This window comes from Polyodon spathula, chromosome 14 (genome assembly GCF_017654505.1).
Source record: "Polyodon spathula isolate WHYD16114869_AA chromosome 14, ASM1765450v1, whole genome shotgun sequence".
In the NCBI taxonomy this organism is placed as follows: domain Eukaryota; kingdom Metazoa; phylum Chordata; class Actinopteri; order Acipenseriformes; family Polyodontidae; genus Polyodon; species Polyodon spathula.
Window position 1 is genome coordinate 29,226,905 of NC_054547.1, and position 60,948 is coordinate 29,287,852.

Consider the following 60,948-nt stretch of genomic DNA (forward strand, 5'->3'; position numbering starts at 1 on the left):
ATAACAATTTTGTGATATACAGTATTATGAGCCGTTATTACTGTATATGCTGGCTCTATACACCTTTCCTCATACACTGACTTAATTAGAGACAGGTTGAGAGCACATATGAAAGAAGACACTATTTCTGTACTCTAAGAGGTAAATCAGTTAATGTTTCTGACATCACACAAAATAAAAGCAAAGACATATCTTGGGTAGTTTTCTGAATTCTAATCTTACCCTGTCTGAATCTGATCATGCCTGAATACATTCAAAGCTATACTTAAATCCAGACCTGGGTGTAAGAAAACTGCATTGCAGTTCTATGTATTTATTGTATTGTAATAATTCGGTCAACGTGTTATTAGACCTGTAATCACATTTTGACTGCATCACAGGGCATAACAGTATGTAAAAACACTGTGCAAAAATGTTCGTGGAAAAATGTTATATATTTGTTATCCAAAGTTCCTCTGCTGGAAGAAATTAATTTGCTACTAGTACTGCATCGCCTCTAAGAATACAAACGATTTAGTGATTTATCTGGTTGTCCACGGAAAGCTGTTACAAAAAAATATGGTTACTTAAGCCAACTTCTATCTTAAATCATAACCCCTCCGTTTTATATCAAACACACGCCTTAAGAACATTTTTACCCCTGTGCTCTTTTATGGTTTCAGGGCAAGGCAAGCATAAAAGCATGGCATATTTGGTTCTTTAAAAGTCTCCCAGGGTGATCTGAGGGTACTCAAAAGAGCACTATGAAAACATGACTAGATGCCAAGAATGAAGCACGTTTCAAGAAGAAAATGAAACTTGAGCTATTCTCTCAAAACAGTTGTGTGTGTAAAAATCAAGTAGCCTAATTTGTGACATAAGATCTATGCATATGTTCCTTTAAGATGTATTTCACTTTTCTGTAATTCTAAATTATCACCAGAGACATGTTGGGTTGTATTGAGTGAAGCAGACAATTTAAAATTACATTTGACAGCTGGGCGCTCTTGGAGATGCCTCGACACATATGCCACGATTCAATTAAAAAGCTTAAATTCTACTTTGTTTGTATCATTTGGGCATTTCACAGAGGAAAACACAATCTCCAGAGGGTTCTGCTTTTTATACTAATTTGTGTGGACTGCAAGGCAATGTGTTTCAAGCAAGAATGGAAGTTTATATGAATGTTCTTAGGAAGATGACTCAGAATAATTCACAATGCTTTCCCGTTGTAAGGCAGGGGCATTGCAAGCTTGCTGTAAGCACTTCATTTACTACTTACTGTTTCTGAAGTGTGATTATTTTGTAAAGTAACTGCGAGAAACAACCATTACTGTAACTGTCTTGGAGGAACCTGGCTTTTGTAAATTATAAAAACATAGACGATGTTTAAACTTTAATAAATAAAACACATTATTTTTAATGAACATTAGGCTCTATTTATTTCATCAAAACCTACTCATGAGCTAAACATTTATGAAAAGCCCTTTATTTACATTTTTTGCGTGTTGCCCAGGATAGTTCTCAGCCATTGAAATTGCATTTAATAGCTCAAAAGTACCCCCCAAACACACACATACTGTGAGATTGCCTATTACCTAACGAGTAGAATTGAGAACTTGTAGACCCACAACAGGAATGGAGCCTGTGGCTACACCAGTCTGTGTTATCCCAGCAGGGGGCGCTGTGCTGTGGAGAACGGATCACCATCATAGTGACAGACCCTTGGAAAGCCATTTATATTATACCAAAATTGTGGCTCAGAGGGATTCCGTATGTTGTGTCTCAGTGAAGTTACCAATGCTCTTTTCCCTTGTATCGTTGTCCCGGTTGCTGGCTATAAAGAAGGAAACCCCCCTTCCTTCAAAGCCAAACAACACTTTATTTATTTATTTATTTATTTATTAGGACAGGCAGAGATTTGTGGGAGCATTTTTTGCAAATGCAAGGATTTGTTCAAGGTATTAATCAAGGATTTTGTGGATTTATCATTACTCTGGCTTGTCAGATACATCCCAACCAAAGTCCATGTTTTAAATATTATCCTGCAAAAATAATCTGATTAAAACATCCAGATGTCAAATTCAGAACAACGTTGTGCCATGTGTCACCTTGTCCCTATTTGCAAACATGTATTTTGCCCATCTATTGAGATATTATTCAAGCCGATTCTTAGTTTTCTGCTTTTCTCTTTTAAAATGTTAAATGCATTTAAGACTTGTACTGCCTTAGCTAGGATGCTATTATGTAGCAGAGTTATTTAAGTAATCATTTTATACAGAATATAATATGCCCTTTTGGTCCCTGTAAGTTACATTTAAAATCACAGTTGGAAGTATGTTAATATCCCATCATTTTATGCAAGGCAAAGCAACAGCATGCCTCTGGTGCCCTATCATTATTACAGTACTCCCTTGGTAGACAGGGGCCATAGTTATAGGATTGTGCTGTATGTTTTCTGACTTACAATGAGCAAGCAAGTTCAAGGTAAATGACATAACATATCTGAGAATCGAGCCTATAACTTAAGTGGTAGCTAATTGTATCCAGTGCTGTTTGGTGCTAGACTCTACATTGACCTTCAGCACAGGGATTGATTTAGACTTCATGAATCAGCAACAACTTTAAATCCGTAGAGCTGCAGTCATATCCCACTGATTAAACATATAAATAAACCAGTGGTAAAGTTGCTAGTAATGTTATTTTTGAATACCACAACTAGCTGCATGAATAACACACCTTTTTTAATTAATGAATATCTGCTTATGAGCTGAAGTTTTGATTAAGAGCCACATCCCAGCTGCAAATGCATTACCAGGGGGCCTGTCTTTAACTACTTAGAAGTCTCATATTTCCGGTAACTTGACTATAAATAGCCCTGTACTAATGTATTCCTGCCCTATCTCTTAGGACTGATGAGTGTAACAGAGTGTACTTAAAGAATCAATGATGAATGTGGCTGAGACGCCTGCATTCCTTAGGAAATCCCTACTTACATCATTGAGACATTTAGCTTTCCATTAGACCTAGAGCACTGCAATAGTTTGCTATGTTCTTGTTTGTCAGCCCGCCATTAAGCAGGGCTTGTCTGGTGTATTGAACACAACAAGCTGAGATCAATAAAGGTCTGAAAGATTGTATTAGTTGGTCAATATATTTTATAACAGGGGGACAGAAAAGTTGAGGGCAACATTATTTGTATAGCGCTATTGTTATACTTGAGTTGATAAAAAAAAAAAAAAAAAAAAATGGTAATTTGTTTAAACCAAAGTTGCTACTGGGAATAAGGTCCATACTGTACAAACCAGGGTGGCTAGTTTAGAGTGTTCGCTTGCTCACCAAACCCCTAGTCTCTTATTAATGAATTGCGCTTCCCTTCTTCTGGGTGATGTGCATTTCATTTCCCCTCTCTCACGTGACACCGGCACATCAACAATGCTGTTCATCCCATCTGTTTAATGGGCTGAAGCCGGGCTGTGCTTACTCAGAAATGAGAGCGTACAAATATGCCATGCACTTGCGCAGTAGCAGCCAGGACTGGCTATGGTGGACTTAAAAATGTCTGGATGGAGCACAGCCGGTTAGTGAACATGGTGATCAGGCGATCAGCATGCATGTGCCAAGACAACAAAGGCTATAAATATGAGCAACACGATTTCAACAGTTCAACAGTGGTGCTGCAATACGGATCAAGACGTCAACTCAATCTGCGATTTAAAATTCAAACCACAACTTCAGACTAATGAGCTAACTACCTTGGTATCTGAACATATTACTACTGGATTAATTCTAGTAGTCAGACAAGAAGCTGGGTATCGCTTCTCAGTCTTGCATGGTGTGTTACGTTTCAGAAAGACAGAAAACGTTTAAGCTGTTTAAATATTAAAATAAAATTCACAAGTCTAATTATTTTGTGCCGTCTGTCCTTTTTTCTCTCTTTTTTTAATTTTTTAATTAATTTTTTTTGTTAATTTACCGACCACTACTGCCTGTTTGGAGTAGTCCGTTCAATATAACATGTGGTATATTTATATTTATAAATTATATAAAATATTACATTTATATATATATATATATATATATATATATATATATATATATATATATATATATATATATAGATATATATATATATATATATATATATATATATATATATATATATATATATATATATATATATATATATATATATATATATATATATATATATATATATATCTTGTTGTTAGCCTCATCAGACTTTTTTCTTCTAGGTGTTTTTAAATTACTATTTTCTTTTATTGTTTGTAGCTGATCAGTCATTTATTAGGTCTATATAAATTATCTGCTGGTTACTGAAAATAAAAATCTACTTCATTTTTTTTTTTTTTTTTTTTTTTGTCTTAATTGTGTGTTCCATTTTAAGGTCTTATTTTTTCCTGTTATTGGTCTTTGTACTTGGAATTGATTTTAGATTCATGGACAACTTAAATTTAAATAAATACACATTTACATTTCTGAGTATATTCGGTGTGTTTTAACATATTTGTCTTCTTTCAACACCTCACTTTTTATATTATTATTTTTTTAAATGTATGAAAACCAAATGATTAAATGCTTTTAGACAGGTTATCAGTTGAAAAAGACACGATGGCTAACATTCCTGACTTTAATAATAAAATTGCAGAATTAGCCAGCGCAGCAAACATAATCTATCAGCAAGATATTGCTTCTGCCACGAGGCTGACCCCCTGGACCCCACCTGCATCTCAGGTGTGAACACCCAAAAATTTTGGCCAGTAGCCGCCACTGGTACAAATCTCTTCTAAAACACCCAGCCTTTTTCCTGAATTTTTAAATAAATAAATACATACATACACACATCAAAACTATGTTGGAACCCGAAATCCACATTCACAAACTGACTGTTCAATAAAACACCCCACTTAAACCCAGTCACAGTGCAGGGAATATTACTATTTAAACTATTCTGACTCTGCTGGCTTTTTGTTTAGTTTTATTATTACTATTCATCGTGATAAAGATGTATTAATATAGTACCCATGTATTAAATTAGTACAAATTATATGTTTCAGAGTTAGTCTCATGAAAACTCTCCATTCCCTATGTGTCTGTAACTTTGGAGTTCTACTGTAGAGGGGTGTGCTGATATTCATATTTTCCATGTAAGTAATTTTAAGTTCTCTATTAATTAAATGGAATAAAACGTGTTAATTACTCAACACAAAACAATGTTCCCTGTTTGCACAGTTATTGAGTTAATATCAATAACAATCTGACAGTGTGTTTAATATAGAACCTGTTGTGATCACACTAACTAAAGCAAATGTATATTTTATAAGCGATTATTTGTCTGACCCTTCTTTTATCTTTTTTGATATGAAACCAATTTTATTTACTTTCCTAAGTAATCTCTGCAGTGAGCTGTGGGACTGTAGTCTTGAGAAAGAGATGTAATCTCGAGTTATATTTAAGGAGCAGTCACATGTATGTGACAGATCAGGTGCATTTGCTAGTTTTGCAACATAGGCTATTTTCATTGTGAGTTTGCGCCCTCGGTACAGTAGTAACATTTCCAGCTCCCAGTACGAGAGGGGCATTTTGTAAAACACTCAATTAGGACGTTAATTGCCATTGATTGGTACTCAGTTGTAAAGCTCATAAAAGGTCAGCTTTTTTGTTTTGAAATCAACACATTAATGAATGCATTAATTGAATGCTTTCTGACAAACGCTTCTTAAAGGTAATTACCTGGAAAATACAGGCACATCCCTGCTCTTGGCTGTCCTGGCTTATTTTTTTGTTGTTGTATTAGTACTGCAATACAGTAAACATGTATTAATACTGTATTCATGTATTAAATAATCAAAATAATATGTTTTGGAATTAGATATTTCAATCATATAAAACCTTCCATTCCCTATGCGTCTGTGTGGTTCTGCTGTACATAGAAACCAGATCATTTATTATACAGTAGGCGTCGCTTTATCGGGACGCCTCGGGAGATATAAAAATATTCCAAATCAGCGTTTGAGAGGACCTTAGTCACACTTATATTCATAATTTACAACATGTGCAAGAGAGGAGAAGTATTTGTATTTTTTTTTATTTCTAAATGAAGAGAGACCAAATTAAATCGCATCACATCATGAATAAATGTTAAATACAGAATTTAAAATACAAGTCAATTAATCACAGTTTTTTATTTCTAAATGAAATGAAATGAAAAATAAGGAAATCACATTTTACCACAAGGCGTCACACCTGCGAGGTTGACACACCAAATTTTCTTTGCAACAGCAGCCTGAGAAACCACAGGGGACTCCAGCCTCTTCAAGAGTTCAACGTGGTTTATGCAATTTACACAAGTCCCAGTGTAATCACGTACTCGAGTATCACTGTACTGTCCTACCTGAACTTGTCTTGCTCTGAAAAGTGATCTCCGTTTATCATTTGAAAATACTGTATCCCAATTAAATGAAGTAACATCACAATTAATCAACGTAAATATCATTGAGAAAAAAAGTCTCCCAGAGTTATGTCCCATTTATCAGAAATCCCGATTCATTATGCCGATTAGGCGACGCTGACTGTACCAGTTTTATTTAAATTGAACATCCTAATTGAGCTGCAATGGACTGTAATTGAATGGTGTCTTAGGTCTTCCTTACCCTGTATGTTGAGCCAACTATGTTTATCTTGAGTGGAGCTCCATTTACTTAGCTTAAATATTTATGTCTGTCAAGGGGAAATAATAATCCTTGCAGATTGGTAAAGCTGTGTCCGAAGGTTCAAAGGTTCATTCGGTAGCCAGGAATTCGAAGATTGTTTAAACCTTCGAAGGTTCGTCAGACGGGTTCACGCACTGTATTGTTTTTTTTTTTTTTTTTTTTTTTTTTTTTTTTTTTTTTGTTTGTTTTGTTTTTTCCTGTTAACAGAAACTGTTTGACATTTTTTTAATACTACAAATCACACATTAAATGCCATTCAAATGCAAAATATGATCTTTTGATTTGTAAAATGCATATTACGTAAACACAAATTGTTATTAAAATCTGCCACCAGATCGTTACATATCAACTACATGGTGCTGCTATAGGGTGTGGAGCAGGGTAAAGTATCCAAATCAGTGGGCTCGTACCTCTAGTGGCTGTATTGCTTTAGTAAAATATGTATAAAATACCGAGTGTACAAGACACTATGGTAGAATATTGTAGCGTTGAGTGCAAAATAAAGCAGACCACACAGGTAGGACGATTCAACAAGTTTTTTAACACGGTAACCAATACACTGTCTGCCCTGAACCACAGCAAGTAAAATAAAACAATTAAATCTCTCTCTCTCTCTCTCTCTCTCTCTCTCTCTCTCTCTCTCTCTCTCTCTCTCACACACACACACACACACACACACACACACACACACACACTTTCCAACTCTCCTTCGCGTGCTCAGGCATTCATTCCTATATCTCTTTCTAAACCATGCCCTCGGTCCGCCCTCACCAATACCCGGCATGCCACTGTACCCCAATCTCCCACCAGCATTCTGGGGGTGCAAATGCATGTACCCTTCGTTGCAGCCCTACAGATTGGATACTCTATCTACTTCAACTTTCCAAATGAAACAGTTTTGTTTTCAATCGTGTGATTCAGGCAGGTTTTAATGATTGCTCCACTGCATTTGGGGCTTTGAAGTGTGCGAAATCTGTGAAGTGTCTGAGTCTGCCAAGTTGAATGAAGAAGGATATCAGTCACTTTACAGACAAGTATTTCTTCAAAGACTTGAGATCGATACATAGAAAAAAGCAGTAAGCATTTTTTTTTCAGCAACAACATTAAACGACTTTCAGGATCAGTGGATTTTTTTTGTAACAAATGAACCAGGGAGCCTCAGTTTAGTGTACTGAAATAATTTTGCCTTAAACAATGCCTCTATAAACTAAAACATAACACCAGATATAGTACTAACTTTTAAAATCACTCACTGTCTTTAAAAGCTTAACAATATAAATTTGATAGAAAACTCACTGGCTAGGTCAAGAGCAACACACACTGTGAACCACAGCTTTACTACAAAGCCATTCTATTTATACCACTCGCCGATAACCCATTGCAATGTTCTGGTTGCTCCTGCCACAGGAAGATGCACATGAAATATGTCTTACATTATAAAGCATTAAATGACAACTGGAACCTCTCTGTCTTTCACTTCCATTGGGATTCCAAATCCTATTATCCTGCAATACCACAACATGGTGCAGTTTCAATAAACAGATGTCCCAATGTTCCATAGCGTCAGCAGCCTTTCGCCAAGCTGAATGATGGATTCAGTTGACCCAAAGCAAGAGCAGATTTTTTATTATTAAAATCTAGGACCTTAAAAGGGAAAGACCGGACGCTTCCCATATATTAGCTATAACTACAGTGTGTGTCGGGTATGGTAACTTTATTATTTATTATAATGAATCAGACAATTCTACTTTGATTGAATATTTGATTATGTGTTTTATTGGTTAATAAAATATTATTCTTAACAGATGATTATCAATACATGATTACAAGTGTTTACATTCCTAGGTTATTCAAGATACAGAAATATCACAATTATTGCAACACATTTTCTCTAGACGAAATAATGGTAGCCTTCTAGCTTACAGTCAGAATAGCGAAGATGTCATATTACCTCTTAACTGTGACCGCTCTTACAGACCGGCTATGAAGGTGTTCTTTTGATTCCAAACTTGACCAACTCATCTGATTGTTTTCTTATTTTTATATAATTCCATTCATTTGACTCTGAACATGTGCAACCTAAATTCTCTAAAGAAGATATGTTATGTTTCACATCTGTTTCAACGTATGCAAGAAACAGTATTTTCCATAGAATAGACCTATGCAATATGTATTCCTTTTTCTCCACTCAGCAAAGGAAACTTTGAGACCCTAGAACAGAAATGTATTTCCCTTCTCCATTCAGCAAGGGACTCCTTTGGGCCCTTTACAATAGGATACTCTCAAATCCCCTTTCTCCAGTCTGCCAGTACACCCTACAGACTCATTCCTACACACACATTGCATAGAACATTACATGATTATCTTGACTTTACATGGGGATCTACCATACTTGGAAGACAACAGTGTCCATCGCTAGTAACGTACTCGACTAGTCTCAGATTGTAACACTTTAACACTTATATACTGTTTAGAGTGGCAGGCAGGACATACTTCTTGTGTGGCGCTACTTGATTGGTTTCGAGGGGGTTTCAGTAGGTTTGTTTTACAAGGTAAATGAGATAGCAGGCAAGTAACACTATTAACTAGGTTTACATACAAGGGTGATAGTTCAATTCAGAACTCGCTCACTATTTCCTGATTCAGTGATTCATGAATTGTGTTCATTTGCAGTTAGGCTTTATTGGCAAGTGCACCCGTGGGCATAACAAAGCCAGTACTACAAGACAGTTTTGGTATGTGAATAAGACAGATATAGCACCATTATACCATAGAGCTGGTATTTCTCCTTGTGTTTTTTGTTTTTTTTTAGTTCAGGTTTGTATACCATTTATGAATGCTCTCACAGCATCAGTTGGGATTGCAATAGATTTTCTTTTTAAAAAGGGGAATTCAGGCAGAGTGTAAATTGTTTTCTAATAACAGTGTTGTTTCAGGTGCTGTTATTCCTAGGTAAGGCATGGGAATTCTACCAGTATACATAATACAATGAATTGCAGGTAAACTGGAAATTGAAAACACTGTATTCAGGATACATACTGTATTCCAAATACCAGGATTCCAAATACTTCAGTTTCTAGAATATTACTTGAATACAGACATACAGTATTGACATGAATGGGTTTTTCCTGACAGGACATTATAAATACTTTCAGTCACATTTTAGTATTGATGTTTTAATAAATATAAACAAGTTAGTAAAGGTGTTGTCAGGTATTAATATGAGGCTTTATTAGTCATTTGTATGGCTTTTTTTTTTCATATTACAATGTTTGTACCACTGCATTACTGCTTTTCATATTTATTGATAATAGTTTATTTTTGCTTAAAATAAAAATAATCTAAACACATTTTTGTAGTACTATCTGGGTTATTATTATATTATTATTATTATTATTATTATTATTATTATTATTATTTATTATAATATTATAACAACATTATAATTTGTCTAGTATTAAAATATAATTCAGTTTTTGCAGGAGAAATATCCTCGCTATGAAATTACAAATCTGTATATAGTGTGCATAAAATAGTTTATGAAAATACCTGTATATTGTTGTGAAGATATAGAAGTGAAATCAAATTTTCAATATATATATATATAGGTATTGTATTTGTTGGATTAGGCTAGGCACACAGGGTTTAGTGGAACTATGTAGAACAACTCTGGCAAATCTGACAGTGACAAATCTGTAGAAAGTTTAGAACAATGTCTTTGAGCATGTGTTAAGAATTAAATATTACTTTGGGGAGATCAGATGGAAAATGTAAGTGCAGTATTACAGTGTATTGTAGAAATACAGGCAGTGACACAGTGTGTACTTTGTGCCTGCTGATAGATTAATGATGAATAATAAATGCCAGTAAATAATTAAGATTCCATACATGTTTTAGTTTCTAGTCCCCCTGTCACTCTCGGGGCTGGTTTCAAAGCTTAGTAATTTAACACTAAGTATATATTCAGGTGTAAATTCACCTGTAAGGTCCTAAATCATGTTTTGTGTAAATGATTTTTTTAAAAGTACAGCAGACTTACCCCAAATGCTTGTAAAAACTTTTACCAACTTTGGAATACAAGGCCCATAGTGTGTCTGACAGTGAGGGGTTGTCGTTGTCATAAATCATATCTGTGTAGGTCTACTGTACATACATATAGCTGTGGTCACACTTAGCTAGCGAAAAGAGGACACAACCTTTAAAAACATAACTGCCGTTGCAAATGATGCTGTCTTCAATCTACTTATACCCCTTCTTTCCAGAAAAAGAATAACAGATATTCAAATTTCATAACCGACAGTAATACAGTGCTCTGAATGATCAGGTTCTTGACAGCAGACTCAAGGTCAGAGATAAGAGACACTGACTCAAACTGTGATTGACTCGCCTGCACAGGGTTTTTAACAGTTTCACATCAGTGACCCTGTAGGCCTGCAAGATTAAATGTTCCCTGTTTCAAATCTGTATAGCTAAGTGTGTTTGTTTAATACTGATATATTTCTATATAAATGATGATGCAGCTGCCCTTGGGAAGACAATATTTTAATATATGAACTGGTAACAGCTTTCAAATTGTCCTGACACAAGTCATTGTTGATTTCACTGTTGTAGGGGAAAGGCTGTAGGTCTGCAGATAAGGCTGTTGCCATGGTGATGAAGGAGATACCAAGTAAGGAGTCTACAGAAGGAAAACCTCTCCTCACTATGACATCCCAGGTGGGCAGACTAATCATGGCTTCCCAACAGGAAGTTGCTACTTGCTAGTGTAACAACTGGATTAAAAAAAAAAAAAAAAAAGTTTGAGGAATCATTATATAAATCCCATAACAAAATTAAAATTCTAAATTAATTATTTAATACCGGTAATGTTAATCCATTTTTAATAGCATACAACTGAACTGTTGCCAAAGAACGTTGCCAACAATGAAAACCCTTTCCCCTCTTACAAGAATATACTGCAAAAAAGCTGTTGCCCTTAAAAAAAGTTGTTTACGTTTATGGGCTTTTTTTTGGAGCGTAAATATATATGAGTCATTCGTAGTTTGTTAAATGTCGTCATTGTAATTGCCTCATGGCCAGAACGTAATGCAGGGGGGACAGGGTTAAAATGCACAGTAACACTATAGTTTCATGATATCACACAGGTGTATCAAGAATACCAACATTCAAGTACAGACTGCTTTCCTATTCTCTTCTTCAAATCATTAAATACAGCCATACATATGTGAGAGAGACTCCTAATTACACAATACCTGCCATTAGTACACACTTAATTAAATATACTACTATATCCTTATCTTTGTCAAGCACTATGCATTTGCTATTACAGATTTATTTCAGCCCCACTTTCAATAATGCTCTACTTTTGTTATAACCTTTTTTCTACACGTTGAGCCTTTTAAACTCTCTTCAGATTTCACTGTTGCCTTTATTCTTTTGAAATATCTACAGGCTTGAACATCTTTTGAAAGTTACTCTTTCTTGAGCGATGTGCTTTGCCATTTGTCGGTTAGTGTGTCCTTCTCTGTGCTTGTTACGGTGGCAGCTTTTCTGTACTGTACCTGTTAACTATATGTTACGCAGTGCAAGATAATGGCAACAGTGAGATAAAAAGCATTCTAACTAAAATCATCCGCAACAACAGCGGATACAAAATTAGCACTGGAATTCTCTGGAGGCGTGGCTCTTTTACACCGGATAAGCACCACTTTTTTTTTTTTTTTAACTTGAGAGCTTGATAGAATGTCATTACATTATTAACAAGTAATTACCTCATTGCTCATTTTTGCCATGCAATAAAAATCTTTCTGTGTCTCTGTGCCTGGTGAACAATTTATATAGCGTTTGGAATAGAGCAGTATAATGGGTTCAATATAGTTTAGTCTGAGTGCCCTAGTTGCCTTGCGTGTTGTGTGCTGTGTTGCTCTTGCCCACAATGCTGTTTATCTTGGTTTCTTTTCAATGGGATTATGTACTGTATGCTGTTGTGCATTGAAATACTTGTTTAGGGGTTGACTGACTCATTAGAAAAATGTTCTAATATTTGAAAACAGCACATTATGTTTTTCTTTATGCTCTCGTCATTTACAGGTTTCAATACAATTTCTGTCTTTGCCTGCTATCTCCTTTTTTTATTTTCTTGGCACCCCATTCTTGTTATACCCTGTTATAGCGTGTTTCCTATTCCTTTGAAGCTTTTCCTTATTCCTTTATAATTTAGTTGTTAAATGCACTTGAAAATACTTTTTTTGTCATTTTCTGAAGCACCATAATGTAACATAAACCCTGTTTATTTTATTTATTTATTTTTAAACCTGCTTATTATTATTAGTTGACCAGTATCCACAAGTTAGGTTAGCCTTGATAAGGCTGGCAATAATGCATACCTCGTTTCACGGTAAGTATATTTTCTCCTTTGTTGACATTCATTTTTACATTCATGGACAGTTGGTTAATCTTCTCGTCCAATCACATTTGACCTACAATGAATCCAATTACCAGCTGATGTTGATATGAAAACTGTCCTTTGTTTTCCTTACCAGTAGTCTTGATAGAAATGTTAGAATCTGTACTCTTCAGAATCTGCATTCTTCATATCTTAGTCTATGTATCTTGTTACCTCTTGCTTTTGATCTCCTGTCTAGTTGTGCTCTGTAAGAATGCATTCTTCTAAAATATTTTGCTCACATGCATTGCATTTATCAGTAGAAATCCAGTTGTTGTTTTAGCCTAATGGCTAGCAAGCCATGTTATTGATGAATTTGTTTAAATGTTGTTTTAATACTGTATTTGGCTCTTTATACTCATAAGTCATGCCAGCTTATGGGTCTGGCTTCATCTCATTCTCATGAGTTTAGGATGCGATGAAGTTTATTTGTTTTAAATGTCTGCTTTCTGTTCAGTTTTAACCTTTCTTTTTAGTGTTCAGGATGGCCTTTCAACTTTACTTAAGCATTTACAACTGAACCATCCTTGTAAACATGCCAGATCTAATTGACTAACCAATACAGAAATAGGAAGCGCTGACATTTAATTGCCATGTTTTACACATCCACGGTGGCAGGGAATTAAACAGACCTACTTTACTTCAATTAAAGTCTGACTACATGGGACAGTTTCTTTCACTGACTGGCACCATACTTCTTGCAAGGTGGCCTGCATTAGGAGAATCAATATAGACTTTTAAATCCCTGAATACAATCAGTATTCACCTGTATAGCATAGCACTTGATACCAGACACTGTATGCAACAATTGCATTCTGTCAGCTGGGCTACTTTCCTCGCTCTATAATAATTTGTCTTTCTGTAAAATTGTTACCTCTAGCTCCTCAGATGTAAAATGTAAATCCACTGATATTCTTTCTGAAAGCGTACTCCAATAGTTTGTATTACCAGATTGTCAGCTGTGGAAGTTTATCCCACACTTGCTGGTGTTCCACAGCAATCTGTTTTCTGTGAATTGATGGCCAGCACAGAAACACTAGCAAGCTGGCCAGCATTACAGTTCTTCCGCTAGTATCTTCAGCATGATAAAACTAGACATCTGCAACACAGTATTTTTAACCTATTTTTTATTTATTATTGCGTTACCTACTTCGAATCGTCATGCACCCTCTGTGTTATTGTGTATTTACTAACCAAGGACATAAAAGTTTAATATATTTATATGACCAAATAACTAAATGTTAAAACTTCCATAAGGACTAGAAATATTGAACAAATGCTCTAAAACAACTCCTTGAAATCACCATGTTGCAGTTTTCTTGTGAACTTTTGAGGAACATTTTAATTCCTGACTACTGGAACACTTTGGAATGTATTATAACAATTTACTTGCTAAATTATCAAGCTAGTTTTCCCCATTGTTGAATTTCGCATTGATATTTAACACAGATACTAATTGTTCAAGGTTATCTATACTATATATATATATCTATATATATATATATATATAATATATAGATCTATATATATATAATAGGAGTTTTTCCTAAGGTAAAACTTTTAGAAAAAAACTTTCTAGATTTGCCTATAGTACTAAAAGCTTTAGTCGTTTTTTTAACTAGGTTGTTAACATTCCTGCTTTAATTATGCTGTCTCTATTTATTCCCATATAGTAGATTGTGAACAAAACCGGAAGAAACCTTTTGACTTTCTCAGGAAAACTCCCAGGAGTTTAACTAGCGTAGGGTTCCCTTGACAAAGACATCTAAGACATATCTTTTGGCTTCCTGCCTGGACTCCACAATTAGCAAAATATTTCCATTACATAATTCTGGATTACCCTTCAAGTACTTGTAAACATAGTGACTAAATGTGTGATTGGGTACAGGCAAAAACAAGGGATTTGTGTTCGATCCTAAAAATAAAACAGATTGAAACGTCATGAAACAGTTTTATTAAAATGATTATCATGGGTGGACGTTAATTCCAAAACTCTCCACAGAAGTGAGATTTGATGGATAATCCTGATAAACGTATACAGAGACAGATTTAAAAACAACACATGCTGCAGCATTAGTGTAGGTGGATCCATATAATGGCACCCATCCTTGTAACATGTTTTCTAATCTCAAATAGGAAGGAGTCAACCAGAGCACAGAGAGACGCTTTATGACTCATGTTATTTCCCTAGTGTACAGTGCTGCTCAATCACATTTTCAAGGTGTATCCATTTTAAGGTAGAAGGATTAATAAATGTCATCACAGACTCATTTAGCAATGGCAGGGGTTCTGTCTGGGTGCAAGAACCTTAATTGAGCTATAGAAGGGAAATAACTTGGGGCTTAAAACCTCCCTCTAGTTTTTTTTTTATTTAATCCAGTTCAAAATTAAGGTTAATAGCTGTTCTCGTCAAAACTGGCAACTTTTGATTTGAAAAACTAGCTTGTCAGAGATTCTGTTGCAGACATTTTTTCTGAACAATTCCAGCTATTGCCCTCATCTTTCTCAACAGCTCTGGAGAGAGGCCCAGTTTTGAGGATGGATACTCTACCATAGAACCTGTTTACATATGTTTTAACAATCTTTCTCTCTCTCTCTCTCTCTCTCTCTCTCTCTCTCTCTCTCTCTCTCTCTCTCTCTTACTCTTTACAAATATGTGTGTCACGGGGTGGGGAGTGGGCCTCAGAGAGAGTCAAACAAGTATAGGGGAAGCACAGCGACAGCGCGGGCAACTGTGCTCAGGTTAAGCCGCCAGTGCTATACCATTTAGTAATCCGACTACGCCAGTTCTATAAAACAGCACCTAGTTTAACAGCACAGGTTATTTTATTGGGAAAGAGCAATGCAAGAACTACAAGAAAAGTAGAGGAGAACAAAAAATGGAGTTCAAGTTTTTATTTATAAGAGAAAATATGCTTTCTGCATTTACAACCAGAGATTATATCAAATTGATAATTTTCCAGGGCTTCATAAGGCATATTGGTTAACCAGCTACAACAATTACAGACAGCTTTGTTTACAAGTCAGCATCACAGGTTATAAAGCACTGAAGGGCACCTAAGCAGAATAAAACAATCCAGTTAGTTATTTCCATTACATGAGAGTAGATGTTAAACTTCATGCTGATTTGAACTCGGCTCTCACCAAGATAAGCAGCAACTAAGACATAGCATTACAGTAAACTAATGTGATCCATCTGCATCTCCATGCATTTGCGTTGCTTTCCATCTGATGATGTAGATATCCTTCTGCCTGGTGTTGACTGCTGAAGTGTAATGCAGGCTCCAGGGATAAGCTTATTTTGCCTCCCCAGCGCATCTACACACACAACGGCTGCGATGCTGGCTCCGGGGATCAACCCAGTGTGGTCTCCCCAGCTCATCAGCATGACAACCGTCTGGATTGAGCTAAGTAGGGTACATCTCTGGGGTCTTCAAGTGGGCACCTTCCATCCTCTGTGTTTCGTCGACTAGCCCACGACACCTCAAGAGTGATTCTGGCGTCCCAGCATCACCCGCCTCCATCCCCCACTCAGCTCAGCCCAGCTTACTTACCCATACATCAGCGTTGCTTTCTTTCTATTCTGCTTGAGATCCCCATCCAGAATTTTTCCATCTGCTGCAACTTTCTGCCGCTTCAAATAAGTTCTTCACTGGGTGATGCAACTCTTGTCCACTTAACCCGACATCTCTGAGAAACCAAGTTGTAGAGTGTGCCACAAATCCTCAACATCCCACCTCCACTGGGTAAACTTGGACTCTCTATCCTCGCTGTTCCGTTTCAGCAGCTAGTTAAGCATAACAAAGTTTCTTCCTCTCATAAGCCTCATCCACAGCATCCTCACATGGCTGTTAACTTTACTAGATGAACAAGGCATGCTGATCCAGACCACAAGACAATGTCTGGTTGAAGGTTAGTGGTGGCAATCTCAGGTGGAAAAATAAGTCATTGACCAACATCTGCCAGCACCTTCCAGTCAGCTTCCAGTTGTCCTGGATGAGGTATGGTTTTATCACCTTTTCTTGGTGGTTGCTCTCCTGGACAGTGGAATATAGTCTTTTGTGTGTAATGCTTTGATGAAACTGGTGGCAACTTATTGGTCAGGTTACGCTTGTCTTCCAATGCTAAGGCCAAACATCGCAGCACCTGATCATGGCGCCAAGTAAACCGTCCTTGACTAAGACCCACCTTACATCCTGTCAAAATGTGCCTTAGTGTTGCAGGTGATGAACACAAAGAACATGAGGGATCCTCACCCACCCAGATGTTTAGGTTCTGTGGTGATGGGAGAACATCATATGTTGATCTGATGAGGAAACTGAACCTGCTGTGTTCCATTGTCCCTAGGTCTTGCCAGCCGATCTTGTGTTGTTCCACATTCTCCCATTCTCCCTGCTTGGCCTGGGAAATGGCCTTTACACACCTGATCCTCTCCTCCTGCTTTTGCATCTCATTGACTACCAGCTTCCTCCATTGAGCTGGGGTTGCCTTGTGCCACATAGGAGGAGGTGAACTGAGACCAAGACCTCCTTTTCCATCCTGCCATTATTCCAACTTCTAGGCATTGCCATGTAGTGCTGAATTCTGAAATTGAAAAACTAAATTGCAAATCTCCAAAGTAGGCTTTCACTAAATTTGTTATTGTCATCGGTACGCTGAAAAAATCAAATGCTGCTCAAAGAAGTTCATGTGGCACTGAACCATATGCATTAGCCAAATCCAGGAATGTCACATGGAGCTCCTTTCTCTCCTTTTTTGCTGATTGAATTTGTTGCCAGATTACACTGATGTGTTCTAAGCATCCTGGGAAACCCGGAATGCCTGCTTTTTGTACTGAAGTGTCAATGAAGCAGTTCTTTAATAGGTAGGTTAACAATCTCTGAGCAATAACGTTGAAGAAAATCTTGCCTTCTACATCTAATAGGGAAATAGGACGAAACTGATCAATGCTTGTAGAGTCTTTTTCTTTTGGTATAAAGATTCCATCTGCTCGGCGCCAAGCTCTTGGTACAACCTGTTTGTCCCATGCCACTTTCATCAATTTCCACAGGATTTGTAGAACTCCAGAAGCACTCTTGCACACTCTGTATGGAACTCCATTAGGACCTGCAGATGATGATGCCCTTACATTGGTGAATTGGAGATGTGGTTGAGGACACTCCATCAACAAGAAATATTCAAATCAAAGTAAATGGGAACTCCAACTAAACAGGGAACAAAACCTAGCAAGTCCTCAATCTCACCTCCAACGTACTTCAGATATCGAGCATCGTGCACATATTTTATTGGCTAAATAATCCCATTCCCACAGCTATCAAAGAAAGGAACTGGATTTTCAATTTACAGGCTAAACAATTACATAGGTGCCATTCTAGATCTCCCCCTACCCCTCTCACTACAGTCAGAGTTAGTGCCGGCAACCCATGAGCTGCAATTGATTGCTATATGCGGATACACACCACTGCCAGTCTATGCTATAGTTTTTAAACGTCACAGTCAGCTCACCCCGTTTTACACACAAAGTAGCATTTTGTCAAAACCCCTTACCGCTCTTACTTCCCAGACCAGCATCTATGCTCACGTTATCGTAAACTTCCTCCCAGCTCTCTGTCGTTCTTCTTAATCAAACTTTATAAAGTATCCTGCGACACACAACTGGACTAATGAATTCATTACACTGTTATTTCCTTATACAGATTCACTCATTCTTTCAAAACTAGCTAATATGAAATAATCAAAGCACAATGAACAAAGCAAAACATCTTAAATCATTTTAAATACAAAATAAAATGCAATGAAAGCTTAACCCTATTACATTATATACGTGGATTTAGTTTTAAATGTAGATATTCATGTCAGTTACAGTATGCTTGGCTTTCTTATTTTTGTCTTCAATTCCAATGATAAAAATAGCCAATGATAAAAATAGAACAACTAACACCTGTTGTGGTTAGGTATTTTTTTAAAAACATTTTTAAAGTAAGAGCCATAGTGATAATAAATGTTACATTTCCAAGCAATTTATAAGCTTTACATGTATTATATTTATAAGAATGTAATTTACTTTAAAAGAAAGAACACTAATAAATCTTTTGTAACAATAAATCATTGTAAACATCATGTTTTTTTTTTTTTTTTTTTTACAAAGCTACAATAACTGACACCTCTTTGAAATAGACCTCAGCATTCTGCTGTGGAGCTGTGCCACAGTGTCCTCTCAGGGCTTCCTTCCAACTGTAGGAGATCCCTTGTTAAAATATAGGCCGTTAACATAGCTTTGATAAATGTCACCATGACTGTGTCAATGGACTTCAGATAATCTCCTCAGGCAGATTCATTCAAAATATGTACTTAAAAAAATAATGGTTGTGCAGGTGAAGATAAATAGGATAAACTTATCATCTGTGTTTACCCTGCCGGTCGCAGAAATGGTGTTTTGTCATGGCTAGGTAGCTAGTTTGCAGTTGAGATTCTAACAGCATAGGACAAAGTTGCTCCTATAACTGTAACAGTTTTGTCAGCTCACTTGTATAATGTATAATGAGCAAACTTGAAAGGATTGATGAGCACAATATGTGGCCCCAGAGCAGTTGTTGTTACACAGTATCTGCTTGAAGACATACAGTCTCCTGAGTCCTGAGACCTGAGGTCATCCATCGGGGGGAGAGCAATACAACACATGCAGTGACAGAGCTTTGCATCATGTATAAGTTTGTTGCCTGAATTAAAATGTAGAATGTTTTAAGAATCTTTCTTTGCATGCATTTCAAATTCCTTGCTGCATAGAAGTCAACCCCCAAGTGTAGGACCTTTTGGTAACACTTTACATTACATTCGTTTAACAACTGTGTATTTACTTAGTAAATACATGTGTACTTACAAATAATTGCAATGCTATTATGCAAATTTATATTGCATTTAATGTGTAAGTCTTTTTGGATATATGTAAGTACACAATTGCATCAGAAAAGGGTTAGGTTTAGAATTAGGGCAGGGTTATATTGTGCAAAAACATATACACATTAAGCACATTGTAATTATGCATAATAGCATTGTAAGTATGTGTAAGTATACATGTATTTAATAAGTAACTTAAATGTAAATACACAGTAATTAGAGATACGTAATGCAAAGTGTTAACAAACTTTTTTAATGATCGCCAAATAACCTTCGACAGGCCAATCTTTAGAGCGGTTCGATGCATTAATCCTTTGTATTTAATTTTTGTTTCTGATTCCAGCTGGTGAACGAACAGCAGGAAAGCAGACCCCTCCTGAGTCCCTCCATTGATGACTTCCTGTGTGAAACAAAATGCCATGGAGCCTCACGGCTAGTAACCTCGAATACAGCAGGTAACTGTATTCTGCACTCTTGCTTGGGATGAGGTCCTTGCTCCAGTGAGTCTTGAATAGAGAACTGGTCCCAATAGATCAGGGGTATCCAATCTTTTTGCATTGAGGGCCAGATTGAATAACATGCAATGAGCAGAGGGCCACAGATATATAACCTGTATTACATAGTATGCACATGTTATATAATCTGTATTACATAGTGTGCACATGTTGTGTGTGTATATATATATATATATATATATATATATATATACTTATATATATAAACTGATATATTTATGAATATATATTATAATATATATATATATATATATATATTATATTATACTGTTAACAAACTTAGATATAGCAAACTATACTAAAGTTACATAAGTATTATTCACCATTAAGCAGTTGCTTACAATGTTTTAAAGTGAGTTGTGCAACTGAATCTTGGACTTGAGTATCTGGGTGATGTCTGGTGGGCATCGGTTAGACTTGATCTCAGGCGAGTCTTGTTTATGTTCAATATAGAAAATGTCTGTTCACATATATATGTTGAACCAAACAAACCCATCTTTTTTTTTGTGTGTCGTCTCAATTGGAGGAAACAGACACTTGTGAAATTGTGTCAAAGGCTGCTCTTGATGACAGCTGCAAAGCATATCATCACACTGCAGTTCAATTAGTTCCAACTGCAAGTTCTCAGGTGTTTGATCAATATTCACTGTGAAGGGGCAAGGGTGTCCTTGTCAGTCACTGAAAAGTCTTTAAAGCACTTGTTGAACTCTGCAATTAAGGCTGATATAATCGATACATATTTCTCCATTGATTCAGGGATACTTTTATTGGGAAAACTGTCAATGACAGCTTTTAATGATGGGAAGTGCACAACATTGTGATCTTTGACGTGTTTCTCAAACAGGCAGAGTTTCACTACAAGCGCTTTGACAGTGTATATTGAGTGTATTTGTGAAACAATGCTATTTTTCCCTTGGAGGCTGGTATTGAGTGCATTAAGTTACGCAGTGATATTAATGAAAAAGCCAAGGTCTGCTAACCATGTAGGACCTGTGAGGTAATTAAGAGGATCTTCTTTTTCTCATAAGAATGGCTTGACTTCTTATCTGAGTGAAAAAAACCCAAAACATTTCAATACTGAACCACTGCTAAGCCAGTGTGCATCGGAATGATATATTACATCACCATATCCATCTTCCACTTCAGTGAGGAAATTCCTCACCCCTTTTCAGGCAACTGCTCCTCTAGTTACTTGCCAAATCCTCTATTCTCTGTGCTACTGTATTCCTCTCTAGACTGACATTTAGAAACTCTTGTTTCTTTTCCAGCCATACAATATCTACTATTTTGCAGACACACTCCTTTTATGAAATCACCTTCAGTGAAAGTTTTTTTTTCATGCTGTGCAATCAGTTGTGCCACTTCATTGCTAGCTTGAGTAGCTTTCTCTTGAAAAATAAACATTGCTGTGCCGACAGATTTGCCTCCAACTACTTTGCCTTTTGTAAACTCTCTGTTCCAGTTTACTTCTTATACTATGCTTTGTGCTTTGTTTCGTAGTATCTTTAAACATTAAGTCCCTTCATAATTTAGACTGCTTCTTGGCAAATTAAACAAACACATTTCCCTTTATGTTTTGTAAAAAAAAAAAAAAACAAAAAAAAAAAAAAAACACTAAAAAAACTGTATAATTGCATGGAGTAAGAAAGAGCGTGAGAGTGGGATAAACCAATGACGGTCTTGCGAGGGTGGATGGGGCAGCTAACAGCACGGATGGTTGAGGAAGTTGATCTCAGGGGAACTACTTTGCGATTTATTTTTCCTTAGGTTTTAATTTATTTTCTTTTTTTGTCTGTTAACTCCTATTACACCTCCTATTAGGCTGTCTCCCGCGATCCCACAATATGGTTTGGTTTTATGTATAGGAGAGTGCTGCATTTAATGGTAAAATTGCATGGTGCCGTGGGCCGGGTGAAGACAGCTTGCAGACCATGTTTGGCCCGTGGGCTGTAGTTTGGACAGCCCTCTAATAGATCATCTCCCAGATTAAATCGACAGATTGTGATGGTTCTAATGGTGAGCTGTGTTCAAGAGATAAAAGGAGTTTTCTGTAATAATTTTTCTTTCCCAATGGTTTTGTAATTCTAAAATTCCTTATAAAAGAAAATAATACTTAATATATGTTTTGACAATCTTTAAAATCTCACTAAGATCAACTGTGCTACTTAAAATACAATTAAATGACAAATTAAAACCTTTAATCTTCCTTTATTTCTCTGGTAAACATTATTTTCCCTTTAATGCTGATATAGTGAAGATGACACATCCCTCTGGGTTCCTATTACTTCAGCTTCTAATTAGGAATGTATTATTTAGTCACTAAAACAATGTGCCATCTGTGAATCAAGCTGCATTCAAATAAACTAGAACACCCCATCCAACAAAACTGTAATACAATGTGAAACCAAAAATGATATCATTAATTTGAAGACTGTTGTTTTTTCATTATTAAACCATTAACTATGTACAAATGGCTGCAGCAAACACGCAGTTTGTATAGGTTAGTTTGTATAGATGTTTGTTTGTTTCTTGGAAGCTTGTGATTTATAGTCGCTGACAAAAGAAAACTACAAAGAAAGTGATTTCTATCATTTCTACTTTGACAAAGTATTTGGGCACCCTTGCATTAGTATTTTGTGAGCCCACCCTTTGCTTCCTTTACAGCTTGCAGTCTTTTTTTGTATTTTGAAACCAGTTCATGGCATCTTTCCGGAGATATTTTCTTCAACACATATAGCTTTGAGTTCTGCAATCGACTTTGGTTTCCTTTTTGCAACAGCAGCTTTCAAGTCAATCCACAACATCGCGATGGGATTCAAGTCTTGGGACTGAGATGGCCAATCCATAACTGTAACCTTCCTTTTTTTCAGATAATCCTTTGTAGACTTTGCTGGAATACAAACTTCTGTCCAGTATCACTGGGTAGCAAATAAGAGTGCAAAATGTCTTGATATTTTGCAGCATTCATTGATCCTTCTACAGCATAAAGGTCGCCAATGCCTGGGGAAGAAAAACAAGCCCATACTATCACACAACCTCCACCATGTTTAACACTGGGCATGATTAACTTTTCTTTAAATTCTTCTCTCTTCCTCCAAACATATTGTTGTTTTTTTTGCATTTTTGGATTCGTCTGACCATAACATTTGGTTGAAGAAATCATCATGCTTCTTCAAACAATCATTTTCTTTTGTGTATTGTTTTTAGCAAATGTTTACATCTTGGTTTTTGCCCATGGACATTCATCTTGTTAATGTATCATTGAATTGTTCTCTCGTGAATTTATTGAGCATCTTCTCTCAATTCTTGTGTCAGATCTTTTGCAGTAATCCGAGAATTTTGAACGATTCTGTAAAGCAAGTCTTTCTGCTATTTTCTGATAGTTTCTCCTGTTTCGTTTAGTTGTGTCACTGCCATTTGAATCGTTGCTGTACTTTTTAGTTTTAACCATTTTTATTGCTTTCTTGAATCACAAATTTCCAATTTTTCAGCACTTATGTATTCTATAATTATCATCAGGTATTTGTTTTCAGTCATGATAATTAGCAATAATAAGCAATCCATCATTTTGTTTTTTTTTAGGCTTAGAAAATGCAAACTTATTATTTTAAAGTAATCTGTTTCCTCGACCTATAGTCTTTATATTTATTAAACCAATGTGGCAAAGAGCTCGTACATGACACCTAAAGTCCTAAGATCTAAATCAAAAGTAAAAAAAAAAATCATATATATATATATATATATATATATATATATATATATATATATATATATATATATATATATATATATATATATATATATAAAGAGTCATACCAGAGCAGAGAGGAACTGACATGACAACAAGAGATATTAAACATTAATATATGGCTTTGGTTGTGTTCAAAGATTACATCTGTGTCGTGAAAATTACAGAGCAATCTAGCTGCAATACCAGGACTGAACTTCCTTTTGTGTTTTCAGTCTGATTGCACTTAGGTAACAAATAGAGGGACAACATCTGTCCTATTTCTTTTGAAAGGAGAACATTCTCTGTTAAAGTTATAAAACTGAACAACTAAACAATTACAGAGACCACCATTCGGCCCATCTTGCTCGTTTGGTTGTTAGTAGCTTATTGATCACAGAATCTCATTAAGCAGCTTCTTGAATGATCCCAGGATGTCAGCTTCAATAACATTACTGGGGAGTTGGTTCCAGACCCTCACAGTTCTCTGTGTAAAAAAAGTGCCTCCTATTTTCTGTTCTGAATGCCCCTTTGTCTAATCACCATCTGTGACCCCTGGTCGAAAAAGTCCCTTGAGTCAACATTGTCAATACCTTTTAGAATTTGGAATTCTTGAATCAGGTCGCCGCGTATTCTTCTTTGTTCAAGACTGAATAGATTCAATTCTTTTAGCCGGTCTGCATATGACAGGCCTTTTAAACCCGGAATAATTCTGGTCACTCTTCTTTGCCCTCTTTCTAGAGCAGCAATATTCTTTTTGTAGCGAGGTGACCAGAACTAAACACAACATTCAAGATGAGGTCTTACTAATGCATTGTACAGTTTTAACATTACTTCCCTTGATTTTAAATTCAACTTTTCACAATATATCCGAGCATCTTGCTGGCCTTTTTATAGCTTCCCCACATTGTCTAGATGAAGACATTTCTGAGTCAACAAAAACTCCTGGGTCTTTTTCTTAGATTCCTTCTTCAATTTCAGTATCTCTCATATGATATTTATAGTGCACATTTTTATTGCCTGCATGCAGTACCTTACACATTTCTCTATTAAATGCCATTTGCCATGTGTCTGCCCAGTTCTGAATCTTGTCCAGATCATTTTAATGACCTTTGCTGCTGCAACAGTGTTTGCCACTCCTCCTATTTTTGTTTCATCTGCAAATTTGACAAGTTTGCTTACTATACCAGAATCTAAGTTATTAATATAGATTAGGAACAGCAGGGGACCTAATACTGATCCCTGTGGTATTCCACTGGTTACTTCACTCCATTTTGAAGTTTATCCTCTAATCAGAACTTTCTGTTTTCTACATGTTAACCACTCCCTAATCCATGTACATGCATTTCCTTGAATCCCTACTGTGTTCAGTTTGAGAATTAATATTTTATGTGTTAAAACTAGAACAGCCACGTTTATAGGCATAGCTAGATGTCTTTGGCTCACCACGCACCAGCGACTCCTGTAGTCTGGCCCGGCGCCTGCGGGCTTGCCTGAAAACTGCCCAATTCTGCGTTGTCCTCCAAGGTGGCTGCATGGGAGTCTGCAGTGTGAAAAGAAGCGGTTGGCTGACGACACACGATTCGGAGGACAGCGTGTGTTCGTCTTCGCCACTCCCGTGTCAGTGCAGGGGTGGTAGCGGTGAGCCAAACTTAAATAATAATTGGATATTCTAAATTGGGAGAAACTAATAAAAAATAATTGGTGACTACTAAATTTATAAAAAAAGAAGAATGTGTTTATATACAGACATATTACATAAAGCACATCCTCAAAAAAAAATGTAATAAACAAATATTTGAAAATAAATTTGTGTATAAACAGCTATAGCATATACATACAAAACTGTACAACTGAAACTATGTGAATAAGTATCTTTTTTTTAATAAATGGGCTTATATTGCCTACATAACAAAGTGCATATACGCAACTGAAGCTATGCGTTTGTACACAGACATACTACAATCAAAATTATATAAATAAATAAACATTTGAACAGAATGGGCTTCATTTACAATCATTTACAAAGTCTAAGTGCTGGCACAAATCACGCAGATCCTGCGCTTTTCAAAATATGCAGTGCACTTACCACAGACTGTCTTTGCGCAATTGGCACAGCTATCAACAGTAACCAAGGCTGCAGTCAGTGTTCACACATCAACAATAAGCTGGTCCCTACACAAAGCTGGCCTGTATGGACAGGTGGCAAGAAAGAAGCCATTACTCAAAAAGCCTAATCTTAAAGCACATATGGAGTTTGCGAAAAAGCACATAGATGACACTGCAGACATGTGGAAGGTTTGTGGTCAGATGAGACAGAAATTTTTGGTCTAAATTCCAAGCGTTACGTCTGTCGCAAGCCCAACACTGCACATCATCCAGTCAACACCATCCCAACTGTCAAGCATGGTGGTGGCAGCATCATGTTATGGGGATGTTTCTCCTCAGCAGGGACTGGGAAGCTTGTCAGAATAGAGGGGAGGATGGATGGTACAAAGGACAGATGAATCCTTGAGGAAAGCCAAGACTCTGAAACTGGGGAGGAAATTTAAATTTCAGCAGGACTATGACCCGAAGCACAAAGCCAAAGCCACACTGGAGCGATTGAACAAGAAGAGGATGAATGTCCTTGAGTGGCTCAGTCAATGTCCTGACTTGAATCCAGTCGAAAATGTATGGTGAGACTTGAAGATTGCAGTCTATCAACAATCCCCAACAAACTTATCAGAACTGGAGCAATTTTCCCGTGAAGAATGGGCAAACTTGTCACCATACTACTGTGCAAAACTAGTAGAGATGTATCCAAAAAGTCTCATAGCAGTAATTGCTGCAAAAGGTGCTTCTACCAAGTACTGACTTAAGGGGCTGAATACTTACGCAACCAGTAAATTTCATTTAGCATATTTTCTTTGCATGTTTTGCTGACATTTAACCTCCTCTTCATATAACAGCGGTCAGTTTAATCACTACACTTTGAATAAAAAAAGTTAAATTTAAATTCCAAAAAAGGTCAAAATGATTGCCTTGTCATTCTAGTGTTAATTATAGACAGACGTACAGTAAGTAGTGTGTAAAATTATTAGAACACCTTAAGATTAGTTGCGTATATCCTTTATATACCTACCTATATGAAAACCTCTAGGTGTGAGAATTACAATTTTCGATCCGTAATCAGTTAAACAGAAACAATAGGCACTCATATGTGAAAATGTTAAACCACTTTAATTAGGCATATACAACTTCTACAAAGTCTCATGCATTTTATCATTTGTGGCTATGTGTTCTTTTTTTCTTACTATTTTAAATAAATTGCATGTGTGGAATATTAAATTAGATAAATAATTTGCCTATGTTTACAATTTTCCAAGATTTTCAATTACAGGGGTTTGATTTCATAAGCACAATAAATCAAAAAAAGAGAATCAATGGGGTGTTCTGAAAAAAATGTCCACAAGACTGTATTTGACAATATGCTCCAAGCTAGACAAATAGTTTTCTCAGCTTTTCTTATTTTCTGTAAGTTTTACCTCTGAATTATGATTTTACTGCACTTTAAAACACATGTTATAGTGTAAAATAACTAATTTTATATGAAATTACATGTGTACCTACAAAAGTAACAGGTGAGCATTGATTTCATAGACATGATTTGGATAAAGCCATTAATACAATTAAAATGCTTAATAAAAGGTTGAAGACAGATCAAGTGACCCGTGTGTGTTTTGTCATCTCCATCCAGTCCTCACGACAGGTCTGGATCTGTTAGACCTGAGTGAACCTGCAGTGAAAAGCCATAGCAAGAGTAAAAGGAATGAGCTGACACTGAGGAGCGAAGGGTTCAAGGGAACATCCCATAGGAGGAAGACTGAGGAGACAGAGCTCATCAAAGTGGACATTGAGCACAGTATACAGAGCTCCCGGACCCCAGAGAGAGTATCATTAGACTCTGGTAAGAAAACTATTTGATAGAGAATTCTCATTCAGACGTTTATATATGTCATGATTTATTGTCAAATGCAGATAATTTGTAAGCATACCAGATCACTTGTGCTGCTTGAAAATGATGATATTATTTGAAGGAAGTTTAAAAATTCTAGTCCTGGTACTGTAACTTTAGAGGGGAGCTGCCTAGGCAATTAATGACAGCTCTACTCAGAACCTGCTGCAGGGAAGCTCACAATGTCACTGCCTGGGGAAGTGCTGCTAGAGATAAACCTCTAAGGAAAACCCACAGTGTGTTACTCCTGAGTAAAATTGATGAGTGCCTTGTACACAGTGTTACAGGGTCACCCCCAGCTGCATCATTTGTACATGTGAAGAGAGTGCTTGTTTTTTGTGCTGTAGCTGTGAATAATGTTGGCTTTATATGTTACATAAGGGCATGGACATAAAATCTTAAATAAGTAACATCTTAGTTTTTTTGACAGGAATGGAATGAATGTATTTACAAGAATACTTACTTTTGAGTTTGTTTATTTATTAGGCTGATAAGCGAGATCCTAGACCACACCTTCTTCTGTCAATTTGCTGTAATACAGTAATATTGGTAACATGGTTATACTTTATAATAATGGCCACAAATTCCTATCTATTTCAGTTAGCTGCTACAATACAGTACAATAAGAGGTCTGTGTATATTATTTATTTATTTATGTGTGTATTTATTTATTAATTGTAAATTCCCAGTCAATATCCAGTCACCCCTGGATAAGTGGGAGGAGGTTAATTTACATGGAGAAAGGAATGGAAGTAGAAAATGGAAAACAGAGAAAAGACGCTCTTCTAAAAATGCATCAAGTGAATTTCTATGGTAAGCAATTTTAAACCTCAAACCATTTCCCTTGAGCCTGTGTTTACTGTTATGGTGTTCACTGTGTTTACTTTTGGTAGGGTAGTGCTTTTGGAGAAGAATAAAAAGTATTAAGTAAACTTACATGGGGCAGGCTGAACAGTCCTTTCAAATACTGGCATTGCATGAACAAAACTAGTGAAGCAGCAGATATCGCTTAGGCAAATGTATCAACCAGGACATCAAAATCAAGTGTTTTTTTTTTTTTTTTTGTTAACAATGCTTTTTCAGTTGCCATTACAAGCAGATCACTCAGACGAGGATTGGTAATGGAAGTTCGTTAATATGTTTTAACCAAACTTCAAACATACGCTCACTGTTGCAGTGGTTACTGGAAGATTGATTTTTAGTAATATATAAGTATATGCAGTGCTTAAATTCTCATGGAATATTTCCCGGAGCGCATCCGCCCACCACACGTTTATTTTATTTTAAACCAAAGTATTTTGTTAACAGGTTTTATAAGCATTTTTTAAACGTTTTGTTTTTTTGTTTCAGTCGCCAACTAGGAAATGACAAACAAGTAAATATAAGTAAAACTTCAACTTCAAATAAGTAACACTCCAGACAGATACGTGAATTAACCACAGGCGCAACTCTGGACTTCCACAGAGAAGGTCTCCGATTCCCCAAGACATTATGTAAATAGCATTGCTATAAAAAGGCAGCTGTTACATTCTCGGTTTTAGATTCACACATTAGTACAAAGAAAATAAAAAAAAAAGTTATCGTAAACTAGTGCTGACAGTGATTTAAATAGTTTCTCAGGCCATTCAGTCAAGTACTTTAATTCGTCATAATGTTTCATACTAATGAAGCGCGTATATTCACGTTTGCCGATAGTACGGACTTATTTTAATACACTGTGTTACGTTTACATAGCAGTTACAGTTGCCCACGATACACTCACACACAGCACTACACTAGCAACAACTAAGGAAAGGAAGGACAGACACACACATGCAGAGGTGGCGTTCCTGTTGCAATAAATGTCATAAATATGTAGAGTAGGCCTATATACAAATCAAATTAATATCTAGCGCACTTTCTTTTTACTTTAGCCTACCGGTAACACACAGTACATGCATTACTGTACAGTGTGAAAATAGTAAAAAATAGATATAGTTTAATTAAAATTAAAGCTTACTTAGTACACAATTAACAGAAAACATAAAACACACTTTACAGAAATTATATATATATATATATATATATATATATATATATATATATATATATATATATATATATATTTTTTTTTTTTTTTTTTTTTTTTTTTTGTACATATAGAACATTTGACAGTGTTTTTTTTTTTCGTTTTTTTTTCCTTACGTTTTTGACAGTCAGATTTTTTTTTTCAGTCTTTTTATTTGGAGGTTCCAGAGGTTCGGCAGGTTTCATTTTTGATGGTTTCAAATCTATAATTACAATAGGCTTTCAGGCGTTATGATAATAATAATAATAGACGTTATGATAATAAGGCTTGACAAACCGCTTGTCAACGGAAAAGAGGAAAAATAGGGGGGTGGGGAGGAGATCTGAAAAGTTTCTCTGCATTACACGCGTACAATTTAGTTGAGTGAAAAGAAACTGTTTAAAGTCTTAAAGGCTGTTGAAGTAGGATAGCTGGCACAGAAATAGTACATTCACTCATACAGTATTTCCAATTTTATTCCTGGATGTATGTGTGAGCCCCCCTCTGGCGTCGAGATCCCGGGTGCTTGCCCGGGTTGCCATGGTGCTGACGCCAGCCCTGGCTATTGTTTTGCTATTTGCTTAGTTGCTGTGACGTGTTAGATGTTATAAGCTAAGCACTTCTACTGACACGTTCCCGGAATACATCTTAAACACTTGAACTGAATAGTAAAACGTACCTTTCTCTTCTGTCTTTTGTAACACAACAGCTGTTAACGTTAATTTTGAATAGCAACACATGCAAATTATCGCGATAACTTGGGAGAGGCTGTTGCTATGACGTTCTTTTAGGCAGAACTAAACATAGTACTTAGTGTAATTGTAGCTTTTGGCAAGAAAAGTTAGATTTTTCATTTAACAACGTTACATTGTCAGGCTAGTCGCTGCACTTTCGATGTCCCGAAGCATGAACACTTCACTTTTAAATCTTTTAACTTCTCACAGAAACTGCCACAAGCACTTGAAAATATTACTTTCATGAAGTGTACTTCTTCCAGAACTAAAATCTGAAAATGTTGCCAATAGCTAGGAGCAATTTAAGGTTTATAACTTTGCCCTTAACATGTTCATAACTACAATGGAGCCCAACCACTTTATTTCTTATGGTGATAAACAAAGGGTTACTAAAGTTGTTACTGTGTTCTGTTCTAAAAATAAATAAATAAATAAATAAATAAAGCTCTTTTACAGGTCATAAATTACAGCATGCATTTTTAAATATCATATTTCAGCAGCTTATATGAGGCTGTATTCCTGTTTTACATTTAGAGCACCTGCTGGCTGATTTTTGTTATCAATCAAGTTCGAAACACATGCTAGACATTACATACTTAAGGACAATTACTTAAACTTTTGGCCTTGAGTAAATTAGTTCCCTTTTGACTGTGGTTAAAGTAAAGACCATTTTAATTAAACGACTAGAAGAGCCAACACACATGCAGTCCAGCTAAGTAACTTCAGTACTGACATATGGCCTATGTAACATAAAAAATAAATATGACTTGAAACTATACAGTTTGTACTTTGTAGATTTGCCAAAAAGATTTCCTCATTGATGTACTGAAACACATATTGGTAAATTAAGCATGTCATGCACCCCCTGGTTCTCTTTTACTGTTTTTCTTTAGCCCAATGTTTAAAAAGGTCAGTTCAGGAAAATTACTGCCTCGGGCAAAACAGCTCTAGTGCAAGCAATATTTTACAGGACAGTATCCGACAGTGTAAATACACAGTGCTGAACATTATAGAATTACAAACTGATTATTTCATTCTGTAGTGACAAAATATCCCCTGTACAGCTTTAAATGTGTGCTAGCCAATCACTTATAATAAAAATATATTGGCTATATAACCAAGGCGCAACATTTACTCTAACACAAATCGTGTTGCCCTTGTTAGGTCTACAGAGAACTGGACACACACTCAATCACCTGCAAAAGTTTTCATGGAAGCCAACTCCTCCTCAGAACTAGAACCGGCCCCAGCATCTCAGGTAAGGTACTCTATATTCTGTTTTTGCCTTTTCTCCCCATATTCAGTGCTTTCCCTTGCATCAGGCTGGCGTATACAGTTGACCTAATGTGCAGTATCTGCTGTTCATCCTATACATCATTTCCTCATTTTAAAACTATAAGAATCTAAAATACTCAAAGTAAATCAAGTAATGCCTTCCTCCGTGTCACAGTAGGTGGAAGACATGAGCCATAGTTATGAGACTGTGCTTTGAGGAAGTCTTTCAGTTCCTGAGATTTGCAATGCATTTTTTATTATGTTTTTTGGATTGCTTTTCAAATTGTTGATTTGCAACAGAGCGTGTGCAGATTTAGCAGTTTGTGCTTGTTAGACCTAAAGTAACCTGTTTGATAAAATGCATTGACTGGACGTTGCATTTTATTTCAGTTGAGATTCAGGGAATTTATTTTGATTTGAAGTTCATAGACTTTGAAGAATTTCTTTCAAGTGGTCACTAAGGATTGCTTTAAGTCAATCAGAGCTGATAAGTTTTTAAAAGCCACTGACATGCATGGGATTCTGTAAAGGTTCCATTTTAAATAATGTTAGCAATGGATTTCTACAGAGTATGATGCATTTTTAAAGTTAGCTAACTTTACATGAAATGTTTCTATCTGCACTGCAACAACAAAATGGTTTGACTGGATTACAAAAATCTTGACGTTCTATTGCAGTTACACTGTATTGTACTCATGTTATTGGGCATTCACAATGTAATCACTGTGTAACTAGATGGGTAATGTTAGTGCAGTTAGAGACACTTAATATGAAGTGTTCCCTAAATGAGAACATTGTTGAATTGTCATTAGTGATTGATGTTCCTTGCTGGGAATAAACAACTGAAACAACAAATTGATTTTTCGTAGCACCTATCTGGAGGCAGGTAGCACAAAGCACTGGTTTCAGTGTCATTGGGAAATAATTGTGATTCTGACATTTCAAATGTTATTTTTTGTAAATAATATTCTGTTACTGTTATGTTTTATATATGTGTTTTCTTTTGCCTGTAGGAATATGTCAGTGACTTTAGAAATTATATATTGTTACAGAATATCATATTCTTGTTAAACTTTGTATAAATAAAATGAGATATGAATTATGGAAAGAAAGAAAGAAAGAATTTAGGATAATTTGCTCTCACAGATGCCCTCTTCTTTTATAATGCATTTGGTTTCTATTTATAATTTATCCAATAACTGCAACGGTCAATGTATTCCAGCTGTAATGCAATTTCACATTCTTCATGAAAATGATTAAACATCAGAGCGCCTGTACATCTGGGAATAGCCAAAAAGTAAAGAATCGGCAGCAGTTCCAGTTAAAAGCAAAGGACTCAGCAAAACTTTTTTTTTTTTTTTACAGCAGTCTTTCTTTGAGAAAAAAAAAGCTAAAAAGCCATTTTAAATAGAATGGATTTAACTGTTCTAAAGACGATCAAATTGAGTTAACAAGAATGCTGCAACCAACCTTTTTAAAAGGTTATGTCATGCACGTTTTGTTTATGACTAAACCAGTCAACCCCAAAGATCGCTTGGCCCTCGTTCTCTTGATTTGATTATATGAATATTTCCTGATATATTTGTTCTACTGCCAACCCACTGCTTTATTACAAAAATAACAGAACTGTGTGCAGTAAAGGGTTGTTTTTACAGAGATAACTGTAGGGACTGTAAAGGTTAGGAATAGTGCAAGCAGTAGGGTTACATCTCTGAATGTTTAATAAACTGTATATCCTGGAGATGGCTTTTGACCTGAGCTGAAATTATAAATGCAAATGGAATGTACAATGCAGCATACAGTTTAGCCAAAAAAGTATGGAGATTATTATATACAGTAATTGTGCATTTAAAACCTGCAGAGTAAAGCGATGCATATTGATTTTGCAGACTGGCTGCAGCATGTGGTGCTAAATGCTGGGAGAATAAGAATAATTAGGAAGTGATAATAATGAACACAAATATACACATTTCAATATGTGTGTGTTCCATAAAAAAAGCATTTGCAGATTTTAGGATAATTTATTAACCCTTTTAACTGTGTATCCTAAAGCGATATCAGCAACTGTAGATTTTTGGTGCAGTATATTTTAAATGGTAGGGCTCTGCACAGGTCTGGTATTTAGTGGTTGGTTTTAAAATTGAAAGGGAGTACATATTGGGTTGACATCCGATCATTCAGGTCCTATTAATAGAAAAGGATCATACTTTTTTTTCTACGTTCTTTAACAATGTAAAACCTGTTAACCACTGTCTTTAGGGGAGCGAAATGTCACAAACATCTACTTGTGCCAGCTAAAGGGAGTTTCATGTGTGTCAATAGGAAAATCGAGTCAAAACTTTATAGTGTCCCAGTTAGTGTAACCAGACATGGTATTGATTCAGTAGGACAAACATGAAACATGATGGATCTGCCTTGGTAGTGCAAAAATAAAAACAATAGCAGGTAAAACCGTGACTAACTAAGGACTGTAGGCTTATTGACAAAGCCTTAACATGACAAGAAATGGATTACAGTCTTATTCCCGCTAATGTTTTTTTTTAATAAGGCCTCATGTCCCGTTCACCTTATTTTTCTATCACAGGCTGATTTGTGTCTTGAGGATGCTTGCATCAGTTCCCCTGCATCAGAGGGTAGCATCAGGATATTCAGACTCTTGCACACCCCAAATGTGTACTTTAATATACTGCAAAATGTTGCTATGCCACAACACAAAAGGAGTTGTCCAGAACTTGCTCCTCTGTCTCTAAAAACTCTCAATCGTTTCCTAACACCAGCAAATTTCTCTATGAGCAAACAGTGCCTATCTAGTGCCTATATAAACATCTAGTGCCTGTATTATGAAGACTAATGTGACTAATCACCCATAAAATGATTCTAAAGGGACTCCTACAATTACAAGATACAATAAATTATATATAGACACAACATATGTTTAAATAGACCCATATACAATTACAAAACGTAATGTTAAAAATCCAGAGGCACTACAGTTATAGAGAAATAATTAGAAATATATGAGAGTGAAGAAAAACATATTTACAGGACCAACCTCTATAAGAATTGTAAACTTGGTTGCTTTTTCTGGAAGGAGAATCCTCCCCTAACCAAGCTCTGTGTGTTATTCTTTCTTTTTGATTATTTTTGTTTCGGCCTCCATCCTCCCCAGCCACCACCACGCATGCCTCCTCCCGGGGGGAGGTGGCTCATAGCCATGTCCTATCTGCGGCACTGGTATGCATATAACTGTTCATGTATTTCCAGCTGGCCTCGCGCAGGTAGCCGTCGGTTTCCTGCGGATGAGATATCCATCCTAATTTATATTTCACTCTGGCCCTGAGTGCCCCACAGTTATCGGGCCCTGAGCGCCCTTCATAGTCACTAATCATCTGCAATCGCGGTCATTATCATTCATTCATTCAGTGCCATTCATTTAAGCAGATTCTCCATGCTGAAATTTAGGTATTACTGTTACAAACAGTAATAAAGGAATTCCATATGGCCGTGCAAAAAAAAAAAAAAAAAAGAAAACATTTCAGTGTTTGTGAGTTAGGTTAGGAGGTATGACCTAGAGAGTAAACTTCTGGGTAAGTGTTTTGTTGTACAGTATCAGTATGTTTTATTGTATAATGCGATAGGGTGACAGATGTTATGTAGTGTAGAGAACGAAAAGAAAAAAAAAAAACAATGTGGAAAACAGTAAGTCAGCAGAGTGTCCTGTGAAACTTTGATCTTTAAACTGATGCCTGAAGGAGCACGACTTCAGTTGTGGACTCCTTTCATTTTGATTTCTATTGCAGTTTAAATGAGTAGTTTCCCCTAAGGCAACAGCTATTCAGCATCTGTGTTTAAAGTACAGAGGCTTATGAAAGAAATCGTTCTGTCAAAGAGCTCTATGAATCTCACATTAAACAACCTTGTTAACTTGTGTCGAACTGAGAACAGTGCTGCTGTGGAGCACTTTTTTTAAGATTAGTTTTTTCAGGACAATACAATATAATACAGTACAAGCGGTTGCAGGTATTATATCATGAATTTGATTATTACCTGATTTGGTTACTCTTATCCCTTCCTGCACCTCCTAATTTAATACGACGACTCCAATGTCTGGAATGCAGTCCTGTTTAGGAAGCATTTGTCTCAATACAATCAAATCTACTTGCAACAAACACTTCAGGGAGTACAGCATTGGTCACATATACACTGTCAACCTTTTATTTCCAAGTCCCTGACTATAATGAACACTGATTGCAGGCCATGCCTATAAAGTTTTTTATTTCTATTGTATTGTCAAATATTTATTTTCTGTGTTTCGAAAAATCACAAGAAATTAAATGTGGACAACAGCATCTAAACAATTAAAATTTTGAGCAGCTTGGTGAAAACGCTTGAAAATATCCGCTTCAACCAGTTGCTTCAGGATTTGCCTTGTGTTTCATAAGCTTGATTGACATACATTATTGATTGGCAAATATGTACCATATTTACTTAGTGTTGTTTGTTGTTTACAATGATTGTAGACGCACTAATATATGGTGCACATGTACATTGAGTGCTTGGTCAATTCTACAAGCAAAACGCTTCTAGTAGTTAAAGCCAGTGTTTCAATTATGGTCGACTACTCCTGTCAGCATAATTAATCTTATGAATCTTTTTGATGTACATTACTAAACCTCCTGTGACAAATTATTATTTTTTTTTTTTTAAATCAATAAGCCTACATTAAAAGCATTGATATTGTCCCCATGACCCTAAGCTAAGAAAAACCCCAGTAACAATTACTTTTTCTTTTAAAGAATATTGCTTCTGCATTTAAATGAAGAACCAACCTCATATATTGTAAACCCTAGAGCCCTTTTGCATTAAGCCTTTTTTACCAATGAAAGAAACTCAAATTTCGCTATCATAAGTTTTAGCAGAATACAGTATGGCACAATTAGCAGCCAGTTAGTAAGTAAATGGATATAGGGAAATTAACTAAAATTAAGCATACATGAAAAAGGGGTTTACAGCATCTGCACAGTACTGATATATACCTAAGAAAACAAAAAAACTAAAAAATAATGCCATGTTTCATTTTCATTATATCCCAGTCAAACAAACACCTGCTACATTTAATATAGGCTGGAAATTGTCTTTGATACATTCTCAGAAAATCTTCTTCTGTTTGCATTGAAAGCCTTCGTGCTCTGATTGACTGTGGTTGCTGGTTGATTGAGAAGCAGTTGTGTGGGGTACTAATACCAACAGTCTTTGATGTGTAGGGAAGGGATACACTAACTTTTCCAATGAGCCTAAAGAAATTTTTTTAGAGGAATTCATGAAGTTACTGAACCTGAGGGTGTTCCTATGTATGTGTGTGTGTGTTTTTTAATAGGGTCGACTAGGCAAGGAGCATCGCTGGGGAAGCTCGATCCTGTCACGAAATCATTCCCTGGAAGAAGAATTTGAAAGAGCAAAGGCAGCTGTAGAGGTAGGAAGAGCACTGTTTTGGGTCATTGCTTGTGTTTTCAATTGAACATCTCATTTTAACAGTTGTGGACGAACTACATTAAGAAACACTTTGCATTCTACATATTTAACTATACCAGTAAATACAGCATGGAAATGCTTCCGTATGAAGAGTGTCTATCCCATTTACTTACACACCAACCGCTTTTAGCACTCAAATTATCACACGCTTGTATTGCTCAGTATATGTGTTCTACACAGTCTATGTGTTGAACTAAATCTGTGCATAGCGATCAGTTTCCAAAATAACATATATTAAACCCTATTGCATGTTGTACACTGCCAGAACTCAGAAACCTGATGAAGACATTAGTCTTAATGTTGACTATTTTCTTATATATATTTTTTTTACCTCAGAATGTATGATTGAATATTTTAAGCTATGGATCATAAATAGCTCTCCAAACTAATTTTCTGTAAATTGTCCAAATGTCCAAATAATTAAAGCACTCAATCAGTGTGGTTAGAAGCATACAGTACAATAATTCTGTGAGGTTGTTATGAAAACATATGGAATATTATTATTGGATTACCTGCTCCAAGTCAAACTGATTGATACAGCATTTAACAATTTTGATAATTGGTCTTTGCAACACTAAAACATTGTACCAGTAACACAGCTACAGAGGATTTGATAGCACAAGCTTAAGGGTTAGGTTTTAGCTATTAATTCTAATTACGGTAATCCCATACATGATCTTATCAGATGGCCCTTGATTATCCTTATCAAGTTCAGCACTAGTAATCACATTTCTACTAGTTTATGAGAAGAGGATATTAAAAAGATCCATGTCCTGTTCTTGGGAGCTGTTATCTGCTGAGTTTCATTGTACTGCGATGTTGCTTCCTTAGAAGCTTAATATATCATACTTTCAAGCACAATGTGGATGATGAGATACTAATTATGGCATACATGCTGCTGTTCTCCTGCTGGAAATAAATAAATAAATAATTTATTACCTCAAATGTAATTTACAGATACTTGTTGTATTGTCTCCCTTTTACTAGTTTACTGCAGTAAACCATGATAATTAGCGTAAAGCGTGGTGTGGTAAAGTATAGTATAGCGAAAGCATTTTAACTTACATGCATGCTTAAGAACAGAGAAACATGGTTAAATTGCCATGGTAGAGTTTTTACAGTGGGTGTGCATTTCTTTAGATTAACACCAAACTTGTTTTCCTTGAATTTGTTATTATTTTTTTCTAAGACTCTCTGGCGGGCGTGCCTCTGTGGATAACATAATAACAAACTAGTCGAAATGAAAGCAAATATAATGCTACACTGTGTAATCAGTAAGAAATGAGGAACTATGAATGACGATACTATACTTCTCAGAGGAGCAGAAATCGTTCAAATGCTGTTGTTCGTATCATGTGACCACTTGGCAGAGAGAAGCAGCTGCTATAAATAATGATACATTTAAATGCACACAGACAAGAAGATGATTGATCGGTAATAGAAACCCATCAGGACCCGTGCCATAGCCTGTAAACTGAGTGGAGTTCAGCATTTGCCTTGCTCTGGTCTGCTGAATATCGTTGCTCTGTGTTTTACAATAAGACAGATATGGTCACATTGTATTTCAAGGGGAATTTTGAACTGTTACAACTAACACTATTAACGAATCTATTAGAACATCCGATTGCTTCCGTTTGGATTTGTTGTGCATATGAAATGAAACCACTGGAACTGAAAATCTTGGACAATTGTCAAAATAGGCAAATTAGTGATTTGATGGCTTTAATTGGCCACACATGCAATTGATTTAAAATAGTAAGAGAAATAGAACACGTAACCACACATGGTGAAATGCACAAGAATTTGTAGAACTAAACACATTTTGCTAAACATCACTACTGTAACTGTAAATGTGCTTTAAAACACATTCAACACATTTCAAAGATATGATCAGGTTAGAGTTGATAGGGATCGGACAATATGTCTACACAGTTGAAACACCTCCCCACCCTTGCATAGTATAAATGTGTGCATGGCTCTTGCAGTAGTGCATCTGTTATATTGATAATAATCATGTAATGGTATGTGCCTGCCTTGACCTTTCCCCTGGTTCTTTAACTCCCAAAATGTACTGAGGTCTGGAACACCGAGCTCTCATGTAATACTGTAGGACATGGAAGTATACTTTTTATTTGAAAACAACAATGGATTAATTGTGTATTTGTATTTCTTCTCTTACCACTAAGCATTTGAATAAAACTGGCTACTTGTTTTATAATCCTGATAATTTATTATACTGTACCCAACACATATCAATAGGTTGATAGGGAATTTCAGTCTTTCAAACTTGTATATAGATCACGGAAAGCGTTTGATTTAAATCCATGTAATGAGCTGAATCCAGAACTGGCTGTAGTTCGTGAAGTTCAAACTGTGCAGCAATACTGGTATGCTTTTTAACGAACATGGTCACAGCAGTTAAACACACATTCAAATTGGCCTAATTTCTAAGCTGCTTTACCTGCATCTCAGGATGAATTTGCAACCCCTATGAGAATTAGATAGCCTGGTATGTTTCTTTAATTATTAATTTCATATAAAACCACTTTGAAATTGCTTTCAGCAGAAAGTAGTTTAAAAACACTTTGAAAACTGATAAAGGTATATTGTCTGGGGAGATTTGGAAGTTTACGCATTTCAGCTTATAAGAAATTGCTTTTTCATTAAAAAGAGAAGCATATATCACTGGAGACCCAGAAGAAAACCATTGGATTATTATTATTATTATTATTATTATTATTATTTATTATTATTATTATTTATTTATTATTTATTTATTTATTTATTTATGTATGTATGTATGTATTTATTTACATATCCAGGGTAATTTACAGTTGTTACAAAATATCACAATACAAAATATCACATTACACAATATCACATTACAGATAAGAGAAGTACAGTAAAATCAGTAGATAGTAAGATCTAATACAAATAAGAGCAAAATAAATACAGTAAATAATTACATTTATGAAGGAATTCGACTAAGAGCAGTAAACTTATAGTAAAAATGTCTGCTTATAAGAGTAAAGTGGATAAATGGATAAGAACTATTTAAAATAACAGCAGTTACAAAAAATGTGAATGCAGATACCAATAAGAGTAAAATCAAGTACTAGATACAGAAAATAATTATAATTAAGAGCAGTAGTAGAATACTGCAAAAGATGGAGCAGTTCAGTACAAGTATAAGCTGATAAGTACTTGTACATTTGGGAGCCATGTAGTCCAGTGTAATTGAGAGTTGTGAGGTTTACAGATGCTGTCTGAACAGGTGTGTCTTGAGGAGGTGCCAGAAGGTGGTCGGGGACTGAGCAGTCCTGATATCCGTGGGTAGGTTGTTCCACCACTGAGGGGCAAGGGTGGAGAAGGAACAGGATCTGGAAACAGGGGAGCGGAGGGGGTACAGCTAATCTATCGGTGGTGGAGGAGTGGAGGGAGTGAGAGGGGGTGTAGGGAGAAATAATAGTCTGAAGATAGTAGGGAGCAAAAAGGTCAAGGCTGTGCTAGGCAAGTATAAGCGTTTTGAATTGGATGTGAGCAGCGATAGGGAGCAGGGAAGGGAGTGGTTTAGCATGAGAAAACGAGGAAGGGAAAAGACCAGGCGGGCAGCAGAGTTTTGGATGAGCTGGAGCAGATAGATAGCCAGGAGGGAGTTGCAATAGTCAAGGTGGAACAGTACCAGGGCTAAAACTAGGAGCTGTGTGGAGTAGTTGGTGAGGGAGGGGCCAATTGTGCAAATGTTACTGAGGAAGAAGCGACATGAGCGTGCCAGAGTAGAGATGTGCTGAGAGTAGGAGAGGGAGGGGTCGAGGGTGACACCGAGGTTCTTGGTGGATGAGGAGGGAGAGAGGGTGGTGGATTCAAGAGGGTAGAGATAGAGAGATTAGCAGTGGGGATGGAAGGGGGGAAGAAAAGGAGGTCTGATTTGAAGAGGTTGAATTTAAAATGATGCAAGTGCATCCAGGAGGAGAAGGCTGAGAGACAGGAAGAGATAGGGGAGGAGATGTCAGAGTCAGAGGGGGGAAAAAAGAGCAAGAGGCAGAGGGTGAGTCACGCCAGGACACCTGATATGTGTGATCAGAGAGGTAGAAGGAGAACCAGACAAGTGCAGTGCTGGAGAGTCCCTGGTCAGCGAGGGTGGACAACAGAGAGGTCGAATTAGGACAGAGGAGAGGGAGGTGGCGCGGGCAGAGAGTAGAGAGTTGGTGACGGAGAGAAGGACAGTTTCAGTGGAGTGTGCAGGGTGAAAATGTGATTGGAGGGGGTTGAGCAGAGAATGTTTTGACAGGACAGCAGAAAGCTGGCGATGTACCGCTCGCTTGAGGGTTTTAAAAAGGAAAGGAAAAAGGGAGACAGGATGTTAGGTCTGGATGGATGAGGGATCAAGGGAGGGTTTTTTGTTAGGATGGGAGTGATGCAGGCCTGTTTGAAGGCAGAGGGGAAACAGCCAGTGAGCAGAGAGGTGTTAGGAAGAGAGGAAATAAAAGGGAGTAGATCAGTGGCAGCAGCCTGGAAAAGGGGAGGAGGTCCAAAGCACACATGGTGGGTTAATGGCTCTGGAGCAGGAAGAAAAGATCAGAGTCTGAAAGGGGCGAGAAGGAAGGTAGATTAAGGGTTGTAGAGGGTGATGGGGAGTGAGTGAGCAGAGGACAGGGGTGGATGGGGAATGAAAGAGGCAAAGTCGTCAGCCGAGATAGAGGAAGGTGGAAGAGAGGGGAGGCTAAAGAGGAAAGAGAAGGTAGAGAAAGGTTTCTGGAGATTGTTAGCAGAAGACTGTATGATGGAGTGTATGATAGAATAAAGGAAAGGTGCAATAGCTTCAAAATGCTGACTTATGTACAGTAAAACCATATAGACTGAGAAGCATTTTTTTACTAGAGGTAGAAAAAAGACAATGCTTTACAATTTGAATGTAACATTCAATGTGTGCTCAAGTCCTGTTTTTGAATCTAAATTAGAGTAACAGTATGTTGATATGCTCTTTTGATATGTGTATAAATGAAATAAAAATTAATTTTCAGTTTTTCAAAAACTATCCAGATTCTTGTGTGCATGTAACCTCACAAAATGTGAAACACGTCTGCTGAATTATTTAATTACAGCAAGTGATTTGATGTCATTCATTGGCAGCTTTATGGTTTTTATATTGAATTAATGTACTAAAACATGAAGACATCTGAAAGCAATGCTATAATGAATAGTGCAAAAAGCTGCTAAAAAACATATACTCATGTAACAATACCCAACATGGTTGATTGTTTATGACATTTCAATAGTAAAGCCACTGCGTTTTACCATACAGTACTATAGTACACCATGGGGAACTTGATGTAAATATACTAGACTACACTAGACTTCTGATTTTCAGTGTTTTACTCTGACTTTTATACTTTCCTTTAACAATTCATTTGATACCTGTTAAGCCATTTGTGTATCTCAATCACAACTGAGAAATGTTTTTGTAGTAAAATTGATTTAATTAACTTTTTTTTGTTTTCTGTGAAACAACTAAATCGGCTTTTAAATCGACCAATCCTTCCTTTTTCATTTACAAGCAGGACGTACAAACAAGGTTGCAACATGTTAATAAGAGATTATTTTTATTAAAACTATAACGAAAAAGAAAGTATTTTATGCTGGACACACTTTATTACAACTGTTATGCGTACCTATATTTACATAAAGATGAATCACTTATGCTTTTAAATGAGAAAGTAATACTTGGGATTTAAAAGCCTGTAAATTATATATATATAATATATACTATACTGTAGATGAAGTAATATGCTTGGTGGCATGCCATCTTCTCCCTTGCCGCTTTGGGTTTTACTGTCAACTGTGCCTTAACAAATACTATATGTGATGCACTGTATACAATATGCTTTGATTACACTTATTACATGTGGTTGCATAGTATTTGCTAATTGCATTGTAAAAACACTTCAGTACATGGGTAATTACACAAAAAAAGCGAAAATCTTTCACTTTGTAATAACACGTGTGTAATTAATTACAATCAGGAGTAACTACTTAATGTAAAAGTAGAAACAAATGCCACAACCCTTCTAAAAGTTTACTATAGTAAAAGTGTAGTCTAATAAATCACAATGAAAGCATGGTAAAGCATTGGTAAGCACTGTAAAGAATAATGAGGTATGTTAAAGCATATTTATAAACATGGCCACCAGGGTAAACTATGGTAGATGCATAGTGCAGCCATGGGAAAAGCGTGGTAAAATTGCAAAAATGATGGGCAAAATAGTGGTAAACTTTTATATACAGAAAATACTTAAACAAGTGAACACAACTACTGACAACTGTGCCCTCGAGTGACATTCCCTGTCATTCTGTAAATTCAGAAATTAGTTACATATAACTTGGAAATGAAGGGATCAGAGTTATGGCTCTGTGCTCTTTGATTGGATGTAATCTACCTTAAATAACGCGTTCTATTTATAACTCAGAATCAAAGCCGCAAGGGTTCCATCTACCTGCACATAAACCTGCCACTGCAGGGTCTTGCAAATTAATAGCACTGACTCTGGAATGTGGTTGCAAGCAGTGTCTGTGATAAATGCATTAGTATTAGGAGATCTGTGGTTTTAGCTGATGCAGCAAGAGAGCCACATGCTAAATGTGAGGTTCTATATATTTATATCCATGTAAAAACCTCAATAGTCCAAATGCATTTCAGTAAATATCAAACTGCAATAAACTGTCAATGCCAAACATTGTTTTTGCTCTATAGATTGACATTAGAACAGCAGTGCATTCCTATCATTCATCCAATGTGGTTCTAAAATTCTGAAGAGGTCACTTTTCCTTCAAAATGTCACAGCTCACTGTCTCTGCTCACACAACACTTATTTTAATGAACCACTCTGATTTCAGGCAAGCCACAGTATGTAACAGACTTCCCAATAATACATTTTAATGTGTTTCAGTGTATTACGAAAGTTCAGGTCGTGATGCATTTTTCTGGTTTTAAGGCTGTCAACCCTACCATTCAAATGTGAGCTAATGTAAGCTGACATGTATTGCTTTTTGACAGCGGGAATTCAGTTTTTCTGCAAATGTTAAATTTGTGCAGATCTGAAATGGGTTCTCAAACAGAGAGCGAAAATATGGAGGGTAATGTTCTCTTCTGAATTTACATTCATACTCATAGTTATTTGCAGTGGGACTGCAAAGATTATAAATAGGCACTAAATGCAGCCATGCTTAAAAAAGAAGTGCTTATTCATGTTCAATTTATGTTAGTATGAATAACTGCTAAAGTGAATTAATGTTAACTGTATATGAGTTTAATGGGAAAACTCAACAGGAAGTATTATGTTTTTATTATCAAAGATTCAAATTACAACACGTTCTTGTAGCGATTTGTAGTGTAGTTTTTAATTATGGTATTATCATTACAGACAAGGGTTACAGATATATAACATTATAATATAATATAATATATAATAATGTAATAATATAATATGTAATAATATATTACAATATAATATATATATATATAACTTTATACCATACACTTGTCATAATTGTTTGTTTATAAAATATGTATTACAAGATTCAAGTAACCTTTTATTACCTTTTTTTAAAGCATGACTTCAAAAGTTATGCCACATGAAATTTGAAAATGTGTTATTTAATAATACAACTGTAAAATCATTCATATTTTGCAATAAAAAGCTATATTTAATTCCAAAATATATACAGTAATAAACTATTCATCTGTGTATGAATCACAAGTGATAATGACTTCGACAGATAACCTAATGCAGATCTACAGATACTCATGAGCAGCAGTCAGGCCCATATGAAACCCAAAGACTGGGAAAAGGGATTGTCTTTTACTTAGTAATGTCTCTTATAAAATGGTTATGAGAGGTACACAGTACTACGTGTTGCATGTGTAGAACAGATGGGAGGCACTATCAAACAGAGAGTATATATTTATAATTGGCATAAATTACATATGATTACACCATACTACAGCTGTGGCCAAAAGTTTTTCATCAACTTGAATTTTAGGATTGAAACATTCATTTAAAAAAACAAAACAAAACAAAAAAAACTGTACTTTAGATCTTTTATTTAACATCATGTAATCAAAGAAACTACAAAATAATAGCTCAAAAGTCTAGCAGAAGCCATAATAGTAGTACAGTATTTCATGTTAGAGTTCAAAATTTCACATTTTTCAATTTTTCTCAGTATATGGAAAACTACGGTATCTAATTTTCCATATACTGAGAAAAAGCGGTATCTAATTCAATATGTTAACGTAATATTATACGGCATATTTCACTCGACTTTATGCAGCAAAATTAATTAATTCTATAGAGTAATGCAAAACATTTGGCCATAGCTGTATGTTAGTTTATATGTGGTTCTTTTGAGACAAACACATACACTGAACAAAATATAAATGCAACATGTAAAGTGTTGGTCCCATGTTTCATGAGCTGAAATAAAAGATCCCAGAAATTTTCCATACGCACAAAAAGCTTATTTCTCTCAAATTTTGTGCACAAATTTGTTTACATCCCTGTTAGTGAGCATTTCTCCTTTGCCAATCAAGAAGCTGATTAAACAGCATGATCATTACACAGGTGCACCTTGTGCTGGGGACAATAAAAGGCCACTTAAAATGCGCAGTTTTGTCACACAGAACAATGCCACAGATGTCTCAAGTTTTGAGAGAGCCTGCAATTGGCATGCTGACTGCAGGAATGACCACCAGAGCTGTTGCTAGGGAATTGAATGTAATGTTCATTTCTCTACCATAAGTCGCCTCCAACGTCGTTTTAGAGAATTTGGCAGTAAGTCCAACAGGCCTCACAGCAACGGACCATGTGTAACCACGCCAGCCCAGGACCTCCACATCCGGCTTCTTCACCTGCGGGATCGTCTGAGACCAGCCACTCGGGCAGCTGATGAAACTGTGGGTTTGCACATCTGAAGAATTTCTGCACAAACTGTCAGAAACCTTCTCAGGGAAGCTCATCTGCATGCTCGTCGTCCTCACTAGGGTCTTGACCTGACTCCAGTTCGCCATCGTAACTGACTTCAGTGGACAGATGCTCACCTTCGATAGCCACTGGCACGCTGGAGAATTGTGCTCTTCACGGCTGAAACCCAGTTTCAATTGTACTGGGCAGATGGCAGACAACGTTTATGGCATCGTGTGGGCAAGCAGTTTGCTGATGTCAATGTTGTGAACAGAGTGCCCCATGGTGGCGGTGGGGTTATGGTATGTGCAGGCATAAGCTACGGACAACGAACACAATTGAATTTTATCGATGGCAATTTGAATGCACAGAGATACCGTGATGAGATCCTGAGGCCCATTGTCATGCCATTCATCCGCTGCCATCACCTCATGTTTCAGCATGATAATGCATGGCCCCATGTGGCAAGGACCCATTGAGTATGTTTGGGATGCTCTGGATCGACGTGTACGACACCGTGTTCCAGTTCCCGCCAATATCCAGCAACTTCGCACAGCCATTGAAGAGGAGTGGGACAACATTCCACAGGCCACAATCAACAGCCTGATCAACTCTATGCGAAGATGTGTCGCGCTACATGAGGCAAATGGTGGTCACACCAGATACTGACTTGTTTTCTGATCCACGCCCCTACCTTTTTTTTTTAAGGTATCCATGACCAGTCATGTGAAATCCATAGATTAGAGCCTAATGAATTTATTTCAGTTGACTGATTTCCTTATATGAACTGTAACTCAGAAAATTTTTGAAATTGTTGCATGTTGCGTTTATATTTTTGTTCAGTGTATTTAGCAATCCCTAGGCTGCACTATAACATCAAACTTCATAGGACTGTGTGCTGTTTAGGCCTTTTAACCTGGCAGGTTAAAATTCAAAATGATCTGTTTTTTGTGAGTGATTTTATTTTGATTGTCTATGTGATTCTGTAATATATGGTCTAAGCAGCTATTACTGCTAGTTCAAAAGGTGCATGGGCAGGCTATGGAACAACTCTGGGGTAGAGAGAGTTTTTACCAGCAAGCATTCTCAATTTGGACTCTATCAGAGTCTATGGTGGGGGAGTTTCCATGTGTTTTCTAATTTTTTGGAAGACATTGTGCTTGAGCCAAATGAAAAATAACCCAATACATCTTGGATTTCCATTAGCTCAGTTTATTTTACTCAAAGATCCTCTTTTCACCTGATCTCATGCAAATGAAGGGGAAAAGAGGAGGTTGATATGCAAATTAGCCACCAGTAGCGTTCTCGTGCTGTTTTCACCTGGAAATCCATGGTTGCCAGGTGACGTCTTGTTTGAGTGAAACTCTAAAGGCGTTAAGCTCATGTAATAAAGTTGTGATTTGCAAATGCCTTATGCCTGGTTGTTTAATAGTGTTTTACTGCTCTTGCCCAAATTGTTATTCAAATGTCTATTGGTGGGGTAAGACACCTTCCACGTATGCACCCAAGGCTGTCTGGATTGAGAAAAGTGGACTTTTTCATGTGAAATATGGGTTTCCATTTGAAAATGAGTGTTATTTCCCGTGTTTTGTGTCATGCTCACAAGTAAATGAGATTTACCCTATCACTCTGTGTGGCCGTTATAAACCTGATCCTCTCAAGCTGTTCTCTCAAACGAGATTGATTGAAATTGATTATTATGTGAATGTAATGGTAGGTCGTCAGATTCGTCTTCCAAGATACAGATTATTACAATACCTGGATTCAGTAAACATTACATTACCTATGATTAACATTCCAAAAAAAAAGTTATTCAAATTATTTTACATTTAAGTGTCTAATACTTCTTAAATGCTTGGCCTCCAAAAATAACGGAAACTGAAAAGTATTTGTTGAAATGTTTTCGTAAAACTATGATCTAAATTAAATGTTGTTTTATTTTCAGGGTAACCATAGTTAAAAGGCCACTATTCAGCATTTATTGTACAATAATAATAAAAAAAAAGTTCATATGGACAAAGACCAGTTTTTTCTTTATGGTACTCAGTTTAAACAAAAAAGGGATATTTAAATATCCAACTAGGAATGTACTAACGAAGAATTATAGTAAGGGGCTTTTAATTATTACCAGGGATATTAAATGATGATGTTGATGAATAATGTTTTCAGAAACATACACGAGTGGAAGGCACTTAATGATAATGCACTTTCTCTTGTGAATCTAATTTTATTATCTTAGACATGTTGTTCACATAGCCTCTTGATTGAAAACCTCAAAAGATTTTTTCTGCAAATACATTATGTCAATTTTAACATTAATTAGATTAGCAAACTCCATTAAGGGAAAGAATATCCTTGCTTTGCTTAAATCAAGACAGACAAATGAGCCCTTTATCTAGAATAATTTCTAGCCAAATATAGTATCCAGTAAAAGTGATTTCCACTGATACAGTAATACAGATTAATGGTGTTCTTTATTAAAACGTAATTGAGGATCAATTAGGTTCTGAGCAGCTGGGAAGATACTGTTCGGAGCTACAGCAGAGTTGTGTGACTTTTTATCAAAATGTAGACGTAAAAAGCCTTCCTTGAAAATATCAGTCTTGTCCTTTTTATAGAAAGTGCAGTAAATGGCAATAGTTGAATCCGTGGAGACAATGAGCCACAGCTGATCTCAGTGTCGCTGCCCTAGTTGTTTCAGTACTGAACTAGAAGGATCAGATACACTGAAGATATAAGCACACTGATTTTTTTTTTTTATGTTTGTTTTGTTTTGCTTTAAATTTAGTAATCGCCAATTCTCCCAATTTGGCATATCCAATTTTTTTAGGCTCAGCTCACCGCTACCACCCCTGTGCTGGAGCGGCGAAAACGAACACACATTGTCCTCCGAGGCGTGTGCCGTCAGCTGACAACTTTTTTCACACTGCACACTCACCATGCAGCCACCTCAGAGTTACAGCGTCGGAGGACAACACAGCTCTGGGCAGCTTACAGGCAAGCCCTGAGGCACCCAGCCAGACTACAGGGGTCGCTGGTGCGCAGTGAGATGAGGACACACTGGCCGACCCCGTACAGGCGGCGCTTGGCCAATTGTGCGCCACCTCCTGGGAGCTCCCATCTACCGTCGGCAATAGAATAGCCTGGACTTGAACCAGCGACCTCTATTTTATAAATACATCCAGAAATGTATTTATAAAATGACCCCATCATCAGTATGTAAAATTCAATCTAGAAATCTGTTACTGTGATATAACACTTTGCATGCAGTTTATCACTTTTCTGACTGATTGAAAATGTACTGAAGCTTTCCTAGAATAGCACAGAATAGCCGTGTGCTCTCTTCTGGGTGTTTGCTTAGTCCTAGTCTATGGCACAGCACTGAAGCACACTTACAAACCCTGCCCAAGAACACAGAATAAGGAACTGCCCCTGGTATATTTAGATGTTTCTAAAATCACAGTTATTATTGTGTCTGATCAGTAATGGATATCAGGTAAAACCTACAACCAGAAAATGTTTTCACATTTCACATTTTGGAAGGCCTGCTGTGGCCCGTCTCTTCAGAAGCATGAGCAAAGAGAGAGGGGGAGAAAGGAGCTGCTGCCTCTGTTCCACATAGCCATTTGTTCAATACTTGTTCTAACCCATTAGGGTGCCTTTCACCTTCCATAGGCCAGCCCTTTCGTCAACTGCAAAATAGTCATGTTCCCACTGTTGTAAAAATATGCGCTTGTCCTATTTTTTTTCAACGTTGCTGAGGATTCTGGTGTGTGCCCCAGATTGATCCTGCAGCTGTCCTAGCGCTTGAACTGATTTCGGCCCCGCGGTTGATTGCAATGTTGCTCTTGTAGAAAAAACCTCATGGCCATGTTTTTTTTGTTTCTCTAAAACTGTGAGTTGTATTGGTAATGTCATCAGTACTGTTTCATTTTGGCATTTTAATCAGCCACTTATCCATTTGAATTGTTTTCGATATTACGCTCTCCCATATGCTGCAATACAATTAAAATTTAACTACAAATCTCACGATATAAGGTCTGATCCAAATCACAAGGGGGTACGGACTCTTCAAAATATATTTTGTGAAACTAATTGCACTTCCCAGAATCTCAGTTATTATGGGATTAAACTATATACAAATATATAAATAAGATAATGATAGATCAGCTGTTCAAAATGTTTGATATCACACATTAGTTCAAAAAGACTTTGGCCTCCTAAAACATTCATGTTGTCCATATATATTTGCCCACGGGCATGGCTTTGAGGACCACAGGTCTAGAGGAATAGAATGAATAGCATTTTATTATTGTGAGGGATACATGGGCCAATGCACTGTATATATCAAGCACCTGGGGACCTACATTTTAGTTTGGATTCAGAACAAAATAACACACCAATATTTCTATTAGGTTCTTTCACAGATAGTTGAAGTGATGTTCCTTTGCCCCTGGCGCAGTTGTTACCAAGGATCACAAAGGCACATGTCTTTATGTCATTTCTGAATGCTGTGGATTGCATCGCGTTCTGAGAAGTGGAGGTCATTTGGATACACACACCCAGGCTCTGTCCCTTCAAATCATTGGCAGGAATTAATGAGCCTTGGTTGTCCTAATCTCAGCACAGCAACTAGTCTGAAAATGAACACACCTGCCAACATTAACATCATGCAATTATCAATTTGGAGAAAATGAGATCCATCTGGATCTGCTTCTTGACTTCAATGGGAAACAATCCTTGCATTTACAGCATTGCCAGGGGAAAGGGCTTCCTTCAGTTCCATCCCAAGCTGGTGCAACAGATTTCATGAAAGGAACCCGGTAGATAAGACCCATCAATGCATCATGTGACCTGAAACATCCAATGCAACTACTGAGGTCACAAATTAGTCTCTGAGTACACATTCTCATTAATTATGCTTTAAATACATCAATACAAAATAACCTATTATGTGCTTAATAACATTAAAGCAGGTACAGTTGTACTTAATGAAATTAAGTATCAATTTTCATTATTCCAAGCAGCAAAAGAAAACTAGTTATAAAGTTGTTCTAAACTCTTTAGGGATGATTAATTCTCAAAATTGTTAATTAAATTTAAACCCATTACATTTTCCATATCTTGTGAGCCATTAAAGGGAGGATATGTCACCATGCCCGTCTCTGCTTTATCAGGTCTTCACTTGTGTATTTGTGTAGTAACATATAACTTCAAATACAGAATATAAAATATTCCTAGAGCATACAATCAAGTGCATCACTCTAAAATGAATATATTTATAATTATATATTATTAAGATCAATTTCTTACCTCTTACAAGTCAGCAACCAATTTTAGCAATTTTCATCAATTTTAGCACTATTTACTATCTCTCCTGTATTCTGGTTCAGTGTTGTTGTTTTATTATTTCTTTTTAGTCTGATACAGAATTCTGGGATAAAATGCAGGCAGAGTGGGAGGAATTGGCCCGTAGAAATTGGCTGACAGAAAACCAGGAGCCGCAGATCCCATTGAATGTCTCCCTACATGAAAAGGTACTTCATATTTAAAACTTTATTACTTTCATATTTAATACTGTACAGTACGCATTTGATAATATAAAATCATACTTCATATTTTCACATTTTAGAAAACCTGATTAATTTAATTGCATAGCTGTTAATACATCCAATGCAAAGAGAAAAAAGATTGAATCTATAAAGGAAATTAGTTTTAAGAGTAATGTTAAACTTTGATCTGCTAATTCTTAGTCACGGCAGGCTGTATATTGTCTGTCACAGGGCTACTACTTCCACACTGATAACCCGTACAAGGACTGGCCCAACGCCTTTGAAGATGCAGTAAGGAAAGTGAGGGAAGGCGACCTGCCCAATGCTGTCTTACTGCTGGAATCAGCGATACTGCAGGACCCCCACGACCCAGAGGTACAGCTCGCTCTCCTTGTAATGATTTGATAACAAGCCCATAAATATATACAGTGGAAAGTATAAGATGGAAAAGGTGGGAGTTTGTGTAATAATTCTCTTTATCAGTTTTTAGTTTCAATCAATCAATCAATCTTTATTTTATATAGTGCCTTTCATAGCGGACCACCATCACAAAGCGCTTTACAAGATGCAAAAACAAGAAAATCCATAAAACTTCAAATACAGAGAACTGCATAATACATAATATACAGTAAAAAAAAAAAAAAAAAAAAGCATAATACATTAAATACAGTGGAATGTGCATAATACATGATAGTAACATAATACATGAAATAGTAGCAGCAACATAGCAGCTAATAGCAGATATCAGGCTTAAAGAGCATGGAAAGCAAAAGAGAACAGGTGGGCCTTGAGAGTTGAAAAAAAGGAAAATGAGCAATCTTGGTAAGATGCCTTTCTTTAGCATTGATTTATTTCCAGCGCAAATGATTCGGTCATGTGAGTGACATCAGATTTATTCAAAACTATGGGCGACATTTCTTAGGTGTTTCTTTTTTTATATTTCAATGGCCTTTGCAGAAGAGGTGATGCTTTTTGTTATGCCGCCATTCAAATGGAAGAGTGCATCTGTTGCCTGAATGCTGCAGCATTCTTTCCATCTTCATAGATGTGTTTGACGTCGGCAATAGGTTGTATCAATGCTGACATAAGAACATAAGAAAGTTTATAAACGAGAGGAGGCCATTTGGCCCACCTTGCTCGTTTGGTTGTTAGTAGCTTATTGATCCCAGAATCTCATCAAGCAGCTTCTTGAAGGATCCCAGGGTGTTTGCTTCAATAACATCATTGGGGAGTTAGTTCTAGACTCCCACAATTCCCTTGGTCCTCATTTCTTTTTTCAGGTCGAAAAAGTCCCTTGGATTGACATTGTCAATACCTTTTAGAATTTTGAGTGCTTGAGTCAGATCGCTTGTAGTCTTCTTTGTTCAAGACTGAATAGATTCAGTTCTTTTAGTCTGTCTGCATATGACATGCCTTTTAAACGCTGAATAAGTCTGGTCGTTCTTCATTGCACTCTTTCTAGAGCAGCAATATCCTTTTTGGAGCAATAGATGAGGTTTTACTAATACTTGTAAAGTTTTAAATTTCAACATAAACTCCTAGATCTTTTTCATAGATGCTTTCTTCTATTTCATTATCTCCCATATGGTATTTATAATGCATGTTTGTATTGCCTGCATGCAGTACCTTACGCTTTTCTATATTAAATGTCATTTGCAATGTGTCTGCCCAGTTCTGAATGCTGTCCAGATCATGTTGAATGTCCTTTGCTGCTGCAACAGTGTTTTCCACTCCTCTTTTTTTGTGTCGTCTGCAAATTTAACAAGTCTGCTTACTATACCAGAATCTAAGTTATTAATGTAGCTTAGGAAGAGCACAGGGCCTAATACATGCATGCATTTTCTTGGATCCCTACTGCATTCAGTTTGAGAATTAATCTTTTATGCAGCACTTTGTCACGATTGATATCTCCTTTTGTACCATCCAGATCACGTGATGTGTGACAGCACCCCCGTTTGCCTTACGCTGTGCACCACCTTTCGGATACCCAGGGGTCCATGCTAAAAAGCCTATCTCAGACATCTTTCAACTATTTTATTATTGTAGTTAGTGGTGCTAATTAGGGGTCAATAAACCCTTTCATTGCAATACCAGCAGGATTAGTATATTGTTAAAAGATAGCTATTTTAAGATCCAGCACTATTTAGATCAATAAACTATCCCTCTTCCTCACCTAATAAATCCTTATACTGTGAATATACTGTATCATTAAGATGTACCCAATTTGCCCCACGTTACAAATGGATCACCAGTGGGATTGAAGTCATTCTTTTTAAAACGCTCATTGGTGCTTATCTCAGAATTAGGTTGAACTTCTCTTTCCTTTGCAAACCCTCAGGCTTGGCTAGTTCTGGGTACCACACAGGCGGAGAATGAGAATGAACAGGCAGCCATAGTTGCTCTCCAGAGGTAAGAAGAGTTATTGCAAACCAGTATTTAATGATAGATTAACACTTAAAAGTGCCGCAGTTATGCTCATACCTAAAACCACTGCCGACAGTCATTATGATTGCATTTTAAGTTGCATTTTAAACAACACCAATATTAAAATGAAAGACAAACTATAGGACACAACTCAAGTTTTATTCAAGTACATCATGTCAAACATCTGCACAGCTGAAATGTTTATTTTCTAACTTACCACAGATAAAGCACTACTTCAAAAAATGAAAAACCTGTAATAAAACAAACATTTCAGAAGAAACTAGTGTGTAAACAGATATATGTACATACAAAACTGTAAAAACTGAAGTGGTTTTTAATTTAAAATGAAAGTGACATATGTTTTCTCTTGCGGGTGTCTCACTCGGTGCAGCACTGAATCCAGGTTGAGCTGCAGCAGCCTGCTGCTTTGCAGTTTTCTGATCGAAATGTTTCTGCTGAAGCGCTGTGTCTAGCTTCAAGATGAAATCTCTCCTACTGATATTTTCCCCCGTGCATTCCTTGTACAAAATGAAGGAATTGATGGCTGCCAGGTCCAGTAGAGATAACAACAGGCTTGTATATAAAAATAAAATAGAATATTGTAGGTTATATTAAAAATAAAAACACGTATTGTAAAAGGCAGTCAAAATTACTACTCTGGCTATTCTAGGTAGAGGGGATTATAACTTTTTTTTATTTTTGCCATCCTGCCTTTCAAATGCCATTGGGGTGATTAAAACATGTATTATGAAAAGTCAAGAACGGACACGCAGAGTAATTTAAATTTTAAACGTGAAAAACGTCAAAATGACTGTTGTGGCAGTTTTAGTGTTAAGCGACCTAAGTAAAGGAAGAAAATGCAATCTCAATGAGCAATAGCACTAGAGTAAGCAGTTTTATTATATAGTATTAATAGCTAGCTAGGGAATTGTAAAGTAGGTAACTATAAGATAAGGCAAGACAATCAGGGTTAGTTTAGGGATGAATGTTGGTCCAACCTTAAAGGGAAAGTGTGTGTTTTCAAGAGGTTTTGTTACCTTTTAAACCCATGTTGAAAATGTATAACAAAGACCCCATTGTGTACAATAGGCCTTCCTCTTTTTTTAGTTTGCACCCCAGCTGTGTGGTGGATTTATCACATGGATTTCATTGTACCTCATTTTATTTGTTCAGCAAATGTGGGTGATGTTTTCAGAGCTTTTTAGCAAATTTAATTGGCAAGCTCTTAAAAAAAAATAATATCAAGTTATTTAAATTGTTTTCTAATTCAACTGTAATTACCAAGATGAGGAGCAGTGCTCTCAGTCTGTGTCTGTGAAGACTTGCAGTAGAGGCTCCATTTAAAGCAAACCCCTCTGCTCTCTTGCCTCAGATGTCTAGAACTGCATCCCAACAACCTCCAGGCTCTGATGGCTCTAGCGGTGAGCCTCACCAACACAGGGATGCAGCAGGAGGCCTGCGAGGCCCTCAGAAAATGGATCAGACACCATCCCAAATACAAGCACCTGGTGAAGAGCAAAACAGCATCCCCAACCTCTTCACGGAGGATGTCCTGGGGCTCTCTTAGCAGCAGGTACTGCATGTCTACTTGTAAAGTCAAGCAGACCGGGCTCGATTCACACTATAAAATACGTAGTATTGCCAACACCCCGCCCCAAAAATTGTGTCACTATTTGTATCAGAGCCATATATATATATATATATATATATATATATATATATATATATATATATATATAATATATATATATATATATATACGATCTATATATAACTTACATAACACTGAGACTTGCTTTTGTTGTTGTGATGAAACTTACTAAGGACATAAGTCTAAGTTATTGAGGGGTCACAGTCTTGTTTATTTAGTATTTGAACATAATTAGTCCTTAACAGGCCTTGGGTCCTTGCATAATTGAAGTGTGTTAATTGCTGAACTAGAAACACCTTCTGCCGTGACCTAACCCCTTTAGCCCATTTGTAACTTATCTGTGACGGTTTGTCTTTCCTTTCTTTCACCCTTTTCATGTAAAAGCAATTTTCCAAAAAATATGTCTATACGGCATGTGTCTAATAAACATCTGCATTCACTCAAAGCGTACGCTAGCAAATAAAGATCACATCACTCTAAAAGTGTATCAAATGACGTAGTTCTATTGGCTCACTTAATATGGAAGGTCATTGGTCACTTTATAAAGTATTCATTGAAACTAAAGAATTATTTGACTTTGTAGAGGAGGCGGATTGGGCTGTTATTGGAAAATTGATTTGATATCAAACTGGTTAAAAAATAATCACGGGGAGTGGTTTGATAGGTTAGGTCATGTCAGAAGATGCTGTCTACTTATCATTGATCGGCTCTCAATAACATGCACAGTCGCCATGTTGGGCGTGTTTGTGTTGACGTGATTCACCAGCAGCGATGGATGGTGTAAACTCCCATACAATAATATGACATTCAAAATGTCCCTCAATCACCAGTATAGTAATCAAAACAAACAAGCTTCTATGCGCTTAAAAATCTTTGTTAAGACACGCATTACACTAATAAAAAATATGTATTAAAACCTATGAATGTAATAAAAAGTACAGCAATCCATCACATACTGCAATGGGACGAGAGGGCAGATATGTAAAAAGGCGGACAAATGAATCCTGTTTTAATTACCATTATACATGGCTGTAACAATTACTGTACTATATTATTATTGTTATGAGATTCAGCTTTTATTAAATCCCTAAATCCCTTGTTTAGAAAGCTACAGGGTATTAATGCTTGTGACAGAGTAGCTGTTTGCCGTGTGGGTGCGTGCATTCGCTGCTGAGTGACAGGCAGGAGATCGAGACGGAGGTTGAAGTTGATACACCCCGCAGGCGAACAGGATTTATTTACATATTGTAGCGCTGAGCTGCAGGGTTTCCAGGATACAATGAGGCAGACAAAAGTTGCAGTTCAAACCAGTAGGAAACTGCTGTATTTTTTTTTTTTTTTTTTTTAGCTTTTAGTGAACAATGGCTCTCATTCCCCTCTTCTCACTTGCAAAATCAAGCTCTCTTAACTCTCTTTCAATTATCCTGCTACCAGATCCCACTTCTCTTTCAAACTGTCATGTCCACACACACCCAAGTCCTTCCCCCTTCCTCACTCACTGGTCCAACACTCCCTATCTCTGATTGGTTGTGTTAGACCTGCTCCCACCCCCCTCAGTGACACGCTCACATACAGCTCTACGTTACACAAGCACAAAGACACTAACAGATCTGAGCAAGAATAACACAGTTTACAAACACACATTATTTAGGACTCCTCCCATCCCATTATCCAGTCCATAATCAGATTCATTCCCACATTATCCCCAGCATTTTGAAGCAACGTGGCATTGTTTGCTGACTGATACAGTTCCAAGCATGCTTTAGCAAGCACACAGCATCTTACAAGAGACATTTTATTTACACTGAATTTTCGTGCTGATACTCATCGCTTTTCTATTACTAGCCATGCTTGCTGTTGTAGTGCTGTTTTTTTCAAACTGTAAGTAAACCTGACACTGTGTACAGGGATTAAATAGCCAAGGTACAGTACAGTTGTACTTGCTCAGTAACAAGGTGCAAACAGCTGATTGATTGATCAAAGCTTTTTTACTACAGTAAAGTGCCGCCTTCTTCATTGAAATGTATGTGAATGGCAAGGTAACAAGGTGAAAACAGCTGAGTTTGCCTGAAATAACACGGTATAAACAATGTCTTTGTTATTAAAATCAATGAGAACAGCAAACGCTGTTTGTCCAATATAAACTGCTGCCCGAAATAACCCTGTATGGTGTAAGTGGTGGCGACTGTAGTTTGAAAATATATTGCTTCTCGATTTGACATGTTTTTTAACAGCTTTCTTTACAAATTAATAAATACCTGGCTACATGTTACAGTGAAGAATACAATAAAATCCCAATACCTGCACACTCATAACAGCTTCCCTTTTTATTTTCCTTTGCCCCTCAGCTCCCAGCTACCGGAGGTAAAAGATCTGTATTTGGAAGCAGTCCAACAGAACACAAATGTGATCGACCCAGATCTACAGACGGGTCTGGGAGTGCTCTTCAACCTGAGCGCTGAGTTCAACAGGGCTGTGGATGCATTTAATGCTGCTCTTGCTGTCAGGCCAGAGGTAAGATGCACAAATTCATCATTACATATCTATACAGATCCTTTTTAACAGAAGGCTGAGGATGTTGAAAACAGTGCCCTGTTTATTACTTTATCTGATTAATGCAAGCACACAATAATAGAAGCTGACCCTGTCTCTTTGTAAGCACTCTGGGTGGGAAAGATGCATGTAAAGTGTCAGCCCCCTCATGAAAAAATTATGAGATTGATTTAACATTTTATAAACATACATGCATATTTATTTTATTAAGAATGTATAGTTTGAATGCCTGTCTGTACGGTGTAGTTGTTGTCGGTGTATTGTTTTCCACGCACAACACGGAAATAAGAAGTACTGAAACCTTTACATGAATAGCTGAAATTGACATATTGATTTACAATGCATAGCATAGTATTAACATAATTTATTTAAACTCGTTCATTGGGAACCCTCCATTAACCCTCCACATATATATATATATATATATATATATATATATATATATATATATATATATAATATTAATAATATAGATATATATATATAATATATTAGAGCAATGAGTATCATAAACCTCAGCCAATTGAGCTGCTTCATTTTGAACGCTTTCTAATTGACCTTCTCTTCAGGACTACTTGTTATGGAACAGGCTGGGTGCCACGCTGGCGAATGGAGACCGCAGCGAGGAGGCTGTCGAGGCCTACACTAAAGCTCTTGAAATTCAGCCCGGCTTCATTCGGTCAAGATACAACCTAGGAATCAGCTGCATCAACTTGGGAGCACACAGGTTAGCATTTGGGAGAAAAAAATCCCATTGTTTTCACAGCTTTTTGTTGCTTGTGGGACATCCTGGGTACATTTACTGTATGTAGTTTGATAATGGCTGTCATTTTCCTTGAAATTTTAAATCCCTTTTCAGTTGGGCAAACTAGCGGATATGCATGTTTATGACATGACTGCAAAGCCTTGTGGTCTTAGAATGACATCACCCTGCCAAGTTTTCTGCAACACAAACCTGTGGTTTTGAATGACTGGCAGAGCCTCAAAGTCTGATCACAGCTGGTTAGAAAATGTGTCTGCAAGGGTTAAATATAAATTGCACAGCAATCTGAGAATAACGGTTCCTTAGTGGACCCCACAACAATTTTCATTCCTATTAATGCACTGGAAAGATACAGCCACTTTAACACTGGACTGCGAAGGTCTTCAGAAAACCTCTGAGTAACCATGAGTCCTGTAAGTGGCATGTACATTAAAAAGTATTCTTCTTCGAGCAATTTTCAGCATCCCCTGAGCCTCTTTCTAACAGTGTGGCAGGGATTTATGCTTTGTCATTAAAGCTGATCGTTCCTGTTTTATAGAGAAGCTGCTAGCAATTTCCTCACTGCCTTGAGCCTGCAGAGGAAGAGCAGAAGTCGGCAGTTGTCCCACCAGGTCATTTCAGGTAACATCTGGGCAGCCTTGAGGATATCCCTGTCCATGATGGACCAGCCAGAACTCTTCCAGGCAGCTAACATAGGTGACCTGGACTTGCTTTTGAAGGCTTTCAACCTGGAGAAGTAAAAAAAAAAAAAATCTTGGATTTTATTATGTTTTTTTTTTTTTTTTTTTTTTTTTAATAAACATGAATCCAAAGTTGTATATATAAAACAAAACAAAACAAAACAATACAAATAATAATGCTTCTTGTTTTGCATGGTTTGGCTGAAGCCAGTCTGCTTGCAGAGCACCTAACAATCCTGGATAAATGCTTGCTATAATTGATGCATCGAGACTATTATTGGAGTGACAGAAATGAAAACACAAGGACTAGGACAGTGGAGCAGATTGTAAAAGGATGCCTTAGAAAACCAATCCAGTAGAATTATGATATTCCGATGGTAGGTACACTCTACCTCTGGGTCTTACAAACTACCAGGAATAAAGCAGAAAACCATAAAATGCGCAGCACTTGATACCTGCTATATTTTTTCATCATTCTCAGAA

At 36.6% G+C, this 60,948-nt stretch overlaps 1 protein-coding gene and 1 long non-coding RNA gene across 2 annotated transcripts; one reads left to right on the plus strand and one right to left on the minus strand.

Annotated features, from left to right (window-relative positions):
* The first annotated feature begins 11,315 nt into the window (after positions 1-11,315).
* Positions 11,316-60,543, plus strand: LOC121326645 (PEX5-related protein-like). Its single transcript, XM_041269980.1, has 13 exons — positions 11,316-11,429; positions 20,399-20,510; positions 28,037-28,246; positions 28,984-29,107; positions 32,240-32,333; positions 37,728-37,823; positions 52,263-52,379; positions 52,626-52,769; positions 54,733-54,803; positions 56,191-56,391; positions 58,818-58,983; positions 59,592-59,749; positions 60,324-60,543. Exons 1-13 carry the CDS (start codon positions 11,361-11,363, stop codon positions 60,523-60,525), a joined length of 1,764 nt encoding a protein of 587 aa, XP_041125914.1. The 5' UTR covers positions 11,316-11,360; the 3' UTR covers positions 60,526-60,543.
* On the minus strand, positions 26,725-31,096 carry LOC121326646. The gene is made up of 3 exons (XR_005951492.1): positions 31,021-31,096; positions 28,758-28,824; positions 26,725-26,832 (listed from the first exon to the last, which is right to left on the minus strand). It is a non-coding gene; the product is annotated as an uncharacterized LOC121326646 (long non-coding RNA).
* Positions 60,544-60,948: the final 405 nt, after the last annotated feature.

Coding starts and splice junctions, on each gene's coding strand:
- LOC121326645 (XM_041269980.1), top strand. CDS start 11,361: ATGGTGATGAAGGAGATACCAAGTAAGGAGTCTACAGAAGGAAAACCT. Junction 11,430..20,398: donor TCCTCACTATGACATCCCAG/GTGGGCAGACTA, acceptor TTCTGATTCCAG/CTGGTGAACGAACAGCAGGA. Junction 32,334..37,727: donor AACCGGCCCCAGCATCTCAG/GTAAGGTACTCT, acceptor GTTTTTTAATAG/GGTCGACTAGGCAAGGAGCA.